Here is a 72,089-nt window from a genome sequence, read left to right on the forward strand (position 1 = left end):
CCTTCATTCTCCTTCTAAGAGAGCAAACTCCCTCTTAGATAATGAAGTCCTAACTTAAACCCTTCATTTTCCCCGTATTGGCACACATCACTAATATTCTCCATCTTTGGACACACATCAACAAATTCACTTGTTGAAGCCTCTCCCCTTTGAGACTCTCCCCCTGAAGAGTTGCTCATCGTTATTCACAACTTCATTCGTTGTGATCAACACGATAATGAAGGTCTCATACCCTTCATTCTCCCCCTATTGTAGTCCAATGCCCATCCATGAGCATATACCAACTTGAACCATCTGAACAATGAGGATATCCACTCCCCATTAAAGTTCAAACGCTCAACCTTGAGCATGTTCGTAAAAGAAGGTTAACCACCTTCCAAGGTGTATAAAAAATAATTTTCATATCCTTAAAGAGTAACTCCCCCTAAAGACATGGTGGTAACTTCTGTCATTGCACCAACAATGACTTGGAATCCCTAAACCTTTAGGAAACCCAAATTTAGAAGTTTTGAGGTTCAAAAATTCAGTATTGAAACAAACCTCAACCTAAACTTCAATTTAGTCTTTCTTAACCAATCCATCCTTGTTTTCAACACGAAAACGCCCTTTTTATGTATACAAATATATTTTTAAGGGTTTGGAATGGTTACTTCGACTAACCATGGTTCAAAAATACTGAAATCAGGCTTTACCAGATAAAATCAGCAACTTCGATCGATTGGAGTTGGGTCCCAATCGATCGGACCATGCTGAATCGATCCACTGATCGATTCAGGTAGTGTGGATCGATCGGTGGATCGATCCAGCGAGCTACTACTCGCGGGATTTACCTTCCCAATCGATCGCCCGATCGATTGAGGCATTCCAATCGATCGGGAGATCGATTTGAGTTCTGATAGTTGCTGAAATTTCATTTCAGTCAACTTCAGAAACCCCTAGAAAATTCTACAAAAATCCAAAAATTGTGAAAATTTGTGTAGACATTATTTAGGGCATACTTTATCATGGAAAAATAGTTTTCTAAGAAAATAATTCATATTTTCAAAGATTGACACAAACTTGAAAACTTACAAAAACTTTATTGTTTTCTTCAAGTTTGTGTCTAACTATTCAATGGCGATTACTATCAAAAGATAGCCTTCACCAAGGTTTTCCAAAATCATTTTAAAACATTTTCAAAAGCAATATCCCACCATGTTCCTTGGGCTTAATGCACATGACTTGTACATTAGCTTTCCCAATGATGGGAAAACACATAACTATGTGTTTTAATGAATTTAAAACTCAAAAGAATGCACTAATTTAACATCTTGAGTTTTGTTCATCATCCTTACGTCTCACTTGTATCTAATGTACACTAAAACACATACAAGTCATCTTATAGGTCTTTGTGAGATGTAAATTTTGGTTTTGCCCTAATCTAGGGATCATGTATATCTATCTAGGCATTTTGAGTGGTAAACATCCACCAAGGATATTAATTGTTAATTCAACTTGTTTATAAATGCCTTTTGTCCTTAATTTTAAGGAAACAAACATAGTGCATGATAATGTTATGGCATACATCAAAAACGAAATAATTTTCAAAAAAAAAATTCCTATAACTACATGATGTATGTATGTCATGACATGGTATTTTTTGTGTTTTTTATAATAAAATGTGAATGCAAAAATAATCATGATGTCATGGCATATAATGGGCAAACAATCATGGCAAGATTTAGCATAAATAAAATATTCCTAGATTATCTATCTAAGTATCCTTAAGCACATAGCTAATCCTAAAACTTAAACCCTAGATTGCCCAATATCCTAAAAAAAAAGGCCGAAACCCAACTTAGCATTTCTTTAATCTCTTGAATTAATTTATGCCAATTAAAATTAAGCATATTCCTCAAGTGTTGGCATATTTCATTTTTCCACAATAGTAGCACTTTAAATTAAGGCTCAAATTGCCTTAATTTCCTAAGAACATACCAAAATCTCAACTTGATAGTTCTTATGATTTTCCAATATGTGCCATTTTAAAATAGAACCAAAACTTTTTAAATTTGGCACATTTTACTCTTTCAAAGAGTAAATCATAAATCTATTTCATTTTCTAAGGTTAATAATAACCTTGAAAATTCTCCTTGAGTGTCAATTTCTTCAAAGTTGGGTTAACTACCCTTCTTCTTAGAGTTTTCTCCTAAACCAAGTCCAAAGCCCTTTGACCTTGAAAATTCTCCAAATCTTGGTTTTTGCCCAAAACCAAGTCCAAAGCCCTCCTAAACCAACATCTAGTCAACCATGACTTGTTGGTACATAAAACCTAGCATCCGGTCACCCTTGACCAGTTAGGACTCTCCTCACCAAGTGTCTGATCAATCCCTTTGACCCACTTGGACTTTTCTCCTCTTGCCAAGTATCCGGTCAATCCCTTTGACCTACTTGGACTTTTCTTCCTCGTGCCAAGTATCCGGTCAATTCCTTTGACCTACTTGGACTTTCACCAGATGTCTGGTCAACCTTGACCCATCTGGATTTCCCCGTGCCTGGCTTCACTCACCAGGACTTCCCTTCTGCCTAGCTTCACTCACTAGGACTTCTCTTCTGCCTGACTTCACTCACCAGGTCTTTCACCTAGCTTCACTCACTAGGATTTTCCTCTGCCTGCTCACCAGGACTTCCCTTCTGCCTAGCTTCACTCACTAGGACTTCTCTTCTGCCTGGCTTCACTCACCAGGTTTTTCACCTAGCTTCACTCACTAGGATTTTCCTCTGCCTAGCTTCACTCACCATGACTTCCCAGTCAAGTATCTGGTCAACCTTGACCTACTTGACTCTTCTTCAACCAACCTGATCAGACCCTGATCAGAGGGGAATTGCACCAAACAATCTCCCCAAATGAACAACTGCACCTGCACTTGTCCATATCATCAAAGTCTTGTATTGTCAAACATCGAAACTCAAACCAAGACTCAAGCTTGGTCAACCAGGTCAACCTTGACCTGAGGGATATTGCACCAACAGATCTAATTGGTTTTGGCCCACTTCCAAGTCCTTTAATGTATCTCGAATGAGTACCGAGGACCTGATACAAGTTCCATGTTTTAAAATAGCACATAACTATTTAATAATTAGTAACTGTGAAAATCCTAGAAGAGAGTAACAAGTAGCAATAATTAATAATTATAGAAGAAATTACATAGTAACAAAATTTGCAAGTATCAATCAAATTGTGTCAAACATGACAAGCAAATATAAGAATGAGTATCATGAACCTGATCACAAACTGTATTTACAATTTGGACTACATCGATACCCACTTCTGAATTTTGTGTTTGAATATACTCATCACGTAGTCTCACCATATCATCCTAGAAAAAATAAATATATAAAAAATAGCATAAAATAATAATACACAGTTTAAAATAAATTCACTAAATAAGGTCATAACATATATAAGCAGTTTTGGTCGTGCCATCAATCCACCCTTTTGAGGAACTATAATGAGTTTCATTAAAGACAGTCATCCAATTTTTTCTTTATGATTGATCGATCTAAAAAAATAATGTGTTAATATGTTAGCAACAAACAATATACGAAACTATAAAATTAGCACTTACATCGTCGTAACTATACTAAATGAATGATTTGGAACCTCCGCGATGGTTATATGGGAGCTTCCCTCGATTTTCATCATTTATTGTAAATATTTTCTATAACACAAAATTTCATATAAATAAAATAATAGTTAAAGAACAAATAATTAAATTTTTATATAAAAAAGACATTTATTATAGAATGAGTTACCTAAAATACCTCAAATTCAAACAAAGCGCACAAGTAGTTCCAATCATCTTGAGTCTCACAAAACTCGATCGGAATATGTTGACGGCGCTCAACAGGAGGAAGGTGCGATAACTTCTTATAATGGTTATGCATTTTGATTTTATTATCTTTATACCATGCACTCATTAATTGATCAGTCTCCTTTATAATTGACGATGTACCCTCCTGAAAACTGATATCAAAAGCAGCTTGAAAAAAAAATTATTTTGCATATGATTAATAATAAAGGAGTGATTATAAATATGTTGAATTGCTTATACTTACTGATAATCGATCATATATCATCCTTTTATTATCAGCGGGGGTGTGCTTCCAACTCTTAACTATAAAGGAGCAAACTTCATTATCGAGAGACCTAACTTGGTCATAAATGAAGTTGCGTTTGGGCTAATTGGATGTCCATCGCTCTGACAAAAAGTAATAGGTAATCTACCTTGGGCAGAGATTTGGCATCGCAACCGATTAGAATGTGTGCCACGTGTCTCCCTACGTAGCGATCGGCCTGCAAATGCAAAAGTGTTAACAGTTAAAAAATGAAATACCTAAATAAAAATTTTATAATTTAAATATAAAACCACTAACCACTAGAAGAACTATCATCAGTAGGTGTCTGCATAACTGGTAGATGCTCAATCCTCTTGGACGGCATGACTGTCACATAATCATCATGTATATATCAACAAATATACATCAACATATATAGGCATCTACAAGTAATAAAATTTTATCTTCTATAAATAGTTAAAAAATAAAGAAAAATATAAATACCATGTAAATAAAAATTAATTACTATCATCATCTAAAAGAGATATTTGACTGGGTCACTATCAATTTCAATATTTTCATCTTCATTATTAAGAAAACTTTGAGCATCACTAGTCAGCTCAACTTGTACATTTGACATATTTATATGTTGATGCTAAACATCTAATCTACCAAGTTGGGATATCTCTAAGTCATCACCAACTACTGAAGTTGCTTCATTAGAAGAAATATCCTGGTTAGTCTCAATATTGAAATTATTTCCGGATTCAATTTCTTTAGATACTTCATCAACTTCAGTTACTTCATATATTTCTCGATGTTGAACCTTTTGTACTACCTTCCAATGACCTCCACACTTATATCATTTAAATAATAAGCTTGATTTTCTTGGTTGGCCAAAATGAATCGGTCATCAACGTACCATATTTTAGAAGTGTCAATACATAAGAGACCAAACTCTTCAATCATTATTTTTTTTTTCAGATTACATTGGAACCATTCATACAAGAATAATTGTACTTTATACTTGAAAGAGTAAAATAGTTGAACAACATCTTTCAACACTCCACAAAAAAAAATCTAAATTGTCACCATCATCAGTGTTGGGGACCGTTGGTGGTTGGCTGTCGAAGGGGTTGAATAGCCCTACACAAAAATAAAAGAGATACCCTTCTCGGACTTTTAAAATAACACTTGCATAAATAATTAAAGACTAGACTTAAAAGAAAAGAGACACTAGAGTTTACTTGGTTACAACCAGGGAGGTTGTTAATCCAAGGAAGATGATCGCACTAAATTCTCCTTCAGGCGGAAATGCCTCTTTTACAGCAGTGTAAGCACAGAAAGAAGGAAGCTAAACAAAACAGGAAAGCGCACAAGTGTTGTTACAATTGCTTGTTGTGTTGAAAAGCTTCTAGACCAAGACTGTATTTATAGCTTTGGTCGGGGCACCTGGAGGCTTCCAAACGTGTGGAAGGGGATAAAACTTTATCCCCTTCACAACAGATTACGGTCAAATCGTGATTTGGTCAAAGTCGAGTTCAGGGCGTCTAGAATCGCTCTGGGCGCCCGGACCACTAAAGTCAACATTGTTGACTTTTTACGGTCCGGGCTCTCTACTCCGGTTCTGTTCGCCTCGGTCCGGATCTTCAGCTCCGGCTCTGCTCACTTGGGTGATTTCGGCCAACTGAAATAAGGCTCACCCGAACCCAATTTCAGCCTTCTCAAGCAAGCTTCCGCTCCAGCTTTTCGCCCCTCGGAATCATCGCGTTCTTTCTTCTTGTCCGCCAGCGTACTCATCTGCAGTTCTTCATCCCTCGGACGCACCGAGCCCGTCGGCTCTCTCCCGTGCCAACCTTCTCGCTAGCTGCGTCTCTTGCTCCTCGAGCAATCTTCCGCTCTGACTTCTCGTCCCTCGGAAACACCGCACGCTCCCTTCTCGTCCACCGGTGTACTCTTCCCCAGCACCTCGTCCCTCAGACGCACCAAGTCCGTCGCCTCTATCTCCTATGTCGTCCTTCTCGCTAACTGCATCTTCCGCTCGACTTCCTGTGCTCCTAAGTTCCTGCATACTTAGACATAGGGTCAAAACACCATAGGATCTAACTTAACTTGTTTGATCACATCAAAACAATCTAGGATTCTAACAATCTCTCCCTTTTTGATGTGAGCAATCTAAGTTAAGCTAGGGTAAACCAACATAAATCAAGAGTAATAAATTTTGCATGAAAGTGCAAAAAATTTGATCTACCTCCCCCTAGACTTAATATTTTCCTTTTCCCCTTTGATCACATAAAAAATGGGATTCCAAAAAAAATCTAAGGGTAATAATTTTGAAAACTTTGAAAATTATTTTGATATAAAAAAATTGCAATCATTTTTGAAAAAATTCTAAGTAAAATTTAAGTAGAAAAAAATTCTAAGTTAGACAACTTTGAAAAAATTTGAGAAATTTCCAAAAAATTGTTGGAATAATTTATTTAAAGTAAGAATATTTTTGTGAAAATTTTCTAATTAAAAGAAATTTGTAAGCAAAAATATTTTTGAGAATTTTTTTAAAAAATTGAATAACCCTTTAAAGCATTATCTAATTTCAATTTAATGCTTTATCAATTAGTCAATTAAACACTTTATTTCAATATTTTGACTTACAGGTTGTAGCGAGGCACTATGCCTTCTTGGTTATTGGATCATCAACCACTTCTAGACAAACCCTCATAAGGAAATTAAATGTTTAATTTTCTCACTGAAAGCGCTAAGTCTAAATTAAGGTTCAAGTAAGACAAGACTTAGGAACCCAATATAGGTTCAAGCCAACTGGATTAATTAGAAATTTCTTAGGGACATATTTCTTTGTAATATTTCTAATTTGTCTCTTATGATATCTAAGCTACCAATTTAATCCATAAAATTTTCTAATATATTGATTATTTAAACATGCATGATTTTTCAAAATATCTACTTGTATTTTCAAATTAGCATTTTCTAATTTTAATTTATCATTTTCTATTTCTAATCTTTTAAGATCTTCCGACAAACAAGATTTATCTAAAGTTAATTTTATCTTTTTATTTTATTTTTCTAGCATGCAACAGTCTTTAATTAATAACTTTACAAATTTGAACATTTGGTCAGGTGGAAGAGATTGTACCTGACTTACCTTGTCGCCTTCTGATACTCCCCCTATTGAGCTACTTTCTTTTGAAGACTCTCCCCCTTCATCGATGCTCATCTGGGATGAGCTTTCTATGTCCTCGGGAAGGAATTTGGCTATCAGGGCTATCCCGACAATTTCTTCAGTCTCGGATTCTTCTGACGACGACTCGGTGTCCATTGAGGAGTCGGATTTGGCTTCAATCAGTTCTTCGTGGAGCTTCAAGAACTTTTTCCATAGTTCTTTTACACTTTGGTAGTTGCCAATTCTGTTGAGATCTTTCACCGGTAGTACACTTATGAGATGATATTCAGCCTTACCGTTTGATATGAAATTGTCGCGCTACTTTTGGTTCAGAGGCGTTTTTCAATTTATTCTCCGTTTGCATTCTTTGGTGTTTCATAACCATATTTTATTATTAGTAAAATACTAAAATCTATTTTAAGAAATACCTTCATCCGTCGCTTCCAAAATGTGAACTCCCCCTCGAACATTGGTGAATAGATGTTAGCTCCGACCATCTCGTTGCTTTAGTCGACCGTTAGTCCTTCTAAGACGTCCTGACTCTGATACCATTTGTTGGGGACCGTTGGTGGCCGGCTGTCGGAGGGGTTGAATAGCCCTACACAAAAATAAAAGAGATACCCTTCTCGAACTTTTAAAATAACACTTGCATAAATAATTAAAGACTGGACTTAAAAGAAAAGAGACACCGGAGTTTACTTGGTTACAACCGGGGAGATTGTTAATACAATGAAGATGATCGCACTAAATTCTCCTTCAGGCGAAGAAATCTCTTTTATAGCAGTGTAAGCACAGAAAGAAGGAAGCTAAATAAAACAGGAAAGCGCACAAGTGTTGCTACAATTGCTTGTTGTGTTAAAAAACTTCTGGACCAAGGCTATAGTTATAGCCTTGGTCGGGGCGTCTGGAGGCTTCCAGACGCTTGAAAGGGGATAAAACTTTATCTCCTTCGCAACGGATCACGGTCAAATTGTGATATGGTCAAAGTCGGGTTCCGGGCGTCGAAATCGCTCCAGGCGCCCGGACCACTAAAGTCAACATTGTTGACTTTTTGTGGTCCGAGCTCTTTGCTCCGGTTCTGTTCGCCTCGGTCCGGGTCTTCTGCTCTGACTCTTCTCCCTTGGGTGATTTCGGTCAACCAAAATAAGACTCACCCGATTTCAATTTCGGCCTTCTCGAACAGGCTTCCGCTCCGATTTCTCGTCCCTCGGAATCATCGCGTGCTTTCTTATCGTCCACCAGCGTACTCATCCTCAGCTCTTCGTCCCTCGGATGCACCGAGCCCGTCAGCTCTCTCCCGTGCCGACCTTCTCGCTGGCTGCGTCTCTTGCTCCTTGAGCAATCTTCCGCTCCGGCTTCTCGTCCCTCGGAAACACCTCATGCTCCCTTCTCGTCCGCCGATGTACTCTTCCGCAACACCTCGTCCCTCATACCAATGTGGTTTCTTATATAAAGTCAAAGATAATTTCAGATTATGTTGGTTGCCAAACACTCTTGCTTGTTGTCAGAAAACACTTAAATTACATGTTATTGGTTGAACATCTTTGTTTCATTCTGACCTACTAAATCTTGTCTTAATATGACTCATATATAAAGAACTAAAAGTCAATGCTTCATTTATAATATGCCCCTCTGCAATAGATCCTTCAGGTCTTGTTTTATTACGAATATATTTTTTTAGTCTGCCCAAATATCGTTCAAAGGGATACATCCATCATGACAAAACATGTCCAGCTAACATGGCTTCACGGGGTAAATGAACTATCAAATGAATCATAATATCAAAAAATACTGGAGGAAATATTCGCTCCATCTTACACAATATGAATACTATTTCCTCCTCCATTTTATATAAGTCCACTGTGTAAAGATCTTGCAGTTATCTTTTTTTTAAAAAAAAATCACTTAACTCAATTAGTGTGCCACATATATCTTTTGGAAAAAATTTCGTACAACAGCTGGAAGTATTCTTTGCACTAAGACATGACAATCATTTGATTTTAGTCCATGTGACTTTCCATCATTTACATTCATATTTCTAGATATATTAGCAACATATCCATCAAGAAACTTCACAGATTTTAGAAATTGACAAAATGCATGTCTTTCTTCCAATGTCAACGTGTAACTTGCATATGATTTATAAAATTTGTCTCCAACTTTCTTTAAATGCAATTCACTTCTAATCCCCATATCTTGCAAGTCTAACCTTGCTTTAAACGTATCCTTTGACTTTCCATCTATATTAAATAATGTGCTAACCAAAGCATCACAAATATTTTTTTCAATGTGCATCACATCTAAATTATGTCTCAACTTTAAATCTGGTCAATACTTTAACTCAAAAAATATATACTTCTTTACTCAATTTGTATCATCCAAAGATCGTTGCCGCTTTTTACTTAATGTAGAATATTTACTGAATGCCACTTGGGGTAACGTATCTAACTGTGCTAAAATCTCATAACCACTAAATCTTCGTGGTGGTCCTTCTTGTTCAACCTTTCCATTGGAATTCTTATTTCTATGCCATGGGTGTTGCACATTCAAGAATCGACGATGGCATGTGTAGTATATTTTACTCTGTAATCTTTGAGATTTAGTTTCATCAAGGCATACTGGATATGCTTTATAACCCTTTGTGCTCCATCCAGATACCGTTCCATATGCTGGAAAGCCATGAATGGTCCACATCACAATAGCATGTAATTGAAATACTTGTTCAATTGATGCATCATATGCTTCCATCCCATCATCCTGTAGCTCCTTCAGTTCATTGATCAAAGGTCATAAATACACATCTATATCTTTCCCAGGAATTAAAAGAGACATTATCAAGTATGATGACTTCATCATTTTCCATGGTGGTAAATTATAATTCACAAGTATAACAGACCACATACTATAAGCAGTTGACATGTTTCCAAACAGATTAAAACCATCAGTAGCACACCCCAAGTGAATATTTTGTAGATCACTAGCAAATATTTCATGTGAAGTGTTAAATTCTTTCCATAATTCACTATATGCTGGGTGTTTTAATATACCATCTATTTCAACCCTCTTTTCTTTATACCATCTCATATCTTTTGCTATATGTTTGGCAATAAACAACCGCTTAAGTCTGGGCTTCAAAGGAAAATATCGAAGAATTTTCTGAGCATTCATTTTCTTATTCATCCCATCATACTTGTATCTAGGTTCTTTGCACACTGGACATATATCTTTATTCTTGTGCGGATCTCAAAATAATATACAATCATTCTTATATACATGTAATATGCCAATTCTAACTCTTTAACATTTTCTTTGCTTCATAATGAGAGTTTGGAATCACATTCGATTTAAAAAAATACCTTTTGCAATAACTGAAGTAACATATCAAAAGACTTATTGCTCTAGCCATTTAACGCCTTCATATGCATTAACTTGACTAAAAAAATTAAATACAGAAAAATTAGTATAAGTGTGATACAATTCTTTTTTTACTTCTTCAAACATTGAGCTATAACTTCCTCTAATATCATCTGTATTCATGTTTTCATTAATATCATCTAATTGAGGCCCTCTAGTTTTGATATTTTCTATATTTCTTAAATCAATAAAAATGTCTTGAAAATCATCTCCTTCAAAATCACAATCAAGTTCATCTTCATTGATAATATTTATATTAACAGATGATGTAGAAGCTTCACCATGAAAGTTCCAGACTTTGTATAATTTGTCAAATCCTCACTTATAAAGATGTCCTCGAACATAATCCAACTCATATTTAAATAAATTGTCACGCCTTCGACAGGGATAACGAATATTGGATAAATTTAGATTTATCATATAATTCTCTGTCACATTTAAAAACTGATTTAACACATTTATATATTCAAGGCTAATCCAATTCTCAAGCATTATCTAACTTTTATCCATATTTAAAAAACCTAGTTAAATATATAAAAAAAATTCATATTATTTAATAAATAACTCTTATCAATAAGTTTGATGATAAGATTTAATGAAATTAATAAGCAACTTACATTAAATAACTTAAATTAATTAATCATATCAAAATAACTAAAAAATTATCAACTATGTAGCTTCCAACAAGAGAAGTTCAGAATAATTTGGTTAAACATGATCATCGAGGCAAAATAAGTACATATCTTAACATGATCTGTCAATTGACCCTATCTTAACATTGCATGTGAATTTACAATGCATCACAGTACTAGTGAGTTCTATTGACCTTAATCTTGCGCATGCAGTTACCAAATGGATGTCCTTGCCCTCCCTTATTGAATAGATTGTCCTAAAGCAACTCAAAACATGCCATTTAATCCTTAAACAACAACTGGAGCGTAGATGAAATATATGGCTAAAATATAAACCACAAGAAGTATAAAAATTCAAACAGTAGAAGAAAGTTAGGGCATGTGAAGGGATGGGCATGTAAAGGATTTAGTGAGCATAGAAGTGAAATGCGTATTCATTATTCAAAATTTAAAAGCAAGATAATTTCTGTAAAATTATAGCAAGACAAGTACACTGCTAACAAGATCATATAAGTGCAATCATGTGGAAAGAAAAAAAAATATAGATAGCAATACCTTTCTCATATTAGGAAAGAAGCGGAGGAAAACCTGAGTTGGGTCAGAACAAGAGTCATTGGAGTCAGAGTAGGAAAGAAGGAGGATTCGCCAGAACAAGGAAGATTTGCGGCAACGCCGAAGGAGAAGAAGAGATCGTGCACCCTAAACCCTAAAACTTGATCGCGGCAGCGTCAGAGGAGAAGAAGAGAGCGCGTACAGAGGAGAAGAAGATATCACGCACCCTAAACCCTAAAACCTGATTGCAGCAGCATCAAAAGAGAAGAAGAGAACGCACAGAGGAGAAGGTGGATCTAATCGCGGTGGCTTCAGGGAAAAGTAAGGCACGAGATTAGTGACGAAAATGGAAGTTCGTCGCTAATCCATTTTATTAGGGGTAAAACTGGAAAACTCGCCGCTAATATATTAGTGGCGAATATTCAAATTTCGCCGCTAATAATAAGGATTAGCGGTGAATTGTCTACTTTCGCTACTAATATATAAGGGTTAGCGGTGAAATTTCCAAATTCATCGCTAATCCTTTTTTATTTACGGGCCCACTCAAAAAAATAGTAACTGCGATTAACTTAAGAAAAATGATATGCAAAGGAAAAAAATCTCAAGGAAAAGCTCAGGAATAGACACATAAAGTGATGGAGCGCACAAAAGTGAAAATGGCAGGTCATGAATTTATGTGTTTATCTCTGAGCTTTTCCTTGAGGTTTTTTTCTCTCTGTTTATCATTACTCTTAACTTAATTCGCCACTAATACTAAACTTTTAGTGATGAATATGGTAAACTCGTTGCAAATATTTATGACCTTACGCAAAACTAAATTTTTAATATTATTATTTGCAATGAACCTGTATTTTGCCGCTAACAGTTTAATTTAACTACAAATGAGTATTTCATTGCTATTTTACTATTTTCTTGTAGTGTCTAACTTTAATCTATTTATTATCTATCAAAATCTAAATTTGATCATCGATGCCAACTACACCAAGAGATAGTCTATCTTCTCTTTAGTTCATCTATTAGATAACTTCAAAATACAACTTATACTCATTCAAAAATTGACCTTTAAAAATATTCATTTCATTTGAAATTCAAATCTTATTCTTTTTATTATTCTTTTGAGTATTTTATATCGCACCACGCCTTAATTTGGCAGCCCAAATATTTTTTTTAAACAAAATTGAAAAGGACAATTTTTTTTACCAAATCGTCAATGATGCCCTATGTTGATTTTTAATCAAAAGGACACCCCATCCTCTTGTAAAATGACATAAATACCTTCTTATACACTACTCGCTTTTGACATATGGATGCTTCTGACACATATGCATCTCCAATCTAAATCTTGATTCGGAGTTGTATTGTAGTAACTACGTCATTATAGTTGTTACACCATTATAACTATGATTTCATAATTGTTATAACAAATATGACAAGTTTAAGATTTAGGCGGGAGATGCTTATGCCACAAGCTGATGATTCATAAAATAAAAGGCTTTGAATGAAATAGATTCTTTCAAATTAGATTCCTGATGATTCCTAAAATAAGGAGCTGCCATTTTTTAAGCTATTGAATTTGAATGAAATAGATTCTGACAAATTGGATTCCTGGTCTTAAATTGAAATCAAAATCAAATTAATATAATTGATATACTCCTATAATTTATTAACAATAACAAAATTATTTATCAAATCACCCTCAACAAACAAACGTCTTAACTCGATTTTAGGAGACATGAGTTGTTGGCATCCATATTAAACGTTCAACAATCACACCCAACACCCACCTAAGCCACAACGTTCACATATCACATTTTCATTCTTATACATTCTTATAATAATGATAATTAGTATTCTTACAATAGGTACAAAGCAAGAAAATTAAACTAAAACAAAAAAAAAACTATCTTAGAGATTTGGATCAGATTTAGATGTGGCACCTCATTCCAATTTAATTATTTATATCATTGTTTAATTACATTATAGGAGAAAACAAGTGAGGAGCATATATCTCAACAACTAAAGTTATATTGATTTTCCTTTTTTAATTTTTAAATATTGATGCATAAATTGGATGTCGGCATGAATTTAGAGTTTTCTTGTCTAGACTTTAACAATACATTTATATTTTTAAAAAAATTACATTCTTTTTTTATTTACATGATATATCCCACTAAATAGTCATGCAACCACCAAAAACCATAAATTAAAAGGAAATGATGAGATTGCTTGCATATCCTACCTCCACGTGTCATAAATTATTAAGAATCAAGCCAAGATGCAAATCCGCTACTGATTTTGTTTGTCTTATTAGCAATTAATTATTATTCCAATGGAGAAATATGGATATTGATTGAGTGGAACCAAATTAAATCATTTGTACACAAAGTTCAATACAAGTGCACTAGCAATTTAGTACACTACAACTTGTATCATTAACGTCCGACCCAGGACATTCAAAAGACCAGCACAGCTCGTTCGTTTTTTTTTTAAAAAAAACGAGTTTCTGATATAATAAAACCCGACCATTTTCACTAAAACAAAAAAGGGAAAAAAAAAACGAGCCGACCATCATCACCTCCGTTGATAGGATGCGGCGGCCGAAAGTAACTATTTACCCACCTTCTGCCGACACGTGTCGGTAAGCCTGAACTATGAAGGTGGTGCGGTCGGTTGCCGTAAAAGCGCAATCAACGCCTCCGCCTGTAAAAATATTTGAAAAAATAAATATTTTAATTTTTTTCAGCCGTTAAAGGAAATAATTTATCCGTTCGAGTCCGAGCACCGAGTTAGTCGGAGGTGAGGTTACCTTCTCCTTCGTCTTCTCCGAGGAGGACTGAACCAGAGCAACGACTGGCGGAATGCCGCCCTCGCGGACTACCATTCTTCGGTACGCAGCGCCCTCCTTGCATATTTCGAGAAGCGATAGCATGGATACTTCCTTCTGCCGGCGTGTCCCGACCTCCACCATCTCCACCAGCACAGGTACGCCGCCCTCCGCCACCGCTGCCCTACGCCCCTCCTGCAACGACAACACCCGGTGGAGCACGTATGCCGCCTTGTCTACCATCCCCGACTCCGGATCGGACATCAGATCCAGAAGGGGGCGCACCGCTCCAGCCTCCACTGCCCGGGTCATGTTCTCCTTCGCAGCTAAGAGGGCGAAGAGGGCGGTGGCGGCGTCCTTCTTCCCGCGAGGTCCGCCTGTCTCGAGGAGGGAGACGAGGGCTGGGATGGCACCCGAGCAGCCGATAGCGGCGCGGAGGTCGTCACGTTGGGCGAGGCGGAGGAGGGCGCAAGCGGAGTTCTCACGGGCAGCGGGGGTGCCGAAGCGGAGAGCGAAGACGAGGTGGCGGATGGCGCCGGCACCGGCGATGGCGGATTTGTTCTCATCGCAGAGGGAGAGGTTTAAAATAGCGGTGACGCCTTGCTCCTGGATCTGAGGATCGGGGTGGGAGAGGAGGGCGACGAGGGGAGCGACGGCGCCGGCGCGGGCGATACGGACGCGGTTCTCGGGGCTGTGCTTGGCGAGGAAACGGAGCTCCGTTGCGGCGAGGCGCTTGGATTCGATGGAGGGCGAGTCAAGGTCGGCGATGAGCTTGCAAATGGCGTCGTCGGAGCATTCGGCGGCGGAGTGGACGAGTAAGCGATGGAGGGAGGAGGAGCAGCTTGTTTGACAGCGGACGAGTGGGGAATCGTCGGAACGGCGGCGATTGCAGTCGCTGTAACTCCGGGCGATGTGCGGAAGAAACTCCGGCGGGCTCTCCACCACCATCACTTCCATTGGATCTGTGGGCGGAGCTAATCGGGCGGTTGAACAATGGAGGTTTCTCAGAGGAAGAAGGGGCGGTGAAGAGAGATGAGACCATTAAATAGAGCGAAAGGAATTGGTGCTTGGAGTAGGGCCCGGTGTAGGGACGGGCACTGGGCGAAAACGATTAGGTATTTTGGTTGGTTGATTGGACACGTGTCCAATTTAATCAAGGTAAGAAGGAACCGGCAACAAGCTGCACGCCTGCACCCAACTTTAACCCTACGTTTGAATGGGCCGGGGGTGAAAAGAAAAGATAGGAAAATGTATTTAACTTCCTCTTAATTGGGAGGCAGGAAAGGTTATTATGGGTTATGATTCTATCCGAAAGTTAATGAAATAGATATTGAAGATATGACGTTTTCGTTGATCTCCTATGGACTTCGCTTCGACTTGTAATATAACTAATGTCAATGCCGAGCTAGGGAAGAGATCCTCGGTGATGACCCTCCGACGCTCAAGTTAGTCTCCGACGAAAAAGAAGCAATAAGCGAAGCAACAAGAAGATTGTACCACAACAGTAAAATATCGCATACCTTTGTTGATGCTTGGACCCCCTTTATATAAAGCTCCGGTAGCGCCCATGCACACTTCCCAAGGCGAGCACGCATCTCGAAGCTTTCTCTTAAAAGACTTGTCAGTAAAGTGTCCCTGACACATTACCTTAACAGGCCGAATATATATCTGAAGTGACAGTAGAAGCTTCAGTTGTACGATCATTTATCTGACCATGCCGCTTGTGGTGGCACTAGCTCTCAAAAGGATGTTGAAAGATAGTTTGCTGTATTTGTTGCTTGGTCGAGCGAAATAGTCGCTCGGTCGAAATTTTACTGTCCACGTGTTGTCCGTTGTCGAGTTGAGCGGGATAGCCGCTCGGCCGGAAGTCCACTGCCCGCATGCTCTGTTGTTGGGTCGAGCGGGATAGCCGCTCGCCTGAAGTCGAACTCTTTCGATGTCATACTTTGCTGTCTGGCCGAGCGGGGTAGCCGCTCGACCGGAGTTGAACATTTGATATCATGCTTGTTGTCTTGCCGAGCGGGGTAGCTGCTCGGCTCGGTTTCTGAGCGTCGTCTCCCTTGAGCGTTAGTTGTTTGATTGCTCCTCATGTCGAAGACGGCGGGTTGGAACCTGATCCCCGGTCGGAGCATGGTTTGCCCAACCGGCCGAAGTCGTCCACTCGTCGACCGTCTTGACTTTGACCTCCTTTGACTTCCACCGTGGCAGCGGAGTGGGGCCCTTCATCATCACCGCATCACAAGCTTCCCCCTCAAGTTTAGTCGAATGAGTCTGCAGTCCGATTGACTGGACAATTGTCCGAGTAGGTTTCCTCCCAATCAGCCTTCGACACTGTGTGATTTATGATCGAGATAAGACAGATCCTCGCCGATAGCCTGTTGAAGCTTGTCGTTCGGGCATAGGTATGCTTCCTCTATCTGATCGACACGACGAAGGTTTGCACTTGTGAAATCTTTCCTTAGGCTGTCTTGGGTGAGCGCGAGCCATGCTGGCATCACCCAAATTTCTAGGAAATCGTGCAAATCTCTGCGCATTAAGGCTGAGTACGCTTCCATGCCGTCATTAAATGCTGACCTGTGGTGAGGCGCCACGTGTCGCGCCCGATGCCACCGCACGCCTGACGTGACAGACGTGATGTGACATTTGATGATTTGAATTTAACGGCCTGATCTTCGCCTAGGTTTCCGAGACCTAGATCGGATGGCTTCGCTCGGCCGCCCCTAAGGCTTATAAGCCTGCTGCGTTGCCTCCTTTGCACACTTCGTCTTCGAGTTCGAGTTCTCTGGCAGCAACTAGGGATGTAAATGAACCAAGCCGCTCGCGAGCTATTCGAAGCTCGATTCGATAAAAGCTCGTTTGAGCTCGTTTAATGAGGCTCGTTAAGATAAACGAACGAAGCTCAAGCTTCACAATATTCGGCTCGTTAGCTCGTGAACACGTTCGTTAAGCTCATTAAGCAGCTTTTAAATAAAAATAATAATAGTTTTGATATTGAATTTATAGATTTTACACTTATGAAAAATATAGACAAATATATTAAATTTATTTATTAGAATAAAATTATAAATTTTAATAATATTATTATAATTTCCCCTAAATATATAATTTAGTTTTTAATGAATATTTAAATTTATGATTTATATTTATTAAGCTCGTTTAGGCTCGATAAAAGCTCGAATAAGCTCGTGAGTCATGAATATATTCGTTAAATAAAGCTCGAGCTCGGCTCGATTATAAACGAGTCAAGCTCAAACATTCAAGAGTTCGGCTCGGCTCGGCTCGATTATACCCCTAGCAGCAACCTTCCTCTGCTCCTGTGTGACCTTCTCCGACAACCTTCCGCCATTGTTCCTCGGCGATTCTTTTTACTTGTTTTCCAACGACTTCCTAGTAAGCTCTTTCCCTTACACTCGTGTTTCTTCTTTTTGACCGCCTTTTCTCTTTGCTCTCTGTTTCCATGGCAAGTTCTTCACAGTCACCTACCTCTATCCGTGGACTCTAGTATATATCCATGGAGTTTAGGTTCAATGGAGGTGACGCTGAGAGTTTGAGAGACGTTTTCGAAATCCCTTCCGATCATCAGATCATTCTGCCTTCTCCCTTTGATCGGCTCAATTCTCCATTGACCAACTGTATCTGTTTCTTCCGAGATCAGTTTATCACTGGTCTGCGATTTCCGATCCACCCCTTTATTTTAATCGTTTGTAAGTATTTCCGCATTTCTCTTCCTCAATTAGTGTCGAACTCCTTTCGGCTATTGTGCGGAGTCATTGTCCTATTCCGTCTGCACGACATTCCTCTTACACTCTTACACCCCGGATCTTTCATTATTTTTATTACCCTAAATTGTCTAATCCGAGGACTTTCCTCTACTAGTCTCGGGTCGGTTTAGTATTCTTTGACAAGATGTCTACCTCCAACAAGCGCTAGAAAGAATATTTTTTCTTCATGCCCCTTCTCGAGCGGCCAGACTTCCTGACCCACTGGTAGCTTGAAGTGGCGCCTCAGCGTCCCTTGAAAAGTTATAAGAGCCGATCGGACCTCCTGAACGCAGCTTCGATGTTGGCTGGTCAGAACTACGACATCCACAAGTTGCTACTGGAAGGCGTCCTTTATATCTTCGGCTTAAGTCTGATCCGCACCCGGCTGCCGACCAGCCTAGGTATGAAGCTTCTTTAATTCTTCCTTTGATGCTAACTGATTTCTCTTTCTCTTTTGCAGCCAAAGTCATGTTGCGAGCACGTCTGGCTGCCAATGCGAAGCTCAAGGATGTCGCGATCAATGCGGTTGCTGTTAAAGAACTGGCGAACTACAGCCTGCAGCCGATCGCTCACATGAAGAGCCTCAGGATTAGAGTGATGCGACACCCATCTTAGTGAGCAGAGGCGAGCTAGCCATGCGCAGAGCAGAGGAGCCACCAAGGATCACAGCCTCCATCCGAGCGGCGCCCGATCATTCTGGTTGAGGAGCCATCGGGCTCGGCCTCCTCCGATGTACCACTAAACAAGCGCAAGAGGCGTCGAGTAGAGCCTTCATCGCGCTCCGCTACTTCAGCTGCGCGGTCTACCGAGCAAGTCGAAACTTCGACCCCAACTCCGCTTCAAACGGCGACCTCCGTATCGTCTGATTGGACTCTCTCCTTGGCTGATCTGCCGCAGGGGACTCTTGCTGCTTTTGGAGCCCTCGAAGGTAAAAAAGTCCGGCATCCGTCCGGCGTCCACCTCCCGACCGTCAGGCCGAGCGACCTCAGCTCAATCAGCCCCGAGCGGCCAACGCCATATCACGACGATCCTCCACCTGCCGATCGAAGAATATCGCGAGTCGAGCGCTGAGTCTCAAGCCCCCGAGCACCTGATCATCATCCAGGGGCCATTCGCCAAAATCTAGGAGTGCGCCTGAGCCCGTGCGACGATAATGCTTCCAGACGCGCTTGCGGACAACCATACCTAGATACCCACTGGAGTAAGTGTTCCCCTTAGTGTATTTTCCTACTTTATTGCCGATCGACGATTACCTTTCCTCACTTGACTGCAATATTGGGTAAAGAACCTAGTTTTGTGCCAGAGGCTCACCTTTTTGGAGGAGGAGGTTAAGAAGCTGAAGGCGTCGAGGGGCCAATCCTCTACTTCTCAAGAAAAAATAGACGTCTAGGTGGCCAAGCTGCGGGTCACTCTGGAGAAGAGCGACAAACTGCTTGACACCGAACGGGCCAAGAGCACCGGGCAGGCCACGATGTTGGAGCGACTTAATAAATAAGTCACCACTTTTGATAATAAGATCGAGTCGGCGAACGTGCGGAAGAACCGGGTCATCACGGACCTCGATGAGAATAATAAGGAGGCCCGGATCCTCACTCAAAAGCTCAAGGAAGCTGAGGACTTCCTGATTGTCGAGCGGAACAATCGCTCGGTCGAAGAAACGACCCTTCGTGACCAACTTGCCTCCAAGGATGCTGCGCTAGCCGCCATCAAGGATGAGCTGGGGGCTCCCGAGTGGCTTTGAAGATTTACCAAGATGCCGAGTCGAGTAGGTTTGAGACTAGGAAGCAAGCTTACGTCCGCTCGGACACTTTCAACGATAAAATCATCGACCGAGCACTCCGGCTGTTCGATTTGGTGATCAACGGGACGATCGACTAGCTCCCAGAAGGAGGCCATTTACCAACTGCTATGACCGACAACATCATCAGTCGGGACAAGCTCACCGCGTCTCTGTCGGACGACGTATTAGATTACAAAGAGTGAGCTTAGTTGGAGCAATCTTGTACTCCTCCCTTTTTTGTAATCTTCCAAGTATCAATGCACTACCGCCTGTTCGGCGTTACTTTCTTATGTGTTCATCCCGTTAAAATACACCTGCTCGGCGGTATTCTCACTACCCCTAAGCGGCATCTTTCCAGTCAGTCACGAAAAGCTATAGCAAAACAGCCGAGCTGGTCGGTCAACATATCCCGGGTTGCTAAAAGTCCCGGGTTTAACATCGTCGCTGGACGATTTGATGTAGGCTCGCGTTTAACGTCGCTGCTCGAAAATTCGATGTAGACTCTCGTTTAACGTCGCCGCTCGACGATTTAATGTAGACATGTGTTTAACGTCGCCGTTCGATGATTTGATGTGGACTCGCATTTAACGTCATCGCTCGACGATTTGAGTCCAGCCGCTTGACGATTTAATGTGGACTCGAGTTTAAGGTCACCGCTCGACCATTGGTGAAGACCCGAGTTTAAGGTCACCGCTCGACCGTCGGTGGAGACAAGGGTTTAACATCGTCGCTCAACGGTTTGGTGTAGACTTGGGTTTAAGGTCGCCACTTGACTGTCGGTGAAGACAAGAATTTAACGTCGTCGCTCGACGGTTTGATGCAGACTCCGAGTTTAAGGTCATCGCTTGTCTGTCGGTGGAGAAGGGTTTAAGGTCGTCGCTCGATCGTTGATGAAGACACACGTTTAATATCGCTACTCGACGATTTGACGAAGACTCAGGTTTAAGGTCGTCGCTCGACCGTCGATGGACACAAGGGTTTAAGGTCGTCGCTCGACCGTCGATGGAGACAAGGGTTTGAGGTCATCGCTCGATCGTTGATGAAGGTGTTAGGACCAAAAGTAGCTAGAGGGGGGGGTGAATAGCTCGTCGCGTTCGCTCGGTGCTCTTCGTTGCTTGTTTCTTCTTGGATGTGCAGCGGAAAATACAGAAACAAACACAAACACGCTAACACTAGGATTTTACTTGGTATCCACCTCACAAGAGGTGACTAATCCAAGGATCCACACCAACGCACACACCCTCCACTATGAATAACACTCCTTTATGGTAACTACCAAAGGCGGAGAAGCCCTACAACACTCTCAATACAAGAAGAAGAAAGGGAAATACAAGTTAAGCAAAAGCTTACAAGATGTGCCGTAAAAACCCTAACCCTAACTTCTTCCTCTTGCAATAGATCCGCCTCTTGACTTGGAAAGCCTCCAAGAACCTTCAAGAACTGGCGATCACGTGCTTGTAGAGAGCTGTGGAGGAGCTGGAATGAATCTGAGAAGAGCTCGTGAAGAGATGCCGAAGACCACGCCCGCCTGCGGTTTAAACGCCGACGGTCGGATCCCGATCGATTCGAATGTTCCCAATCGATCGGAGGCTTTGGATCGATCCACGATCGATCCGTGCCTCAATCCAACGTGCGGATCGATCCACGGATCGATCCGGCGCTATCGCGCTGGCATCATCCCGATCGATCGGTGATCGATCGGGACCTGAATCGATCACGGATCGATCCGAAGCTTCTGTCACTGAAGAATCTGGATCGATCCACCGATCGATCCACGGCTGGATCGATCCACGGATCGATCCCTGGTTTTGCCCAAAACCAAGTTCCAAACCTCTAACCAACATCCGGTCAACCTTGACCTGTTGGTACATCATGCCTCGCATCTGGTCACTCCCTTGACCTGCCAGGACTCCCCACCAAGTGTCCGGTCAATCCCTTTGACCCACTTGGACTTTTACTCGTCGTGCCAAGTATCCGGTCACTCCATTGACCTACTTGGACTTCCCAGCACCAGATGTCCGATCATCCTTGATCCATCTGGATTTTCCCTTGCCTGGCTTCACTCACCAGGGCTTTCACCTAGCTTTACTCACTAGGGTTTTCCATCTGCCTAGCTTCACTCACTAGGACTTTCACCTGGCTTCACTCACCAGGGTTTCCATCTGCCTAGCTTCACTCACTAGGACTTTCATCTGCCTGACTTCACTCACCAGGACTTTCATCTGCCTGGCTTCACTCACCAGGACTTTCATCTGCCTGGCTTCACTCACCAAGACTTTTCTTCTGCCTGGCTTCACTCACCAGGACTTTCATTTTGCCTAACATCCCAGTTAGGACTTCCCAGTCAAGTATCCAGTCAACCTTGACCTACTTGACTCTTCTTCAATCAATATCTTATTGTCAAACATCTAAACCCAAACCAAGACTCAGCTTGGTTACCCAGGTCAACCTTGACCTGAGGGATATTGTACCAACAATCTCCCCCTTTTTGATGTTTGACAATACCACAATAACACTTACAATCCCATATGTAAGTTAGGCTAATCCCATAGCTTCCTTCTTCATACCACTAGGTAATGAAAGCATAAATTAAGCTCTTCATTCTCCCCCTAAGAGGGCAAACTCCCTCTAGGTAATGAAAGCCTAACTTACTCCCTTTCATGAGTCCTTTCATTCTCCCCCTATGACCTTCCCATAGGTAATGAAGGACTAAGCTTAACCATACATTCTCCCCCTATTGGCACACATCAACCCATCGTTGGACACACATCAACCCATGCTCCAATTCTGGGCACACTTCAACAAATCCATTTGTTGAAGACTCTCCCCCTGAAGAGTTGCTCATCGTTGTTCACAACATCACTCGTTGTGATCAACACGATAATGAAGGTCCCATACCCTTCATTTATCCTTAACTTCTCCCTCAATGTTGACAAATACCCAACCTTGAGCATTTTCAACCACTTGAGTGTCCACTTGAAATAATGAGGATATCCACTCCCCATTTTTCCCATTTCAAGTTTAAATGCTCAACCTTGAGCAAGTTCACAACAGAAGGTTAACCACCTTCCAAGGTTCATGAAAAATAATTTTCATGTCTTTAAAGAGTCCCTCCCCCTAAAGACATGGTGGTAACTTCTGTCATTGCACCAACAATGACTTGGAATCCCTAAACCATTAGGAAACCCAAATGTGGAAGTTTTGAGGTTCAAATATTCAAAATTTGAAACAATCTCAACCTAAACTTCTACTTAGTCTTCGTTAACCAATCCATCCTTGTTTTCAACATGAAAACACCCTTTGTATGTATACAAATGTATTTAAGGGGTTTGGAATGGTTACCTAGACTCAAAGAGGTTCAAAGATGCTGAAATCGGCCTTCCCAGCCAAAATCAGCAACTTGGATCGATTGGAGTTAGGTTCCAATCGATTGAACCTTCTCGAATCGATCCACGGATCGATTCGAGACTCCTGAATCGATCGGCTGATCGATCCAGCGCTTATCGCGGAATTGTCGTTGAATCGATCCATGGATCGATTCATGGAACTCAATCGATCCATGGATCGATCGAGCTCGATAGTTGCTGAAATTCCATTTCGGTCAACGAAACCCCTAGAAAATTCTACAAAAATCCAAAAATTATGAAATTTCGTGTAGACATTATTTAGGGCATACTTAATCATGGAAAAGTAGTTTTCTATGAAAATACATCATATTTTCAAAGATTGACACAAACTTGAAAGCTTGCAAAAACTTTAGTGTTTTTCTTCAAGTTTGTGTCTAACTATTCAATGGTAATTACTATCAAAAGATAGCCTTCACCAAGGTTTTCCAAAAACATTTTAAAAACATTTTCAAAACCAATATCCCATCATGTTCCTTGGGCATAATGCACATGGCTTGTACATTAGCTTTCCCAATGATGGGAAAACACATAACTATGTGTTTTGATGAACTTAAAAACTCAAAAGAATGCACTAAATCAACATCTTGAGTTTTGTTCATCATCCTAACATCTCACTTGTATATAATATGCACTAAAACACATATAAGTCACCTTATAGGTCTTTGTGAGATGTAAGATTTTGGTTTTGCCCTATTCTAGGGATCATGCATATCTATCTAGGCATTTTGAGAGGTAGACATCCACAAAGGATGTTACTTGTTGATTTACTTGTTAAACAAATGTCACTTGTTTATTCCACCTGTTTTAAACAAATGCCACTTGTTTAACTAATGCCATATGTCCTTAAGAAATAAACATAATGCATGATAATGTTATGACATACATCAAAATAAAATAGCTTTCAAAAGAAAGATTCCTATAACTACATGATGTATGTATGGCATGACATGGTATTTTTGTATTTTTCATGATAAGCCATGAATGCAAAATACAAATAAGATTAAATATGATGTCATGGCATATTATGAGCAAACAATCATGGCAAGGTTTAGCATAAATAAAATATACCTAGATTACCTATCTAAGTATCGTTAATCTTAGCTAATCCTAAGACTTAAACCCTAGCTTGCCCAAAGTGCTTCAAGAAAATGCCAAAGCCTAAGTTTGCATTTCTTATTCCCTTGATTAATTTATGCCAATTAAAATGAACATGTCCTCAAATGTTGGCATATTCCATTTTTCCTCAAGAGCAGTACTTTTAAATTTAAGGCCCGGATTGCCTTAAATTGCCTAAGAGCATACCAAAAACCCAACTTGATAGTTCTTATTAATTTTCCAATATGTGCCATTTAAGATTAAAATCAAATCTTCCACCATTAGGCACATTTTACTCTTTCACGGAGTAAATAATAGGTCCATTTCATTTTCAAAGGTTAACTAAACCTTGAAAATGCTCCTTGAGTGTCAATTTCCTCAAAGTTGGGTTAACTACCCTTCTAATCGGAGTTGACACTCTCTAACCCATCTATGGGGTAGAGAAGATGCTCCTAGGAACCCAACACCTATTGGTGCTCCTTGGATGCTCTAGGTACTCACTAGGGATAACTTCCCTAGATACCTTCCTAGTGACCTTGTTGGGCTTCTTAGAAGCCTTGGTCACATTTTCTAGGTCAACTCTAGGGATAACCTCCCTTGTGACCTTGTTTGTGACTTTCTTAGACTTCTTAGAAGTCTTAGTCACATTTATTGCAAAAATACTCTTAGGGATGACTTCCCTAGTATTTTTGGCTTGACCACTAGACCTAGGGTTTGTTCCATAGCTATATGGAACTCTATGGTAAGAGGGCACATCCTTCTTAGCCTTTGGTTTGTATCCCAAACCTCTATGGCCATTAGATGACCTTTGTGCTCCTAGACCTAGGTTATGCTCATTTTGCCCTAATAGGATATTTTCCATCCTTTTTAGGGTCTTTTCCATTTTATCAAGTCTTGACCTCAAGACTTGATTTTCCATCACTAAGTCCTTAGTTTTTGGTTTTCCATTAAGTTCATGAGCATTTTTGTTTCTAGGCTTGTAGCTACAATCCTTAGAGTTCTTGCATAGACTTTTACCTACATTCCTAGCCTTAGGTGTAGTAGTTTTGGCATGTAGGGCCACATGCTTTTCCTTAAAGCCCTCATGCTTCCTATTCTTATGGTAAATCGCATTAAAATGATAAAAATTAGAACTATCATGCTTTTTACCATAATGTAAAGGAGTAGGCTCAATAAATGTTACCTTCTTCTTTACCTTGGAGGCTCCCCCTTGACTAATGCCTCCTTGAGCCTTGACCATCTTCTTCCCCTTGAGGCATTGACTCCGGTAATGCCCCTTTTGATTGCAAGAGAAGCATATGATATGCTCCTTGCTCTTCTTTGTTCCGGGAATGGTCTCCTCGGGCTTCTCCTTGCCCTTTTGCGTCACTTGACCCTTCTTCTTGGCCAAGTTGGGACACTTGCTCTTGTAGTGCCCACTTTCCCTACACTCAAAACATATTATATGATTTTTATTTTTAATTGAAACATTTATACCTTCTTGTGTAGGGATGGCACTTGCTCCTCCATTTGCTATTTCTTGAATTTCGGAGGTGGCACCATCTTCTTCTTCTTCACTTGACCCGGATGTAGAAGCTTCTCCTTCTTCTTGATCCGGCGTCACCAAGGATTGCTCCCCCTCAATCCTAGAGGTGGAGGCTTCATCATCTTGAATATGAAACAAGGAGTATGCTCCCTCCTTGTTCCCTTCGTTGCATTCCCTTGAGGATGAAGCTTCTTGGATCTCCTCTTCTTCGGAGGTTGAGCATCTCTCAACCTCGGAGTCCTCCTCTTGGTCTTGATCCAATGAGTCGCCCTCTTTGGATTCTCCTTGATTTGATACAGTGGAGGGGATCTCATGAATTCTTGCCAATTTGCTCCAAAGCTCCTTGGCATCTTCAAACTCTCCAATTTGTTCCAAGATGTTGCTTGGCAATAAATTGACCAAAAGCTTGGTCACTTTGTCATTGGCCTCACATCTTTGAATTTGGTCTTTGCTCCACTTGCTCCTTTTGAGTACTTTGCCCTTGGAATTTGTGGGAGCTTCAAAACCTTCCATGAGAGCAAACCATTGCTCTATCTCCATCATAAGAAAATTTTCAATTCTTGATCTCCAAGAATCGAAGCTTGCCGATGTGTATGGTGGAGCCACCCTTGTGTCAAATCCAAGTCCATCTTGGAATTGCATCTTGAAGTTGAGCTTGATAAAGTCTTGAACTTGAAGAATTTGCTCCAACTTCTTCACCCTCTAGCTTTTCTTGATATGCTTGACCCTTCCGGCGATGATTCCGGTGAAGAGCGGCCTTGCTCTGATACCACTTGTTAGGACCAAAAGTAGCTAGAGGGGGGGTGAATAGCTCGTCGCGTTCGCTCGGTGCTCTTCGTTGCTTGTTTCTTCTTGGATGTGCAGCGGAAAATACAGAAACAAACACAAACACGCTAACACTAGGATTTTACTTGGTATCCACCTCACAAGAGGTGACTAATCCAAGGATCCACACCAACGCACACACCCTCCACTATGAATAACACTCCTTTATGGTAACTACCAAAGGCGGAGAAGCCCTACAACACTCTCAATACAAGAAGAAGAAAGGAAAATACAAGTTAAGCAAAAGCTTACAAGATGTGCCGTAAAAACCCTAACCCTAACTTCTTCCTCTTGCAATAGATCCGCCTCTTGACTTGGAAAGCCTCCAAGAACCTTCAAGAACTGGCGATCACGTGCTTGTAGAGAGCTGTGGAGGAGCTGGAATGAATCTGAGAAGAGCTCGTGAAGAGATGCCGAAGACCACGCTCGCCTGCGGCTTTAAACCCGACGCAACGGTCGGATCCCGATCGATTCGAATGTTCCGAATCGATCGGGGAGGCTTTGGATCGATCCAGAGCGCCTCTGTGCTCAGGAAACGCGCCTGGATCGATCCACGGATCGATCCAGCGCTTATCGCGCGAAGCAGCATCGTCCCGATCGATCGGCTGATCGATCGGGACCTCTGGATCGATCCACGGATCGATCCAGAAGCTTTCTGTTCGCTGGGAAGAATCTAGATCGATCCACTGATCGATCCACAGCCTGGATCGATCCACGGATCGATCCAGCACTTGGTTTTTGCCCAAAACCAAGTTCCAAACCTCCCTAACCAACATCCGGTCAACCTTGACCTGTTGGTACATCATGCCTCGCATCTGGTCACTCCCTTGACCTGCCAGGACTCCCCACCAAGTGTCCGGTCAATCCCTTTGACCCACTTGGACTTTTACTCGTCGTGCCAAGTATCCGGTCACTCCATTGACCTACTTGGACTTCCCAGCACCAGATGTTCGATCATCCTTGATCCATCTGGATTTTCCCTTGCCTGGCTTCACTCACCAGGGCTTTCACCTAGCTTTACTCACTAGGGTTTTCCATCTGCCTAGCTTCACTCACTAGGACTTTCACCTGGCTTCACTCACCAGGGTTTCCATCTGCCTAGCTTCACTCACTAGGACTTTCATCTGCCTGGCTTCACTCACCAGGACTTTCATCTGTCTGGCTTCACTCACCAGGACTTTCATCTGCCTGGCTTCACTCACCAGGACTTTTCTTCTGCCTGGCTTCACTCACCAGGACTTTCATTTTGCCTAACATCCCAGTTAGGACTTCCCAGTCAAGTATCCAGTCAACCTTGACCTACTTGACTCTTCTTCAATCAATATCTTATTGTCAAACATCTAAACCCAAACCAAGACTCAGCTTGGTTACCCAGGTCAACCTTGACCTGAGGGATATTGCACCAACAGAAGGCACGCATTTAACGTCGCCGCTCGACGATTTGACGAAGACTCGGGTTTAAGGTCGCCACTCGACCGTCGATGGAGACAAGGGTTTAAGGTCGCCGCTCGACCGTCAATGGAGACAAGGGTTTAAGGTCGTCGCTCGACCATCGATGAAGACAAGGGTTTAAGGTCGTCGCTCGACCGTCGATGGAGATAAGGGTTTAAGGTCGCCGCTTGACTGTTGATGGAGATAAGGATTTAAGGTTGTCGCTCGACTGTCAATGTAGGCACACTTCAAGAGGCTTTTGTTTTTTTATTCGAATTTTGCCTTGCGTTCGGGAGACATACAAAAATACAAAAGGACAATATTTACTTGCGGATCTCTCATCCCGCCCTCTAGGGTTGAAGATGATTCACGCTCTACAGCCGCTCTGCCTCCTTCCCGAGTTCCTGATCGATTGCGATTAACATGGTGGCCTCCGTTTGGCTCTGGTGGATTTCAGACTAGTCTTTTCTTCGTAGACCCACCCCTGAAGCTCTTTGGTGATGGCATTCACCTCCAAGTGCGGATTCTTCCGAGCGCTTCTCACTTCAAACTTGACCATCTCGACATAGCATCACCGAGCGATCAATTGGTCGCCTTTGACTTCACCCACCCGGTCGTCCATCAGGAACTTGATCTTTTGGCAGTACGTAGACACCACCGCCCGGAATTCATTGAAGGGCGGTCGACCCAAGATGACGTTGTAGGCTGATGGTGCATTCACTACAATGAAGTTGGTCCTGGTTCTCTTTAATGGCTCTTCTTCGAGCGAGACGACCAATTGGGCCTGTCCGAGCGACATTACTTCATTGCCCGTAAAGCCGTACAACGAGGTCATCATGGGCAACAACTCACTTCGATCAATTTGTAATTGATCGAACGTCTTCTTGAAAATAATGTTCGTCGAACTCCCTGTATCAACAAAAGTCCGATGAATAGTATAATTGATGATTACCGCTTGGATGATCAGTGTGTCATTGTGAAAGATCTCAACTCCCTCCAAGTCACTGGGGATGAAGCTTATCTCGGGCCCTTCGGCCTTCTCCTTGCTGCATCCTACTGCATGGATCTCTAGCCGTCGGGCGTACGACTTCCTGGCTCTGTTGGAGTCGCCGCCGATCGACCCTCGAGCGATCATGCCTATCTCTCCTCAGGAAGAGTTGTTCCTGTTTTCTTCTTCCCGAGTGGAGTATCTGTTTCACTCGGCCGGGACTCGGGAGGGGTCGGTGTCGTCCCTCCGCTGATGATGATGACACTCAGGCTCCCTTCTTTCTTCCTCTCCCCGCTGGTTAATCGATGCCTTTGTCGCCGATTGGGAGTTGGAGATCGACAACGGTATCCTCTTGGAGCCAGTCGGCTAGCGATTGGCGTCATACTGCGGTAGTCTTGCATGTTGTGAGTCGACGATTGGTGAAAAGAGCAAAACATGGGTGTCCATATCTTGCCTCTTGTCGTTTTCGACTGATCGGAGGCCACATATTGTACGACATGTGTCCTAACCTCCTGATATGGTAGTCTTATGAACCAGCGCTGGGCCGATCTGGAGAGAGTCATGAGGAATACACGACACTTCACTCTATCCGTATATTGGTGCAGCATGGCTTCGTTATCGAACCGATCCAGATGATCATCTGGGTTGGTCGACCCGTTGTACGTCTCGATCACCAGCAGGGAATAGTGTCGGGGCAGAGGGTCTTGTAAGATCTCCTCTGAGAACTGCTGGTTGATCCGTTCGGGAGACGTGTTGCTTCGGGGCGCTTTGCCTTTCTGTGCATCCTGAACGGGATCATCATATGAAGATGATCCCTCTCCTGATGCGCTTGGGCTATCTTCAAAGGGGTTTGGAACAAAGCTCGATAGAAGGGGATCAGCGCGGGCGGTGCTTCCCCCTCTGTGTCGGTCGGCCTTCGGTTCTGCCCCTATATGGAGATTTGCTCCGCTCGATCTTCTGGCCCCGTTCGTCTGCCGACTGCCGATGTTGCAAGCTATGGAGCTTGCCGATCGGTCAGCGCTTATTGCTGTTACTCGATCATTTTTGCTACTCGGGCTTGAACGAGCATCTCAAGCTCCTCCTAAGTGAGCGTCACGATGGTGAGTCGTCCAGCGTCCTCCATCTTCTTGGCTCAGATGCAGGTGACGTTCCCACAGACGACGCAAAATATGATCTTATCTAAAAGTCGATGAGATGGGTGCTAGGGATGTGGCACTCCCGCTGACCTCCTATGGACTTCACTCCGACTTGCAACACAACTGACGTCAGTGCCGAACCAGGGAAGGGGTCTCCTACGACGGCCCTCCGACACTCAAGTCAGTCTCCGGCGAAGAAGAAGAAGAAGAAGCAGTAAGCGGAGCAACAAGAAGACTGTAGCGCAACAGAAAAATATCGCATACCTCTGCTGATGCTTGGACCTCCCTTTATATAGAGCTCCAGTAGCGCGCGTGCATGCTTCCCAAGGCGAGCACGAATCTCAAAGCTTTCCTTGAAAAAATATATCAATAAAGTGTCCCTGATACAGTACCTTAACAGGCCGAGCATATCTCTGAAGTGACGATGGAAGCTTCTGCTGTACGATCCTCTTCTGACCATGCCGTCTGTCAGCGACACTAGCTCCCAAAAGGATGTCGAAAGATATCCTATTGTTTCTGTTGCTTGGCCGACCGCTTGGCCCAAATTTCATTGTCCATGTGTTGCCCGTTGTCGGGCCGAGCATGATAGCCACTCGACCGGAAGTCCACTGTCTGCATGCTCTATTGCTGGGCCAAGCGGGATAGCCGCTCGATTGAAGTTGAACTCTTTCGATGTCATACTTTGCTGTCTGGCTGAGCGGGGTAGCCGCTCGACCGGAGTTGAACTCTTGATGTCATGCCTGCTGTCTTACTGAGCGAGGTAGCCGCTCGGCTTGGCTTTTGAGTGCCGCCTCCCTTGAGTGTTGGTTGTTTGATTGCTCCCCGTGTCAAAGATGGCGGGTTGGAGCCTAATCCCCGGTCGGAGCATGGTTCGCCCAACCGGCTGATGTCGTTCACTCATTGATCGTCTTGACTTTGACCTCATTTGACCTCTACCATGGCAGCGGGGTGAGACCTTTCATCATCACCGCATCATGTTACTTTATTTGGAAGAAAATGAAAAAAAATAAAGATTAAATAGATAAATTATAAAAATACTTTTATTTTTTAAATTAGATATTTTTATAATATTAATATTTATTTTATAAATATACATTAATTATTTTTAATAATAAAATTAATTCTTTTATATTATCATTTAAATTAGTTAATTTTTTAAAAATAACTCTTTTATACTATCAATAGAATTATGAAAATAATGAATTAATAAGAAATAATGATTTTAGAAACTTTAAATAAAAAAATTAGAAGATAACATTGATGATGAGAATCCTTGTTCTTTTAAAATTTATTAAATTTTAATGGTAAAATTAAAAAACTATAGATCTTTTAAATTTTGATTGCAAAAATAGTTGTTCCCTTTAATTCAGTTAGAAGACGCGTCAGATCTGCTCCTCCGATGATCCAGCGACAGGCGAGTTGTGAAAAAGGTGAAGGAATTGGACTCCTGGTGGTATAGTAACGTTAGAAATTGAAAAATTTCTTAAACTATCAAGAATAGGGATAAAATTGAAATAAAAAATCTTTTATTTTCTTTTCCCCTTCCTTACAGGAAGGAATAACTTATCATTTCTTACTAGGTAAATTGGAAAGCTATAGTTGACCAGTGCGGGGAGGGATTTTTTTCCTTGGCTTTATCGAGATTTGAGCCCATACCCTATGGTAGAAACTCTACCTGACACTAGTCAACTCAACTCTGTCCTCGAATACCACGGTTTGATTCCCAATTACAATGCATTTGTAGAATTTTTTCTCTAAATGTGACACGTAATAAAGAGATGCTAGGCTTCTGGGTCGTCCGCTATGTGCGTTTTCCGATTTATCCTGATGGCCAGTGAAAAACTTCCATAGGGCTAGACCAATCACCTTAGGTTCGATATTACCTGACCTCATTAATCATTTTTCAAAAATTCTTTTATCAAGTTTTTAAAAGGTAGTGTTATATCTCAAATTTAATGACAACATCGTTCTAATAGAGAATATAATCTTACTATTTTATTAAAAATATGAACTCTTTGCTAACTAATTTTGGTGAAGTCTAAAATAAAATTACGTTAATATTTTTTCTTTCCATATTAAAAATAATTTTAAGACTTATTAGTAATTTTTCTGGTTATTTTTTATATAAAAAATATGCACTGTCATGATTTTTTTAATTCTACATCTTAGCATTGACAACACTACGAGCAGAGAAGTTTCTATAAATATCTTGGGCCGATGACATTAGAAAGCATGCATTTCTTGACCTTTTAGCTAAGATCTAGTGTAATATCTTTTTATATCAATTTAATATATGATATAAAAAATTAAATTAATTTTTATGAGGGAGACTCGCTCTTATGTTGTACTACTGCATGAGTCTGACGTACCCTTACCAAGTCTAATTTATGAGTCTCGAATACTAATTTACACGTATTCATGTATTATATTACACATACAATGTGTGCGCACGATTACTAGTTAATATATTTACACTGATATATATTATAACTATACATGCTACATGCTACATGCTACATGCTACACGCTACACGCTACACGCCAGGTGTGCACGCTTAAGTGGGCCTCTACCCATGTGGACTCCATCTCTAAGCATGCACACCTGGCTAGACGTACGTGCAGCATAACACAACTCTATATCTATATATACTTAAATGTACAATTTTAAATGGCTAAAATCAAGAAGACGTTCTTTTTCCCAAATCATCTAAGAGGCATCCTACTTTAATTTCTTTATTAAAAGATCGCCTCACTCTATTATTTAGTCATGTATAATTACACAACTATTTTCTAGTACTGTTTAATATTGTTATCTCCAACATAATTTCTGAACTAGTCGAGCACGCTGTAGCAATTACGAACTGTACTTGCTACATATATTATAGTAACTACGGTTTTGTTGCTGCTATAACATGAATGTTAAGTGAGCAAGTCAAATTTGCGCTATTGTAGCTACAATTTCATAGCTACTACAACATGAATGTCAAATCCGAGTTATAGTAGTTATGATTTCTTAACTGCTACAGTAGTTATGATTTCTTAACTGCTACAATAGTTATAGTAACTATGATTTTGTAACTACTACAATGCAAATTTCTCCTAACGTTGAATAGATTAAGTATGTATTATAGTAATTATGAAATTGTAACTGCTACAATATGTGCAGTAACTATCAAATTGTAGCTGCTACAATACGTTCGACCGATTTAAGATTTAGGTGGAAGATTTAGACAAGTACTGGCTCAAGGCTTAGGTCATAATGACTTGTGCCTAAATCCAACCATGATTCGGTTCGACGGTTCAGAACCACCGGTTAAATTATTCATAAGGGGTCAACTCTTAACCTTAATTATCCAAGATGATTACAGTCCACGGTTCAGAACCACTAGTTCATGGTTCATGCATGATTCACCATGGTTTACCATAATTCAATATTATTATATTAAAATTTAAAATTATAAATTCATATAAGAAAACTTGCACACTTATTTAAGTTACGTACATATCTCTTAGAGTATATGATAATCAAAACCCATATAATTTTCTTATTTTTTAATCTTTTATGGCGTTGTTACTCACTTTTATTTTTTATTCCCATAATATTTGTTGGTTGTGTATCAAATTTATAAAGAAAACTATTCATTAGATATTAATAAATTAATTCACATAAGATAATAATAATAATCATTATAGTCTGGATGGTTAAGTTGTTTGGCTTTCATATGGGAGATGTGGTTTCAAATCCTACCTTCAAGAAAATAATTTTAACAAAAAAAAATCCCATTGAACCTCCGGTCCACACCTGCGATTGATGGTTTGAACCGACACGGTTAAAAATAGATTTGAACTGTAACCGACCCGACGGGGGGTTGGGTCGGTTACAATTTTAGCCCGTGACCTGTGTCAACGAGTAGCTAGTCCGTTGACTCGATTACGGGCTTGGGCCAGGGCCGGTGAGGACCTAACCCGTGGTCGGGTCTATACTTAGGGCCTCATTTTATTGGTGCCCCATTTCATGAAACCTCAATTTTTTATATTTTAATATTATTTATAATTATTTTTTTTAAAAAAAACCACATGATTAATTTAAGAGCCATTTTTTATATTTTAATATTATTTATAATCAATTTTTAAAAAATATTCATTTTTAAATTTTAGACTAATTTAAAAGAGACATCTATTTTTAATTTTAAATTATTTTAATTTTATTTGTTATTGATTTTTTAAATTATATATCTTATTTTTAATACTTAACCAACTTTTTCTTTTCTATATTGATTTAAAAAATGTGCACCTTTGCACCAGTGATCTCGTGACTCTCTCGTCCATATTCCTGTCCGCTTTCATCTATCACCTAATAATTTCATGCCCTTCTTCTTTACCGATGATATCCTCAAAGGGGCCTCAGTTTTTCTCCCCCATCACTTATCAGTGATCTTCTTTCTTCGCACTTAGGGCATCCACAGTGGGAGCTCCTTCGGAGCTCCCACTGCGGACATGTCATGAGGGAGAAACCTCCCTCCCATAGTGGGAGGGAGGTTTTTCATCTCACATGACGAAGCGGTCAGTAGTTACGGAGCCGCTTCGTCGTGCTTTTTTATTTTTTATATATTAATTTTTTTTAATAATTAAAAAAAAACAATGGTCACAGTAATAGATTTGGTATACTATGCCGTTGAACAACGGCTAAAACGATTAACTTTATTTTTTTAATTTATTTTTTTTATAAATACATGATCGATTTCATATTTTTCATTCATCTCCTTGTTATCTTTGCTTTCGATTTCTTTCCTCAACTCTCTATATTTTTCAACCACAAAAATATCTTGATTTATTTCAAATGACTCAAAATCCAGATCGATCTATGCTCCAGGAATTCTGAAGAAATGAATTGGCAGAAGATGCGGAGGACATAGATGAACGAAGAATGCTCCAACTATATGAGCAGCGACAAACGGTACGTCAAAGAGCTCAAAGTTCTTCTGGTAGAACACAGAGGAGAAGGTATTTGAATCGGAATCGTGAAGTTGGGCATGCTCATCTTTTCAATGATTACTTTTCTGATGATCCGATATATCCTTATGACATATTTCGACGTCGATTTTGAATGAAAAAAGAGTTATTCCTTCGTATAGTTGATGCTGTGAAAAATCATTCCGAATATTTTCAATGGAAGGTCGATGCAGCGGGGAAAAAAGGTTTGTCACCACTTCAGAAATACACAGCGGCTATTTGTCAATTGACGTATGGAGTCCTGCTGATCATTATGATGAGTATCTACGGATTGCTGAAACAACTACTATCCAATGTTTATTTAACTTTTGTCGATGTGTAATTGAAATGTTCGGGGCCCAATATTTAAGAAGACCTAATGCTGCTGATATCCAACACTTGCTTGAAATGCATGAGCAGAGACATGGTTTCCCTGACATGTTGGGCAGTCTTGATTGTATGCATTGACAAAGGAAAAATTGCCCCGTCGCTTGGAAAGGCCAGTTTACTCGAGAAGATCATGGCGTCCCAACAATTGTGCTCAAAGTCGTTGCATCTTCGGACTTGTGGATATGACATGCCTTTTTTTGGGATTGCAGGGTCACGTAATGATATCAATGTGCTTAATGAATCATCGTTATTCAACGACGTCTTACAAGGGAATGCACCCGAGGTTAATTTTACGATTAATAATACACAATATACAAAAGAATATTATCTGACCGATGGGATCTATCCAGAATGGACTACTTTCGTCAAGAGCTTTCCATGTCCCCAGGATCCCAAAAGAAAAATATTTAAGGAACAACAGGAGGCCACGAGAAAGGATGTCGAGAGGGCATTTGGGGTGCTCCAATCACGATGGACAATGATAAAAGGTCTAGGACGATTTTGGTACAAGAATAATTTGAAGGACATCATGTATACCTGTATTATTTTGCACAACATGATTATTGAGAATGAGGGAGATGCAGTAGTCAATTGGTCAGACGATGAAGGAGATTCTCAATTACAAATATTTCAAGGCCCCACTCAAGAATTCTAAGCATACATCCGTAGAAATTACGAGCTACGTGATAATCAACTACATCATCAACTTCGAGCCGACTTAGTTGAGTATATCTGAGCACGCTATAATTGTAACCGGTGAAAAAAAAAATTTATTAATTGTGATATATGAATTGTGATATTTATATAATTTTTTTAATTATGAAAGTTATTTCATGTTAGTAATTTATGAATTTAAATTTTATTAAAATTTAATTATATAAAATGTAAATATGAAGAAGAGATAATGGAATATATATAATGAAAAGTGTGAGACCTATGAAGAAGTTGTTGAGAGGTTTTTTGATAGTGAAAAGAGGTATGAAATTTTTTAACTTTTGATGTGACATAAACGTGGTAACAAAGGAGCTCACAGTGAATTCTAACCACTATGAATGCTCTTACTTCCACTTCTTGATGAGAATGGTGTTTCTTTATTCATCCAATGCAAAATAGTATGTTCTTAAAGTATTAAATTGAATTTTTTTATTGTATAAATTAAAAATGACCAATTTCAATTTCTCTTCTTATTTAGATGAAAATTTTAGACTTTATTTTGAATCTTGAAAACTTTTTAAAATATGATATATTATCTAATATATGGTTTAGATTTATTTTCAGGATTAAATTTTTTAAAAACAATAATAACTCCAAATTAAAAATAACACTTGAAATATTAAACTTATAAAAAAATAAATTATTTTCCCACTACATAAATAACTTATAGAATACTTACCTATTAGTATATATTCAACAAAAATAAGTTTTTTAAAATTAAAATTAATAAAATTTTATTTATTTATGTTCCATAATATGTCAGAAGATTAAATAATTTAATAATTTTATCAATTAAAAAAATTATTATCAAAATTGAAATATAAAAATTTAATTATTAATTTTACATTTTTAAAAGTTGGAATATTAAAATTTCTAAAAATAATTAAAAATCTAAATATTTTTTACCTAGGACATCAAAAATAGTTGAGACGATTGTAATTTAGATGATAGATAGTGAAAAGTATTACAGGATAGTGGGATAATTATAAATGACTAGATAATTATATATGATTGAATAGTAGAATATGATTATTTGGAAGAAAAAAAAGTATTCTTTTGATTTTTGTCCTTTAAAAATATAGGTAAAGTAATTATTTGTGAATTAATATAAATTTATTTGTTTAATTTGTTTTTAAAACGTTGCATAAAGATAAATGAACTATTAGCATTGTGTTGTGCACTGTATTGAATAAGGTAAAAAATATTTTAATGGATTCAAATTCACATTGCATTTTAAAAATATAGCTAAATTTAACACAAAGACACTGCATTCATGGTGCGCAGAGCTTCTAGATTAATGATCGAGTAGCAAATATATTATAACTTCTTAATTATATTTATTATTTTTTAATTGATCATGTTTAAAATTCTGAATATATATATATATATATACATATATCATGATCAGTCTTTTTTGTTGATCATATTTGACTAAATTGAAAGAGAACAAAAGTTGTCGGAGGGGATTGATATGAGTCCAGATTCGCACTAGATTTATGTGTCCCTTGACGTTCACTCACTACCTGGCACTAGCAGCAAACTTTGAAACGCTAAACCACTCACCACTGAGTGAGTGATTCATACTTTCTAAATGTGAAATAATAAAATAATATTAAACTTGGAAAAAGTGAAATAACATTCGAGATTAAGTGAATGATGAATGGACTAAAAGTTGTCATAATATTTGGTAGACGAGGAAGTGAAGAGGAAGACGCCTGTCTGAGTGATTGATTGGGAATAAAAAATTGACGAGTAGCTGAAGATGCATGTCGAGGGCTGCTAATTCACCAATCCACCTAGATTTTCACGAATCATTATATTATTATAATTTATATCAATACGCGTGTGATGCTGATATAGAAAGATGATCGATCCGCGTAAAATATTATGCATTAATAAATTGTTTCATAAATTCGGGGATGTCGGTATGTATTCTTCTGTTATCACTATAAAATACTTATAAATAACTATAGTAAATATTTTATCATAAATTAGCAACCAATATAAATTTTAACATAAAATTAGTTATCAATTCTGAGATGAAATTTAATTTTCATTCCAAATTATGCGACAAATAAAATATTCATTGCCACATTTACAACGAAAATGATTTTCGTTGAAAATTCTACGACGAATTAATAATTCGTCGCAGAAGGCTAATATTTTAAGGAAACCAAATATGGGACGAATTATGTATTCATCCTCAATTCCGGGATGAATCTAAAATTTATCCCAAAATAGAAAATAATTAAAATTTAATAGGAATTAGTTCGAAATCCTAAATATTGATCCAGATATCTTCGAATGACATAAAACCAATTTACATGTGTTCGTCTGCTCATTATATAAATATTTTCATTCATTATTTTGACTTAATACATTGAGAGTTATGATTTTTTTAACACGAATAGGAACAATTTAACCTAATATTAAAAAATATTATCTTAATATTAAAAAATTAACATATAAATATGATAATCAAATATGATTTTTTTATAAACAAATATAATTTATTATAAAAAATTATTACACTCAATATATTTAGTTAAAATTATAGATGAGATCATTTTTATGTCCAGGAGAACAATACGAATATATGGAAACTTGTTTTATAAAATTCTATATTTAGGGGTTCTGATTATTTATTTATTTTTTTAAATCTGTGATGAATCCTAGATTCATCCCTAAATTTGTGACGAATCCTAGATTCATCCCAGATTTAGAGACAAATCCTTATATTCGTTGCCAATTTTGGGATGAATCTAAGATTCTTCCTAGAATTGAAATAATGATAATAATAATAAAAAGAATCATAAACCTAAATATGAACCTAGAGATTCTGGAATTTCATAAAACTGGTTTCTATATGTTCATATTGTTCTCCTAATTCTGGGACAAATCACAAGATTCATCGCCAATTCTGGGATGAATCCAGGATTCATCCCAGAATTGAAAAAGAAAAAGAACACATAATCGAAAATCCACCCGATCCCAAATTTCACTCTCCCCTTGCAGCCGACCTCCCTCCGATCGCGCATCGCTCCTCCCTGTCGGCCCCATTTCTATTCCTTCTTCTCTTTAATCTCCCCTCCCTGGCGACGATGGCGAAGGTGACGAAGCATAAGCTCCCCCTCTGTTGCGCAAAGAGAGGGCAACACCTCTCAACCTCTAACGTGCGAAAGAAGAGGAAGAGAGAAAAGAGATCGTGCAGAGCAATAAGACAGAGAGACACACAAAAGGAGAGCAAACACGAGAAAGGAGAAGAAGAGAATGCAGAAGACTTATTGTGGTTTGGCGAGCTACCTACTCCACTAAAATAGACGAAGCTTTATTAGAATTCTCTCGAGACAAGAGAATAACATCTAATGATTCTTATGATTGTTGTTGTACAATAGGTTTACAATGATCCCTATAAACAATACATAAACCCCAGACCCGATAAAATCATAATAGAATTTTACTATGAAAAATCATAACAGAATTCTGTTATGAAAAATCATAATAGAATTCTGTTATATAAAATCGTAACATAATTTTATTACGAAAAATCTTAACAGATTTTTCTTTCATGACATTCATCGCATTGGCCTTCATCCAAATATGAGCCACTCGTCAACAGTTTCCACCTTGACGAATATTCACTCCTTCGAAGAACACGAGTATCTGAACAAAACTCCACTGGATTTCTAGGTCTGGGATTCCTTCCTCTAGCATTTAGAGGTATGGATTAAGTTCAAGCAATGCTTGAACTTCTCTGTGGTCACTAGCTTTGTTAACATGTCTGTAGCATTGTCTGTAGTCTGAACCTTCTCAAGTTTAATTTCTCCGGAAGCAATCAACTCTCTGATCTTGTGAAACCTCACATCAATATGCTTGGTTCTCGCATGATACACCTAATTCTTTGCCAAATAGATAGCACTCTGACTCTCGCATAATAATTTGACTCCACCTTGCTAAACACCTAGTTCTCTGACCAATCCTATAAGCCATAAAGCTTCCTTTGCTGCTTCAACTACTACCATGTACTCCAACTTCGTAGTAGACAATGCAACAATAGATTGTATCATAGATTTTCAACAAATAGATCCTCCTGCCACTGTGAACACGTATCCTGTTGTAGACCTCGTATTATCTAAATATCCTACATAGTCCGTATCTACGTACCTAACAACTGAAGGATTTTCTGGTTGTCTACTGAACATGATGTCATAATCAGTTATATTTCTCAAGCATCTGAAAATCCACTTCACTGCATCCCAATGTGGTCAACCAAGATTTGAGAGAAATTTGCTTACCATACTAACTGCTTGCACAAAATTTGGTCTCGTACAAACCATGGCATACATTAGATAACCAACTGTACTGACATAAGGAACCTATGACATCTCTTGGATCTCGTCATCCATTTTTGGACTCTGTGTACTGGATAACTTGAAGTGATGCGCCAGGGGTGTAGTCACCGACTTTACATTCTTCAATGTTGAACCTATCCAACACCTTCTCCACATAGCTACATTGAGATAACCATAATCTCCCTGCAGCTCTATCCCTGTGAATCTCCATCTCAAGAATCTTCTTGGTCTCTCCTAAATCTTTCATGTCAAATTCCTTGCTCAATAGCCTCTTCAATTTATCAACCTCTTTCATTTTTTTTATAATAATGAGCATGTCATCTACGTATAATAGTAAGAAAATCAATGATTCATCTTCAAGACTCTTCACATATGTGCAGCAGTCATACTCGCATCTTCTATATTCATTTTGAATCATGTATGAATCAAAACGTTTGTACCATTGCCTAGAAGATTGTTTCAATCTATAGAGCGATTTCTTCAACTTGCAAACCAACTGCTCTTGTCCGGGCTGACTAAATCTCTCAGGTTGTGACATAAAAATTTGCTCCTCCAAATTTTCATGAATAAATGTTATCTTCACATCCATTTACTTCAGTTGCAAATCATGATATGCCACCAAAGCCAACACCACTCTAATTGACATAAGTCTTACCACTGGAGAGAAAATTTCTTCATAGTCAATCCCCTTTCTTTGTGAATACTCCTTTGTTATCAATCGAGCCTTGAATTTCACTTCTTCTCCCTCAGACATTGCTTCTTTCTTCTTGAATATCCACTTGCACCCTATAGCTTTCTCTCTTTCAGGAAGTTCCACTAGATCCCACATTTAGTTCTTATGTAATGACTCCATCTTCTCTGCCATAGCACCAGTCCACCTATTCTTCTCAGAGCTGTGTATTGTCTCATGAAAAGATGTAGGGTCTCCGCTACTAGTGATAAGCGCATAAGATACCAAGTCTTCGAATCCGTATATGGTGGGTGATTTTACGACTCATCTCGTTCTACCACCAGCTATAGTGCGATGCTCCATGTGCTCTGAGCTAGAATCATCAAAGTCATAAGTCTCTAGATCCACCTACATAACATCTTTCTCCATATTATTTTGTGGTGTTTCCTTTCCTTCTTCTTGAGTACGTTGTAGCATAGTTTTCTCTTCAAACACCACATCTCTATTGATCACCACCTTGTTTGCCTTAGAATCCTAAAGCTTGAAGCCTTTAACTCCTTTCTGATACCCCAGAAAAATGCACTGCTTTGACTTCGCATCCATCTTTGATCTTTCCTCACTAGATATGTGCATATAGGTTGGACATCCAAAAACTCAAAGATGAGAGTAATCTACTTGATTCCTTGTCCATATTTCCTCTAATACTTTACCTTCTAGTGCTGCCCTTGGTGATCTATTAATGAAATAACATGCCATGTTAACCGCTTCCGCCCAAAAATTATTTGCAAGCCCTGCATTCAGCCTGAGACATCTTGTCTTCTTAATGATGATCCTATTCAACCTTTCTACTACCCCGTTTTGCTGAGGTGTCCTGCAAATCGAGAAATGTCTCATTGTCCCATGTTGCTCACAAAATTCCTAAAACTTTGAATTTGTGTACTCAGTCCCATTGTCTGACCTAAGACATTTGATCTTTCTTCCGGTCTGGTTCTCCACTTCCATAGTTTAAACTTTACAAAAGTTTTTGACTTGTGACGCATAAGGTATACCCAGACCTTTCATGAGAAATCATCAGTAAAACTCACAAAATACAAGTTCCCTCCATGTGATGTTACACTGGCTGGTCCCTAGAGATCCGTATGTACATAGTCCAAAATTCCCTCAGTCTTGTTTGTTGTCATCTTGAATTGCACTTTGCTTTATTTCCCAAGAACATAAAATTTACAGAATTCAAGCTTGCATGTCTTGACACCCTTTAACAAATCTCTCTTGTAAAGTTCTAGCATCCCACTTTCACCCATATGCTCTAGCCGCATATGCCACAAGATAATACTGTTTGATTTAGACTCCACTGAAGCGACTCTACCTACAACTGTAGTCCCTATCAACTTGTAGATGTGTTTCTACTACCTTTTGTCCTTTCATTATTGTCAAAGCTCCCTTGCTGACCTTCATCATCCCTCTCACTGATTTGTAATTGCAACCAATACCATCCAGTATGTCTAGTGAGATCAAGTTCTTCCTTAGCTCTGGTATATATCTGACATCACATAGGGTTCTAATCACACCATCAAACATCTTGATTCTGACGTTCCCTATGCCGATAACTCTGCATGACGCATCATTTTTCATCAACACTGAACGAGAATCCACTGCCCTATAAGTGTTAAACCACTCCTTATTTAGAGTTATGTGATATGAACATGTAGAGTCTAAAATTCATGCATCCATCAGCTGCTCTAAACTCGACATAATTGATAACATATCTCCATCACCGCTCTCTGAATTTTATTCTTCAACTATGCTTGCAGACTTTGCCAAACTATTTTTGTTCTCTGCAACATGTTTTTTTATCTCTGGATAATCTCTCTTGATATGACCTTTGTCTCCACATTTGTAGCACGTGATCACTTTCTTCCAAGATTTAGAATGATCCTTGTTGTTGTTACCCGATCCATGTCGATATTTACTCCTACCACGCTCTTGGTTGCTATTTACCAAACGTCCTTCTCCCTGAGAAACTTCATCGCTTGTTTTCTTCCTTTGGTGAAAATCTAGCAATGCACCTGTGATCTCCTCCAATTTAAGAGTTTCCTTACCCCACATCAAAGTAGTAACCAAATTCTCATACATAGGAGATGAAGGTAGAGAATTCAACAACATCAGCGCCTTATCCTCGTGTTCGATCTTTACATCAACCCGCTTCAGATCGTTTACAATCCGATTGAATACGTTGATGTGCTGGCTCAGATCGGTTCCTTCTGTCATCTTTAGCCCGAATAATTTTTGTTTGAGATACAACTTTTTTATCAGTGACTTTGATATATACCAGCTTTTCAGCTTTTGCCAAACTGCCACCGGTGACTCCTCATCTATGACATGGTACATCACATCATTTGTAAGATAAAGCTTGATTGTTGCTACTGCCTTTGCCTGAAGTTTTTCCCAATCTGATCTCTCCATGCTTTCTGGTTTCCTTTCTCCTGGCGCCTTCACCATGCCTTGTTGCACTAACAAGTCCTTGACTCTTCTCTACTATAATCCGAAGTTTTCAATTTCGTCAAACTTCACCATATCAAACTTCGCAGAAGTCGTCCCTGACATGTTGAAGAAATCCGCCAAAACCTATAGCTCTGATACCAATTGTTGTGCAAAGAGGGGGCAACACATCTTAACCTCTAACGTGAGGAAGAGAGATTTGTTAGAACTTTACAACACATCTTTCCCCTTTAACAACACATCTTTCCCCGATGCAACGGTCAAAGACCACATCGAAATAGCTAAAACTTGGGTCCTGGGCGCTCGGAAGGGTTTCGAGCGCTCGGCCTGCTCCGGGCGCTCGAAATCATTCCGGGCGCCCAAAATCGTTTCGGGCGCCCGAAGGGGGAAAGCCAACATTTTGTTGACTTTCTCTCTAAGCCTCCAGCTTTGGCTCCGCTTGCTTCAGTCCAGGTCTTCTGCTTCGGCTCCGCTCGCTTGGGTGATTTCAGCCATCCGGAATAGGGCTCATCCGAACCCAACATTCGACCTTCTCCTCGAGCAAGCTTCCACTCTGGCTTCTCGTCCCTCGGAATCGTTGCGTTCTTCCTTCTCATCCGCCAGCATACTCTTCCGCAGCTCTTCGTCCCTCGGACGCACCGAACCCGTTGGCTCTCTCTCGTGCCGACCTTCTCGCTAGCTGCGTCTTTTGCTCCTCAAGCAATCTTCTGCACCGGCTTCTAGTCCCTCGGAAACACCGCATGCTCCCTTCTTGACGGCCAGTGTCTTCTTTCGCAGCACCTCATCCCTCTGACGTATTGAGCCCGTCGACTCTCTCTCCCGTGTTGTCCTTCTCGCTAGCTACATTTTTTGCTCAACTTCCTGTGCTCCTAAGTTCCTGCACACTTAGACATAGGGTTAAATACAACTAGACCTAACTTAACTTGTTTAATCATATCAAAACAACCTTGGGGTTCCAACACTTAAGAGTTCTTATAGATCTTCATCTCAAAAGAGTTCCTATAGATTGTTCCTATAGCATGCTAGTACTAGCATGTCTCATCTCAAAATTTCATCTACCATACACAATGTGCTTGTGCTGGATTCTACGTTAATGCTAGTGATATATTATACATATGCATGTTTCTTCAATTTGACAAAGCGCTCTTTGTTCCTTTGTCTTCAATTTAGATTTATGTGTAGTAATTTTTAATAATGTTTTGATAAATAAATATTGACAAAATGTAGAATGTACAAAATGAATCTACCTAAACGTCGGGTTCAACTGATGAGTTTGTAACTGGGTTGAATCAATTTTTGAATTTTGCAACTAGTAATGTTGAGTATATGGATGATAATAAGATAAGGTGTCCATGTAGAAAATGCCACAATGGTAAATTTTTACCCTCCGATAAAGTTGAAGAACATCTTTATATATTTGGTTTTACCCCGAATTACTAGAATTGGACATCGCATGGTGAACCGTTTATATCTAATGAGGATTATGAACGAAACATACTAGTCTCAGTTAGTGATGATCAGAGTTATTATAATCAATTAAATCCATATCAGAGGAGGTAATTGATGCAACAGGTTAGAATTTCATTCCCAAAATGCATGGTGCAAGTTCTAGTTTTCCTCCAACAGTTGAACAAATGTTTACTACTTATATATCACCGTTGGGGGAGCCAGAAGTATCAGGTGTTGATGAAGCATATCACAAATTTCATGAAGTGTTGGGTGTTGTAGATGCACCATTATGAGCCGATTGTGACAGTCATACTAAATTATCTCTTACCGCATGACAGTTGAATGTCAAGGCAGAGCATAATATGTCGCAAGATTATTTTAATGATTTTTTTCAAACTTTTAAAGAGGCATTTCCATATGATCACATATTGCCCCTGATTTTTACGGTATGAAAAAATCCGTGAAAGAATTAGGTCTTCCGGTGTTAAGAATTTATGTTTACAGAGATGGTTGTATGCTATATTGGGGAGATGATGCAGATGTTTGTAAATTCTGTAATCAAGATAGGTACAAGACTACCAGAAAGAGTTAACAATAATTTAAATCATATAGTCAGTTGTTTTATTTGCCTTTAACTCCTAGGTTACAAAGAATTTATGCATCAAAGGCAACAACTGAACACATGACTTGGCATGCAACTCATCAAGCAGAAGAGAGGCTAATGTGTCATCCATTAGATGCAGATGCATGGAAAAATTTTGATAGAACATATCTGAAATTTACAAAGGAGACTCGAAATATTAGATTATGTCTCTGTGTTGATGGATTTGCTCTATTTGGAAAATATGGAAGAAATTATTCTTATTAGCTAGTTATCTTAACTCCATATAATCTTCCACTTCTATATGCATGAAAATACCTTATATGTTTTTAACATTGGTTGTGCCTGACCCGCAAAATCTAAAGAAGTTAATAGATATGCAACCCTTGATTGCAGAACTGAAACAACTATGGGATGAAAGTTTTCCTACATATAATGTTCATACTAATCAGATGTTTGTAATGAAGGATGCCCTTCTTTGGACCATAAATGACTTTCCAACTTATGGTATGCTATCGGGTTGGAGTGTCATTGGTATCTTTGGATGCCCAATATGTATGGAGAGATCAAAGTCAATCAGATTGAAATACGGGAAGAAGTCAAGTTATTTTGATCGTCATAGATAATTTTTACCACCAAATCATAATTTCAGAAAGAATAAGATGAATTCACTAAAATAGAATTGAAAGAACACCTCCGCCATTGAGATTGAAAAGTCTAGATATTTGGTATAGCGTGCTTCACTTTCTATCTGTTATTGAAGAGCCACATGGTACAATATATAAATATGGAAGTACACATAAATGGACTAAGCAGAGTATATTTTGGGATTTGCTGTATTGGTTTAGTCATTTGAAACATCATAATCTCGATGTAATACATATTGAGAAGAATATTTTTGATAATATGATAAATATAGTGATGGATATCAACAAAAAAACCAAAGACAATCTGAATGCAAGAAAAGATAAGCGACTCATTTGTAAATGACCCACTCTTGATGTCGATGAAAATAGTAGGGGACTAAAGCCAAAAGTACTTATACATTAAATAAGGATCAGAGATGTGTCTTTGTGAATGGTTGAAATCTTTAAAATTTCTAGACGGGTATGTTTCTCATCTTGGAAGATGTGTCAATATGAAAGAATACAAATTGATTGGTTTGAAAAGTTATGACTGTCATATAATAATGCAAAGACTCATTCCTATTACATTTAAGGAACTCATACCACATTTTGTATGGGATGTGATTACGAAGTTAAGTATTTTTATACATGATATTTGCTCAACAGTTTTGAGGCATTCACACATAGAGAAGTTAGAGAGAGATATTCTAAACATTTTATGTAATTTAGAAAGGATATTTCCACCCTCTTTTTTTTTATTCCTTAGAACATCTTTTGGTTCATTTGCCATACGAGGCCAAAGTTAGAGGACCTATCCATTTTCGATGGATGTATCCATTTGAAAGGTGTAATTTTTATTTTTTATACTTCGACAATCTAAATAAAAAAAATGACTACTTTTATTATATATTAATATTTAATATAATTTATTTTATTACCAACAGATTCTTATATTATTTGAAAAAGGTGAAACATAAAGTACGAGTTGAAGTCTCTATTGTTAATGCATACATTATGAAGGAAGTAACAACTTTACATCATATTATTTTGAACCTCACGTTCATAGCAAAAAGAGAAGAGCGGGAAGAAATGATGAGGTCCTATTAATCCAAATGTGAACTTATTTTCAATTTTTTAACTATCTTGGTTGACTAAGTGGACCATGTAAGCAAAGATACTTAATTGGTAAAGAATGATGGACATCCCAAACCTATATTTTACTGAATTGTCCAGAAGTATCATCATATTATGAGTTAGTATATCTTTTTAATTTATTTTTTGCAATGTTGTAAATTTTTTGTATTATAATTATTGGTGCAATTTGCACTAACGGTCTAACTTAGGTTTTGATGAATGATAAATGAATTAAGTTAGGTGTTTTTGTGATCTAATGCATTTACCGAACGTGCAGAGATTGGCGGGTCCAGGGGACTTGACACTAGGATAAAATCTAACTAGGTCTAAGGACCTGATAGTTGGTGCGAAACTCAGATAGGTCAAAGGACAGACTTGATATATGGCAGGAAGTTCGGCTGGGTCCGTGGGGCTTGATAGCTGGACAAAGTCCAGTTGAGTCTACGGACCTGACAAATGGTGGGGAGATGTGGTGGGTCGAGAGGCTAGTCAATAGACTACAAGTTGGTAAGTGAAGGTAAGTCACTAGAGGAGAGAGTTCCGGTGAGGATGAGTCCAAGTTTGTACTTTAGGTGCTAGTCCAGTTTAGGTCCATTTTGGATTCCTAAACTGAAACCTTTGTTAGAATGTATACTAAAAGTCTAACTTTTTGTAAACATTTATTTTGAAATAAGAATCACATTAGTCAAATGTCTATATTTATGCTAAGTGTAGTTGTCCATTTAATTTATATTGAAGATAACATGGTGTGAGGAGACACACAGAAGATTATGTTATCAGCTCCTTATAAATTATAAATAGTTGCTCACAACCAAGATGGAATGGGATAAACCATTGGAGTGGTTGTAGTATAATTTGATATTAGTTTATCTTGACTATAAAATTACACTAGTACACTATAAGTGTATTGAGCAGGACCATTTGAGGTAGTTTCTTTTTATATTGACTATATAAAAGAATAATACCTCTGTTATTATGGAAGTACGCACTTTTAATCATGATATAATAACAAACACGTATACTTAATATTCATTTCTTTAATTTATCAAAGGGTGCGATTTAGTTTGATAAATCAATAGACCCGATAAGTTGGGAAATAATATTATTTATATGATGTTTTGTTGATTATAGAATGAAACTGTGTCCTCGTAATCTATGTTGATGATGTCCCCTTGAGGAGCTTATAAGGATTGTCATGTAAACCCTGCAGGTGGACTTAGTCTGACATGACAATAAGGTTGAGTGGTACTACTCTTGAAGCTGGATATTAATTAAGTGAGTTGTCAGTAACTCATTTAATTAGTGGACATTCAATATCTTAAACACAGGGAGACTAACATACTCATAATAAGAAGGAGCCTATATTGTAATATGAGATTGGTGCGGTAGTGTAATAATAACTCTTTAGTGGTATGAGTTATTATTGATGAACTCGAGTTGGGTGTTCGGGACGAACACGGGAAGCTCAAGGTCATCAGGAGACCAAAACCAATTCCTCCTCTAAGTCCCTATTGTAGCCTCTTATTTATAAAGTCTTATATCCACCAAAACCCAACTTCTTACCCACCTCTTGGTGGCTGGCCAAGCCTAGCTTGGAGCCCAAGCTAGGGCCGGCCAAACCAAACTAAGAAGGGAGCCAAGTTATGGTCGTCTCTAGCTTGGAGCCCAAGCAAGGGTGGCTGACCACATTAAGATTAAAAGGAGGTTTTGAATTTTAAATCTTTCCTTATGCGGAAGCTATGCTTTTAAAAGAGAGTTTTTAAAATTTTAAATCTTTCCTTTTATAGCTTTCTACAAAGGATTAAGAGAAAGGTTTGATATCTTTCCTTATTTGTAGTTAAAAGGAAGATTTTAATTTTTGATAAAACTTTTTCCTTTTTTTTGCAACCATCCACATGTTTTAAAAGAAAGATTTTAATTTATATAATTTTTCTTTTACAACCAACAAGGGATTTAAAGAAAGAAATTTTTAATTAAAATTTCTTACGGGAAACAAATAAGGAAGTTTTAATTTTTTGTTTAAAACTTTCCTTGTTTGAAGCAATAGATATGGCCGGCCATGACAAGAAGAAAAGGAAGTTTTAATTTTTTGTTTTAAAACTTTCCTTTTTAGTCATTGGCAAGGAATATAAGGAAGTTTTAATTATATTTAAAACTTTCCTTATTTGCCAAGATCAAGGAATATAAAAGAGGAGGAGGGGGTGCATCACCCAATAACACATCTATTATTCCTCCTCTCTTATTCCTAGTGGCCGACCCTTCCTCTTCCCCTATTCTTCTTCTTTGTGGTCGGCGGCATCACCTTCTTGGAGAGATTTTGGTGGCCGGACTTTGCTTGGAGAAGAAGAAGAGAAAGGAGACATTGTTTCCTAGCATCCATTGGAGATTGGTTGGTGGATGAAACTCATCATCCTTGAAGGTTGCTGGTTGCCGAAACTTGGAAGCAAGAAGAGAAGGCTTGAGTGGATTTCATCTTGGAAGATCGTCGCCCACACGATGTCCAAGAGAAGGAGAGGAATACAATAGAAGATCAAGAGGTCTATAAGCTATAAAAGGTATAACTAGTTATTAGTTTCCGCATCATAACTAGTTCATCTTTTGTATAGATCTTGAAAAACCAAACACAAGAGGTTATCGGTTTTTAAGTTATCGTTTTTGTTATCAATTTTAATTTTCAATTTCATGTTTCGATAATGTGTTTCTATTAAGGTCTCTATAGTTAAATCTAGTTTACTGTAAGAAGTTAAATATCCAATTTCTCTGTAAGGCTTTGTTGGAAGTGGTGGATGATCCCATACCCAAGAAGGCCTAGTGCCTCGCCATGTTTAACCTGGAAGCCGATCTTAGAAATAGATATTTGATAACTTCTGTAATATGGTTTAACTTAGGAAGATCACATCGGTTGAACTTGGAGTAAGAACGTTAAGTTTCGTTCCCAATCCAAGTTTAACTTCTAAAGGAAAATTTGGAATAATAATGTTAAGCATCGTTTGCAATCCAAATTTAATTTTAGTAGAGCACATGGGTAGTTAGGATAGTTCTATGCTTGTACAAATTTTTGTTCAGGGGAGCTAGGACGGTATTCCGAGTAGCAACCAACAATTGGTAGCTACGTCTTCTGCTTAACTTTTTGTGTGTAGGAATGTAAATACGCTAGGGGGGTGAATAGCATTTTTCTCTTTTTCAGAAATCAAGAGCATGTAGCAGAAAAGAACAGAGACAAAAAGTGAACGTTAACATAGGTGGTTTTACTTGGTTTGGAGTCTTTGATGACTCCTACTCCAAGGCCCGCATTCGTTGAGTACTTTTGTTGGACAATCACTATAATCATGAAGCAATTACAGAATTTAAGTACAATTGCAGGAATTAAATTATATCGACAATAAAACTTTGAAAACTTGAGCGTCGGTTGTCGATGCAGCTTTTAGGTATCTCGGAGACCTTTTCAGAGCAGCACGTGAGTACAAAAGTTATAGCAATTGATGTTTTGAACCTGCTAGTCGAAGACCCTTATATAGGCCTATTCTAGACACCTGAAGCCCCTCCAGGTGCTTGGACCATGCTGACATGGCAACCTCTCATCTAAACTTCATCTGCGAAGTTTTATCCACATCCAGGTGGCCAGACCCCCTCTAGGCACCTAGACAGTTGACGTGGACTCGGCCAGTCGACACACTCCAACTCAGCTCCTAGATAACTTTTCTAGTCCGGGCACTTGGACCAATTCAAGTGCCAGGATAGCCTGGGTGCCTATCCATGCACCCGCCCGAGCGAGCTGGTTAGAGCACCTGGATCCCTTCCGGGTGCCCAGACTCCTTTTTCTCACTTCTCCTTCCTGTAAAAAAGAGTTAGTCTAGGTAAATAAAAATATGTTTATCCAGTAAAATAGAGTTAGCACAATATAATAAGATAGGAGTAGTAATTAGTTCCTATCTCCTCGAGACTGGGATCTAGTCAAGGTCTCAGCTTAGGTTTTCCAAATGGACCTAAGCTGGACCGACACCTACAGTTCCCTCAACCGGGAACGCGTCCTCACTGGATCTCTCCTCCAATTGCTTACCTTTTACTTACCAACTACAATTGCTTAACTTACCTTTGACCCACCAGGTCTTCCCATCAGTTGTCAGGTCCGCAGACCCAACTAGATTTCCGTCGCTTGTCAGGTCCTTTGGACCAAATCGGACTTCCCGCCAAATATCAGGTCCAGTGGACCTATCTGGACTTTGCACCAACTATCAGGTCCCATAAACCTAGCTAGATTTCAGCCTGGTGTTAGGTCCTTCAAACCCGTCAACTCCTACACACTTGGTTAAGCAATTAGATCACAAACACTCTAACTTTAATCCATTTATCATTAATCAAAATCCGAGTTAGATTATTAGTACAAATTGCACCAACATTGTGTTCCTAAGCTTCTACACACTTAGACACAAGGATCAAACACTTTAACTTAGGTGACCATATCAAAACTACCATGGGGTACTTACAACATTCACTTCGCATAGATAAGGAACTGAAACAAGGTTTATGGATACCGACAACAGCCCCTTGGAACTCAATTTACTACTATTCGGGCATTAGCAGATCAAGACAACATATTCCTGTCAAGTTGCATCAATGGAGAATATGATCTTCGAGAATTCAGAACATTTGTGATGCTATCAATGTCAGATAGGAAGTCTCTAATATGGAACTAATCCCTATAATTCCTGCATTCAAAACCATATTCAAAAGAAAATTTCAGATTTTAGCTGATTTCTGAAATTCTAGTTTGTTTTTTCCTTTTCTGGCTTCAATTTCAGAATTCTGAATTCAATGTAATTTCATTGAAGGTCATGAAGAATTCAGCTCAGATAAATGTATCATTTACCACTGAAATGATAGGAGATCAAATTCAAGTTGTTGGTGGCCAGAAAATGCAATAGAAATTGGCACACTGCTAATATACCAATTTCAGATTCCTCTTCATAAGTTCCACACATGTGCAGCAATTCAGCCACTCTTCCTTTGATTCCAGCAGGTTTGGTTTTGCTCTTGCATAAGAATGGGGAGACAATGAGATTAGTTCAATTATCTAGCAACTCTAATTCACATTCCACCATCAAATTCAGACTCCAGCTCAAGGAATTAAGGCTGCCAAATTCAGAGAATCAGATTCTGATCCGCTGAAGAACTGCTGCATTCAGAATTCAGTTTCACGATTTCAGAAATTGGGACCAAGTCCTCAGATTCAAAAAAGCTTATGTAAAACACCAAATGACCTTGAAGGAACAAAATCTGTACTTGAAATGTCCACCGGTAAGAAATTGCAAGGAGAACTTGGTGCACAGCATGTTGAAGTTGATACATTCATTCACAGCTTTTATTGGCTGAATGTTGGTCCCTGTTTCATTAGTGAAAATCTGCCAAGATGTCTGAATTTCTTGTATCAATCTCTAATTTACAGAAATTCTAATCACCATACTGAATATCATCTTCATTTGGCAACTCATACTTGTGTTGAGCCATTTTTGGTGAAAGTCTTGTTCTTTTTTTTTCTTACCTCAGACATCTTCCTGAAACAAGAAGTTTTCATCTATAACCCCTTGAAGATGAGGGTTCTGACTCCCCAACAGTTAGGCCGACTGAATGCTTTTCAGAGATTTAGAATTCAAATTCAGAATCAAGAAGAAATCCAAGAAATAGAACTGATTTCTGAATTCAGGATTTCCAGATTTCAGTTTCATACTCTGGAATTCAATGTAATTTAGCTCAAATTATGAAAACTTTAGCTCGGAAAGAGTTGCCATTTAGCACTACAATGATATGAGCTTAAATCACAATTGTTGCTGGTCAGGAATAGCTCAAAAAATTGGCACTAAATAGTTTCTTCACGTTTTCTTCCTGCAATGCAGTTTCCAGCAGATTTTCTTCAATTCCAGGTGATGAATAGTTTGAGTACTAACAAGTATAACTTGGAATTCATACTAATAAGTTTTAATCTTATCACTGATGTTAAGCACTCAAAACTTCCTCATCAATAACTACTACAGCAAGAAGAAGAACATATTTTAGTAGCTTCCAAAATCACTACTCCCACATTTCAGTTTCAGACATCAAACTTGATACTCCTTCCTTCTTAGGCTTTTGAGCCAATCAAGAATGAGTTCCATGGGGAGGATGGAACATCAAATGACTTTGCGAATTAAGTACTTAACTTGGCTTAATTACTATCCAGCGAGTTTGTGAGAAGACTTGGCACAAAATTCCAATTTGATACTAAACTCCTTGGGTCACTGGTTTTTTTCTTTCTTTTTCAGCTGCACACCTGACCAAAATCAAACTTTCCTACCTTCAAAACACGGCAAACAGAGCCATGAACTGAACTTTCACATTCCAACCTTAATTACTGCACATTTTATGTATCAAGTAACAATAGCAAGGCAATGTTTGAGACTCCCTTACCATTCTCAAATACAGAATTCAATGCTCATGAAATCATCCAAAACCTTCAAGATCTCCAAACATGTGCAACCCTCCCCCACACTTAGAATTTTGGACATTCAAACTCATCAAGACATCAATCCAAAACTTTCCAATAGAATTAAGGCAAAATATGATGGAAGGTAAAAATTGTTGAATTAATTTTAAAATTAGAATTTGGGAAGAAAAAGCAATCAAAGAATAGGCAAAGAGATATCCTTCATTATATTCGTACACGCATATGACATTGTAATTTTGAAAAGAGTAAAGCAAGTTCTAGAGTTCATTTGTCATGAGTGCATATTAATGACAATAATGGAAAATAATATCTAATTGATTTCAATTAATTGAGATTTATTATATTTGTCATCACAATCAAGATAGACATGAATCAAATAGCAAAAATATAGTTCCAAATCTATTGTATTCATTACTATGCTTATAATTGTATATCATATTTAATCTTTCCATTATTATTCGGATAATTTGAATAAATAAACCTATTGATTTTAGTAATAAGATGATTAAAGAATTATTCTCTATTATATTTTCTTTCTCTATTTATTAGTTTCTACATGGAATCAGAGCCATATTCTCTTGCTCCCAATTTTCCTCTTCCAAATTTTTGTTATAGCAGTTACAGGAGTTCCTACGTGCTGGTTTGATATCATCATTTACAATGCGGCAACCTTGGTAACTTTGACGATGGCAACAGCAGATTCTGTAACGACCCGACCCTTTGGCCTCTTGGGCGGCCCACTGGCGGCCCCTTATGTCGTCGACCAATTTGGTGACCTCTAATGTCGTCGACCGACGACTCTTGGCCGTGCCGTTACTCACTAGGACTTTCCACCCCTGGCCGTGGATTTTTGCCTCCCCCAGGATTCGAACTCTAAACCTCCAGGCTTAAGTATTAGAGTTTATGAATCCTGGTAGCCAAGTGAGCGCCACTTGGGCGATCATACTAAGTCTTGGGCGATTTAGCCAAAGCTAACTCAAGGCGTAGTATGATATGGATATTGTCCCACATGAATTATAGAATTCAGTGGGAGCATCATTTAGTTAAAGGCCTAATTAAATGATTTAAAAGAATATGATATTTATTTTCTGCATTTTTCTGTTGTAGATAACCATGACGTCAAATACGAACTCTTTCTTCCTGCGTTCTGTCCTTGAGAAGGACAAGCTCAACGGAGCAAATTTCCTGGACTGGTACAGGAACTTGAGAATAGTTCTCACTCGGGAACGTAAACTGTACGTTCTGGAGCAGCCCATTCCGGAGGCTCCTCCTGCCACTGCCACGCGAGCTGACCGAGATGCTTACAAGAAGCATCAAGATGACGCATTAGATGTGCCCTGTCTGATGCTCGCGACCATGAACTCTGAGCTTCAGAAGCAACATGAGTTGATGGGCGCTTACGATATGGTTGAACATCTTCATCAACTGTATCAAGGACAAGCGAGGCACGAGAGATTCTAGATCTCTAAGGCACTATTTCAGTGCAAGATATCAGATGGGGCTCCCGTAGGCCCATATGTACTTAAAATGATTGGGTACATAGAAAACCTACAGAGGTTGGGACTCCCGTTTGGCCAAGAGCTGGCCACTGACCTGATCTTGCAATCCTTGCCAGATAGCTATAGTCAATTCGTTCTAAATTACAACATGAACGAAATTGACAAGCCACTGCCCGAGCTACTTAGCATGTTAAGAACTGCTGAGGTTAGCCCCACTCTGTTCTGATGGTTCAGAAACACAAGGGCAAGGGCAAGCCCAAAGGCAAAGGAAAGTCCCAAGCCAAGGGCAAAGGCAAGGCACTGAAGCCGAAAGGAGGGGTCGCCAAGGATGCTACCTGCTTCCACTGCGGTCAGACCGGGCATTGGAAGAGAAACTGCAAGGTGTACTTGGAAGATCTTAAGAAGAAGCGAAGTGAGACTTCCACTTCAGGTATATATGTTATAGAAGTCAATCTATCTATTTCTTCATCATGGGTATTAGATACCGGATGGTGCTTCTCACGTTTGTACTAATGTGCAGGCGTTGAGAAATAGCAAGGCATTGGCAAAGGGCGAGGTGGACCTACGCGTAGGCAATGGAGCACAGGTTGCTGCTGTTGCTGTAGGGACTTATTTTCTATCTCTGCCCTCTGGGCTTGTACTAGAGTTGGATGATTGTTGTTATGTGTCTTCTTTAACTAAGAACATAATTTCAGTTTCTTGTTTGGACAAGAAAGGTTTCTCTTTTATAATAAAGGACAAATGTTGTTCAGTTTATTTAAAAGATATGTTCTATTGTAGTGCACCTCTGATGAACGGACTCTACATTCTAGACCTTGAAAGCCCTATCTATAACATAAATACCAAGAGGTTCAAGTCAAATGACATGAACCAAACCTATCTCTTGCACTGTCGCTTAGGTCATATAAATGACAAGCGCTTATCCCAGCTCCATAAGGATGGTTTGCTGAACTCATTTCATTTTGAATCTTATGAGATGTGCGACTCATGCCTACTAGGCAAGATGACCAAGACTCCCTTTAGTGGGCACAGTGAGAGAGCGACTGACTTGTTAGGTCTTATACATAGTGATGTATGTGTCCCTTTCAATGTCGCTGCTAGAGGCGGTTATAGGTACTTCATCACATTTACTGATGACTTCAGTAGATATGATTATGTGTACTTGATGACACATAAGTCTGAATCCTTTGAAAAGTTCAAAGAATTCAAGAATGAAGTACAGAACCAGCTTGGCAAGAGTATTAATATACTTCGATCAGATCGAGGTGGAGAATACCTTAGCCATGAGTTCCGTGACTATCTAGCTGAGTGTGGAATTCTATCCCAACTCACTTCTCCTGGAACACCACAGTGGAATGGTGTATCCGAAAGGAGGAATCATACCCTATTAGATATGGTACGATTTATGATGAGTCACACAGATCTTCCGACATTCCTTTGGGGCTATGCTTTAGACACGACAGCTTTTATACTCAACCGAGTTCTATCCAAGGTCGTGATAAAGACACCATATAAGATATGGACTGGGAGAGATGCCCAGGTGTCTTTCATGAGGATTTGGGATTGTGAGGCTTACGTTCGACGTCAAGTCTCAGACAAGTTAGGACCCAAATCCGACAAGTGCTACTTTATTGGATATCCCAAGGAAACTAAGGGATATTACTTCTACATTCCCAGTCAGCACAAGGTAGTTGTGACAAAGACTGGGGTCTTTCTAGAAAGAGACTTTGTTTCTAGAAAGACTAGTGGGAGTACGTTCGATCTTGAAGAAGTTCAAGATGCGGACCATAGCACTGAAGCCTCGATGGAAGTTGAACTGGAACCACAAAGTGTTGTGGATGATGTTGTTCCACAAAGAGTTGAGGAACAACAACCAGTTCAAGTAGACATATCTCTTCGCAGGTCTGATAGGGTACGTCGTCAGCCTGAGAGATACTCATTTCTCTTGTCTGACCATGATGACGTTGTGCTCATAGAGGATGAGCCTACCACCTATTAGGAAGCTGTGATGAGACCAGATTTCGAGAAATGGCTAGAGGCCATGATATCCGAGATGGAATCCATGTACACTAACCAAGTATGGACTTTGGTTGATCCATCTGAAGGGGTAAAACCCATTGGGTGTAAGTGGGTCTTTAAGAGAAAAATTGACATGGATGGACTTATTTATAAGGGTTGCTTGGTAGCTAAAGGTTTCAAGCAAATTCATGGTATTGACTATGATGAAACATTTTCTCCAGTAGCGATGTTTAAGTCCATTCGGATCATGCTTGCTATTGCAGCATACCATGACTATGAGATATGACAGATGGATGTCAAAACCGCATTTCTGAATGAAAACCTGCTCGAGGATGTGTACATGACACAACCTGAGGGTTTTGTAGATCCACAGCATACTAGCAGAGTATGCAAGCTGCATAGGTCCATTTATGGACTAAAGCAATCTTCTCGGAGCTGGAATCTTCGATTCGATGATGCAATCAAACAGTTTGGTTTCATCAAGAATGAAGATGAATCTTGTGTCTACAAGAAGGTTGTAGGGGATATAGTTGTCTTCCTCATATTGTATGTGGATGACATACTACTCATTGGGAAAGACATCCCTTTGTTATAGTTTGTCAAGACTTGGCTAGGGACATGTTTCTCAATAAAGGACTTAGGTGAAGCATCCCGCATTCTAGGGATACAGATCTATAGAGATAGATCTAAGAGATTGCTTGGCCTAAGTCAGAGTACATACATTGACAAGGTACTCCTTCGGTTTGCCATGCAGAACTCCAAGAAGGGATTTCTGCCGATGTCACATGGTGTGAGTCTTTCGAAGACCTAAGGTCCCTCTTCTAGAGAGGAGAGAGACCGTATGGATCAGATCCCTTATGCCTCAGCCATAGGATCTATCATGTACGCCATGCTATGTACTCGACCTGATGTCTCGTATGCTTTGAGCATGACGAGCAGATACCAGTTAGATCCAGGTGAAAGTCACTGGATAGCGGTTAAGAATATTCTTAAGTACTTGAGAAGGACTAAAGAATATTTCTTGATATATGGAGGCGATGATGAGCTAGCTGTAAAGGGTTACAGTGATGCCAGCTTCCAGACCGATCAGGATGATTATCAATCGCAGTCTAGGTTCGTGTTTTGCATTAATGGTGGTGCTGTGAGCTAGAAGAGTTCGAAGCAGGACACAGTAGCTGATTCTACGATAGAGGCCGAGTACATTGCTGCATCAGAGGCAGCAAAGGAGGCAGTTTGGATCCACAAGTTCATCACTGAACTTGGGGTGGTTCCTAGTATTGCTGACCCTATTGAGCTCTATTGTGACAACAATGGAGCTATAGCACAGGCGAAGGAACCTCGCTCACACCAGCGGACCAAACACATACTACGGCGCTTCCATCTCATTCGAGAGATTATCGAGAGAGGAGATGTGAAGATTTGCAGAGTACCCATAGAGGCTAACATCGCAGATCCCTTGACCAAGGCTTTGGCACAGAGGAAGCATGATGGTCACACTAGGTCATTGGAGCTTAGAGCCTACACTGATTGGCACTAGTGCTAGTGGGAGATTGTTAGTTAGAGCCCTAGAGCCAATCATTTGATGATTGTTGTATGGACTCGTTGTATCATATTCTTATATTAATAAAGGCATTTGTTTTAGTTATTATACTTACTTGTATTGGTGCCAAATAACTAAATATAATAGTGTCCTTGAGTAGAGGGTTCTTACCTTTATCAATCGGTTAGTTGAACCGATAGTGAGATGATATAGGGAACACTACTCTTAATCATTCCTAGTTGAGTATTAACATTCAGGGACAATGTTAATGCAATAAGACTAGCATGTAGGTCAACTCAATGACTTGATCTCACAAGTCATGGATATAGAGATATCAAGTTAACACATGGGTATGCATTGGAGAATGTATACTGAATGACCCGCCATGAGAAAGTATCATGGATCGTTATATGAGTGTCATATACTTTCTCATGTGGCTATTAGTATGACTATTAATCTTTGGACCTGAAGTCACCATGGATCCCTACATAAGGGGTTACGTACTTTGGCTTCGTCAAACTTCACCCGTAACTGGGTGGACTATAAAGGTGATTACTGGGTATGTAACGAATTATGCAGAGGGATGTGAGTGATGTAGATGGGATCTATCCCTCCTATATGATGGGAGCGACATCGATATTCTTGATAGAGTGAGACCACGAAGTGCATGACCATGCCCAAATGAGTCAATATGAGATATTGAGCTCATTTGATTTAGTGAGTCTACTTGGAGTTCAAGATTTAGATTGATTAGAGGATGACACGGTCTATGCCTCATATTGATCAATCTAGATGTCTATGATAGAAGGACACTTGTCATATATTGTGAGGAGTCACAATTAGTAGTCACAAGGTGATGTTGGATCTCAACATTCTTGTAACTTGGGTAGTAATGATGTATTGCTAGATATCGCTCATTACTTATGCTTCTAAATGGGTTTAGAAGCATTGCCAACGTTACAAGAACCTATAGGGTCACACACAAAGGACAATTAGATGGAGATTAGGTTCATATGATGAACCAAGAGGATTAGATTCATATGATGAATCAAATTAGATTAAGAGTAATCCTAATTGAGCTAATTGAGTTGGACTCAAGTTGATTCATTTGTTCAATGAGTCTAATTTAGATTATGACTCATTGAATCAATTTAATTAAATGAATTAGATTCATTATATTAAGTTGGTTTGAATCAAATGGTTAGATTAGATCAACCATGAGAGAGATTTGGTCAAGTTTGACTTGACTTGAGAAGGAAGATGAAAGGTCAAGTTTGACTTGACCATTTGCCACCTCATTTGTGAGTTGGCATTAGGAGAACAAATGATGATGTGCCACATCATCAAGGCTAGCACATGTGTGTGCCACCTCATGAAGGTTACAAATCCCCTTTCAATTTAATGTGGCCGGCCACATTAAATGAGAAGGAGTTACACATGTGGCCGGCCACTTTTGTGAGTGAATGAGATTGATTTTTCATTCAAGCCAATTGATTCTATCATCTTCCTCCTTGCATCTTCTTGCTCTCCCTCTCCTCCTCCTTGGCCGAGACCCTCTAGGAGTGCTAGCACACTCTAAGGCTCTCCCTTCATTGATTTGTTCGTGTGGAAACTTCTAGAGGAGTGTCTACTTTGACACTCTTGAGATCCAGCACCCTTTGGACGAGCGGGATTGCGAAGGGCAACGCATCAAGGGTAAAAGGCTCTTCTCCTAGTGTAGATCTAGGCTTTAGTAAACTCGTACTTGAATTTTATTTTATTTTACTTCGCACGGATCCGGTGGCATGGGAATCAGGGTTTTCGCAACGCAAAAAAGCGGTTTTTACGGCTCGAAAAACCCAACACTAGTGAGTGAAGCTAGGTAGTGGATGGAAGTCTTGGTGAGTGAAGCTAGACCCTAGTGAGCGAAGCTAGGTAGTAGAAGTCTTGGTAAGTGAAGTCAGGCCCTAGTGAGTGAAGCTAGATAGTAGAAGTCCTGGTGAGTGAAGTCGAACGCTAGTGAGTGAAGCTAGGTGATGGAAGTCCTGGTGAGTGAAGTCAGGCCTTAGTGAGTGAAGCTAGGTGGAGGAAGTCCTAGTGAGTGAAGTCGGGCCCTAGTGAGTGAAGTTAGGAGGAGGAAGTCCTGGTGAGTGAAGCTAGGAGAAGGAAGTCCTGATGAGTGAAGCCAGGCAATGGAAGTCCTAGTGAGTAAAGCTAGGCAACCCTAGGGGGAGATAACCCTAGGTTACTTGAATTCTGTTATCATTATTTTGTCTTATCATTTTATCTATTGTGCTAACTCAGTGTTGCAGAGAAGTTCAACTAGCTCTACGGGCTGACCGGGTAGCTGCCACGAAGTCCAGACAGGTCGACGGGCTGACCGGATGTCTGACAGGTAAGTTAAGGTAAGTCACTGGAGGGGAGTGACTTGGTAAGGACGTGTTCCCCATTCGAGGGAACAATAGGCGTCGATCCAACTTAGAACTATTTTGGGAATCTAAGTTGAGATCGTGACTAGATTCTAGTCTCAGGGAAACAGAATCTAATTACTACCCTTTTTAATATAATTATATTAATACTTTGTTTTGCAGGATAATATAACTTTTATTTTACCTCGGACTAATATTTTCTTACAGAAAAATGGGTTTCTAGAAAATGGTGGTCCGGGAGCCCGGAAGGGATCCGGGCGGCCAAAGTTGGTCCGGGCGCCCAGAATTGGTCCAGGCGCCCAGAAGGCAAAAGTCTATCTCGTCGCAAACATGGAGCAGGTTGATTGTGTTGGTTGCTACTCGGAAAACCTAGAGGTTCCACTGTACAAAAATTTTGTACAAAGGTCTGAACCTTTTCCTAGCTACCATGTGTTCTTTTAAATTAAATTTTGGATCGCCTGCGGAACTTAACACGTTTGATCCAAAACTTAATCTATTTGTTCTTTTAGGTTTTGACTTGGATCTCCTGCGGAACTTAACACGTTCGACCCAAGTCTCCTTAAGTTATTAATTCCATTAAATATTAATTTCCATAAAAGGTTCCCAGTACTCACGTGGTGAGGCACATGACCTTCTTGGATATGGGAGCAACCACCACCGACTAGACAAAACCTTTAATAGAAAGCTAATATTTAATTTCCTAAAATAACTTTAGGTTAACCAAAGAGAACAATCAAATCACAAGGAAAAGAAAGAAAACAAAAGAACACAACATCGAAAAACATATTCGAAATACTAGAACGTAAGCCTCTTGTATTTGGTATTATTTCCATAAATAACTAGCATGATGCGGAAATAAAAATTACTAGTTATACCTTGTAGAAAAACCTCTTGATCTTCTACCGTATTCCTCTTCTAACCTCGGACGTTGTGTGGGCAACGATCTTCCGAGATGAGAAACCACCAATCACCTTCTTCTCCTCCTAGCTAGGTTCGGCCAACAAAGAGGAAGCTTCACCAAGGAAGAAAATCAAAATACTAACCAAGCTCCAAGAGATGCTAGCTTTCTCTCCTTCTTCTTCTTCTTCTCCGAGTAGTATCCGGCCACCACAAGAGCTCCAATGGAAGAGTAGGGTTCGGCCACCACAAGAGGAAGAGAGGGAGAGGTTGGCCGGCCACACCAAGGAACAAAAGATGGAGAGAAATAATAGATGTTGTATCTCATGAAGGCATCCCTACCCTTTCTTTTATATTCCTTGGCCTAGGCAAATTAGGAAATTTAATTACCATAAAATTTCCTCAATTTCCTTGACATGATTTTATTGAGAAAAATAAAATAAAATTTCCCAAATTAAAACCAATGGCCGGCCACATCATTGGAGAACAAATTGGACAAGTTTTAATCAACAATTAAAACTTCCTAATTTGTTTCCGGAAATTTAAAAATAAAATTTCTCTTTAAAATCTCTTCATGGTTGATAAAAGGAAATTTCTATAATTTTAATTTTATCAACATGTGAATAATTTTTAAAGAGAAAATAAAACATCTCTCCAATCTACAAATAAGGAAAGAGATCTAATCTCTTTCTTTAATCTTTTGTAGATCTTTTACAAGAGAGATATTTTAATTTTAATTCTCTTTAATAAATTATTTCTTCCACATAATAAAAATTAAAATTAAAATCCTTTTTAAATCTAATTTGGCCGGCCCCCACTAGCTTGGGTTCAAGCTAGGGCCGGCCACCCAATATTATACCTAGGCGGGCCCTAGCTTGTTCCCAAGCTAGCTTGGCCGGCCCTTATTGGGTGGGTTTAGAAGGTGGGTATAGGTGGGTATAGAACTCTATAAATAAGAGGCTACGATAGGGACTGAGAGGAGGAGTTGGTTTTGGTCTCCTGATAAAATTAAGCATCCCGTGTTCGCCCCGAACACACAACTTAATTTTATCAATGATAATTCATTCCACTAGAGAACTATCATTGAACTACCGCACCAATCCCAAATTACATTTTTGGGCTCCTTCTTATTATGAGTGTGTTAGTCTCCCTGTGTTTAAGATATCGAATGTCCACTAATTAAGTGAGTTACTGACAACTCATTTAATTAATATCTAAGTCCAAGAGTAGTACCACTCAACCTTATTGTCATGTCGGACTAAGTCCACTGCAGGGTTTAACATGACAATCTTTATGAGCTCCTCTTGAGGACATTATCAACCTAGTATCTCTAGGACACAGTTTCCTTCTATAATCAACAACACACACTATAAGTGATACCATTTCTCAACTTATCGGGTTTATTGATTCAACGAACTAAATCTCACCCATTGATAAATTAAAGAAATAAATATCAAATATATGTGTTTGTTATTATATTAGGATTAAGAGCACACACTTCCATAATAACTGAGGTCTTTGTTCCTTTATAAAGTCAGTATAAAAGAAACGACCTCAAATGGTCCTACTCAATACACTCTGAGTGTACTAGTGTAATTATATAGTCAAGATAAACTAATACCTAATTACACTACGACCTTCTAATGGTTTGTTCCTTTTCCATTTTGGTCGTGAGCTACTGTTTATAATTTATAAGGTACTGATAACATCATCTTCTGTATGTGACACCACATACTATGTTATCAACAATATAAATTAAATGAACAACTACAAACAAATGTAGACAATTAGACCAAATGTGATTCTTTATTCATAATAAATGTTTACAAAGCTTAGGCTTTCAGTATACACTCCAACAATCTCCCACTTATACTAATGACTAAGCTGCCATATCTTCTACCATACATCTGATTCCCATTCCTTCCACATGCCGATCGAAAGCTTTCGCCGGAAGGGCCTTAGTGAAAGGATCTGCCAGGTTATCCGCTGATGCAATCTTGGCGATGACAACTTCTCCTCGCTTCACAATATCTCGTATCAGGTGGTACTTGCGCTCTATATGTTTACTTGCCTTATGAGCTCATGGTTCCTTCGAGTTTGCAACTGCACCACTATTATCACAATAAATTGTGATGATTTTGGGCAAACCAGGAATCACATCTAAGTCCATTAGAAAGTTCCTGAGCCATACTGCTTCTTTAGCTGCCTCAGAGGCTGCTATATACTCAGCTTCCATGGTTGAGTCCGAAACGCATTTCTGCTTAACACTCCTCCATGAAATGGCTCCACCTCCTAAAGTAAACACATAGCCTGATGTAGACTTACTGTTATCCCTATCTGATTGGAAATCTGTGTAACCCACAGGGAGCAGATCGTCTGCTTGGTAAACTAGCATATAATCTCTAGTCCTTCTCGTGTACTTTAATATATGCTTTATCGCAGTCCAATGTCCTTGTCGAGGTTACTCCGATATCTGCTGACCATGCCCCAGAAAACAGATATCGGTCTCGTACATAGCATTGCATACATTAGGCTTCCTACCAAGCATAAGGAACTCCTTTCATGTCCTCTATCTCTTTGATGTCTTTGGAGACATCTCTTTAGATAGAGCTACTCCATGTCTAAAAGGTAAGAAACCTTTCTTGGAATCCTCGCATGCTAAAACGAGCAAGGATTGTATCTATATATGAAGCTTGAGATAGACACAACATTCTTTTCTTACGATCCCTTATAACTTTGATCCCAAGAATGTGTGCACATTCTCCTAAGTCCTTCATATCAAATTGTTTGGACAACCATACCCTTACGTCGATAATACCTTGACATTGTTGCCGATTAACAAAATATCATCTACGATAGTACAAGAAATACCACCACGTTTCCGTTACACTTTTATATACACAAGACTCATCCGGACTTTGAATAAATCCATATGGTGGATTACTTCATTAAACCGGATGTTCCAAGACCTGAAGCTTGCTTCATCCATAAATGGACCGATTGAGCTTGCACACTAGATGCTCTTTGCCTTTTCAATGAACCCTTTTGGTTGTTTCATATGGATGTTCTCTTCAAGACTTCCATTAAGGAAAGTCGTCTTGACATCCATTTGCCAAATCTCATAATCCATATGAGCAAGAATGGATAAGAGTATCCGGATAGACTTAAGAATGACTACCGGTGAAAAGGTCTCCTCATAATCGATTCCCTCTTTTGAGTGTACCCTTTGCAACAAGCCTAGCTTTGAAGGTTTCTACCTTCCCGTCATCCCTCTTTTCCTTTTGTAGATCCACTTGCATCCAACGGCTTTTACACCATCGGTGGTTCTACAAGCTCCCAAACCTTATTAGAGTACATGGACTCTATTTCGAATTCATTGCCTTTTGCCAAGATCGCATCTATATCTTGGAGTGCTTCATATACGAGGGATCAGGTTCATGTTTACCCGGATCAAGTCCAAGACTCTCCCAAAACATGAATCTTTCAGTGCCTCACAACCCTCCCACTACGACGAGGCATCCGTGGTTGTGTATCATGTGTGACACGTGTTGCGTCTCTTGTGGTACTTCATCTTGTCTGTTGGTACTGAAGTAGACATGTCCTCTCTAAGTTCTTCTAAAACAACTTTACTCCTGGGCTTGTGATCCATTATGTAGTCTTCTTCTAAAAACGGGCATTGGTGCTAACAATGACCTTCTGGTCTTTAGGACTATAAAATAAACCACCTTTCGTTCCTTTGGGATATCCTACAAACACGCGAACTTCATGCGAGATTCTAACTTATCATAGAGTTTGACACATGGTGGACTACCCCAACCGAATATGTCTTAGACGGGTTTTCACCCATTCCACAATTCTATGGGAGAAGAAACCGATTTAGAAGGTACTAAGTTCGAACATATATCTGCTGTTTCAGAGCATATCCCCAAAACGAATTTGGTAATTCGAATAACTCATCATCGATCTAACCATTTCCATAAGAGTCATATTCCTTCGCTCTGCCAATTCTGTTGGGGTGTTCCAGGTGCGGACAATTGGGATTGAATCCCGACCTTCGATAAGTAATTCCTAAACTCTCCTAAGAGGTATTCGCCACCACGATCGATCGTAGTGTCTTGATACTTTACCTAATCATTTCTCCACATCGCCTTGTATTCTTTGAACTTGTCAAAGCACTCGGACTTATGACGCATTAGGTAAATGTATCCATATCTTGAATAATCGCTCTATGAAAGAGACAAAATATTCAAAACCTCCTCTTGCCTCGGATTGACATAGGACCACACAAATCAGAGTGAACCAACTCTAACACTTCTTTGGCTCTATACCCTTGGCCTTGAACGGCCTCTTGGTCATTTTACCTTCTAAGCAAGATTCACAAGTTGGAAAATTTTCCAACTCTAATGAACTCAAAGTCCATCGGCTATAAGCCTCTGAATCCTACTTAAATTAATATGACCAAGTCTTAGATGCCAAAGATATGCTTGGTTCATTTCAAGGTTCTTTTCTCTTATTAGAATTAGAAGATGAGTTATAAATTTCCATGTTTTGCTTTGTGGAAGAAATTGATTTAAAATATACAAATTGTCAACTAATGCACGAGCAGATAATCACTTTATTTCTTTTAATAACTACATCATTCTCGAAAGAAACCGAATATCCATCTATAAACAGTTTAGAAACTGAAATTAAATTCTTTCTAAACGGGTACATAAAGACAATTTCTTAAAACCAAATTTCTATTTCTACTAAAAGACAAGTAGACGTCTCCCACAAGATGCCACCTTAGTAGCATTGCCCATGTAGACGGTAATCTCCCTTTCGAGATAGTCGTCGGGTTTCTGGAACCCGCAAGGAATTGCAGACATGATCATTGGCTCCTGATCTACACACCAGTCTTGGTAGATAACACCGCTAAACATGTTTCAACAACCGAGCATGAGATATACCTTTGTTTTGGTTCCTACGAGGGCAGTCCGCCTTCCCTGCCTGCTTATAGATGAAGCACTTGCCCTTGGCTTCTTCACTCCACTTTAAATCCCGTACACTGAGATTTATTCACTTTCTTTCTTGAGCCACTTGTTTCTTCTTCTTCTTTCCTTTCGGTTTAGAAGTAGAACCATTTTCAAAGAAAGTGAATTTGAGAATTGTGACGAAATAATCCTTCTGCAAGTTCTGTCAATAGTTTCCCTAATGAATAAATCCTTTTATTCATATTATAGTTCAAGTGAACTGCTCAAAACTTCTAGGTAGCGCTTGGAGGATCATATCGATCCGGGTTTCCCATCAATTTCTCCTCCAAGGATCAGTATCTCGTTCGGATAAGCCATCATTTTAGGATATGATCCTTACAGGAGTACCCTCTTGCATGGTGGTCATTATCTTTCTCATAGCTTCTTGTCTAGAAGCCCTATCCCGATGACCAAAGAGCTCCTTGAGATTGTTCATAATATCATAAGTTGGTAAATCTTGATGTCGATGTTGCAATACATTTGACATTGAAGCCAAAATGTAACACCGCGCCATCTCATCCGCCTTTACCCATCTCTTATGGTATTCAATCTCCTCTTGGGTAGATTCACCGGTGGGTGCATCAGGTTAAGTCAGTACAAATTTATAGCTTTCAGCAGTCAGAACAATGTCCGTGTTCCTTTTCCAATCTATGTAATTAGGTCCAGTAAGTCTATTTTGTTGAAGTATGATGGACAGTGGGTTGAAAGTCATCCTAAGAATCACAAATAACCTTTGGTCAGAACTCTAAATTTAGAATAATATTGATTCCTCAAACAATACTATTTTAAATTAACCAACACCTCATCACACCGTGAATTTTGTATGCCACGTTAGTGTGGACGTATACAAATTCAACATTTGTAAAAGGAGGGTTTAACCCATTAATTTTATTATCTTGTCAACCTAACTTTTGACAAATAAAATTAATAGTTGGTATTATTTGGTCACACAAATAATAATAGTGACTCCGTTGGGGAGGATACTATTAGATGTGTCTAAGTGTATACCATTACTTGACACTAAGTCCATTAATAAGATTATGCCCCTTCCGTTGGAGAAGATCACACGCTCTTAATTAATTTCCTATAGTCATCCAAAATGGAAGTCTGTTCTAGTGATCCACAAACAAGCTCATCCGTTATGGAGGAAGGCACTCAGAGCCAACGCGCAAGCTTGTTTGCATCACTTACAAACCAGTAATGGAGACTATGGGATTTATTTAAAAAACCCTCTCCCACTTAGTTATTTATAAATGAGGAATTTTAACTATGCTAGCCTACTAAACTTGTAAACTAACATGCACACACAGCACAATATAAAAGCAATAAATAGAAAATTTAATTTTCAACTATTATGGCTTTTATCTCTTAATTGTCCTCCGTGTGTTGTCATCCCAAGCTGCTGCCATATTTGGCCATCGCCTCCGGGTCTAGCTGTCGCATCCATCTTGCTCCTAGTTCCGCTGCGCCTCTGGTCCTTAGAAGGTTCTACGCTTTGCAAGATTCGATCCGCGACATAAATAGAATTTTACATTTTTGATCCTATATTCCATAAAAGGAATGTACATGTATCTAGATCAAAAATAAAATCCTAATAAAACTAAATACAGCTCCTGCTGTATTTTAATACAATCATGCACACACATATAAATTGCCCTTGACATGTCCAAGGGTCCAATCACACACATAATTAACTAAAAGCCATAATAGTTGGATCCTGCATCCACAAAGTTAGCACATCCTACTATTATCCTGCCTAAATTATGTATGACATGTGCATAATTAAACTAAATACCAAATACACAGAGGCAAAACCCTAGCTCAAAATTGTTGGTTGCTACTCGGAAAACCTAGAGGTTCCACTGTACAAAAATTTTGTACAAAGGTCTGAACCTTTTCCTAGCTACCATGTGTTCTTTTAAATTAAATTTTGGATCGCCTGCGGAACTTAACACGTTTGATCCAAAACTTAATCTATTTGTTCTTTTAGGTTTTGACTTGGATCTCCTGCGGAACTTAACACGCTCGACCCAAGTCTCCTTAAGTTATTAATTCCATTAAATATTAATTTCCATAAAGGTTCCCAGGATCGACGTGGCGAGGCACATGGCCTTCTTGGATATGGGAGCAACCACCACCGACTAGACAAAACCTTTAATAGAAAGCTAATATTTAATTTCCTAAAATAACTTTAGGTTAACCAAAGAGAACAATCAAATCACAAGGAAAAGAAAGAAAACAAAAGAACACAACATCGAAAACATATTCAAATACTAGAACGTAAGCCTCTTGTATTTGGTATTATTTCCATAAATAACTAGCATGATGCGGAAATAAAAATTACTAGTTATACCTTGTAGAAAAACCTCTTGATCTTTTACCGTATTCCTCTTCTAACCTCGGACGTTGTGTGGGCAACGATCTTCCGAGACGAGAAACCACCAATCACCTTCTTCTCCTCCTAGCTAGGTTCGGCCAACAAAGAGGAAGCTTCACCAAGGAAGAAAATCAAAATACTAACCAAGCTCCAAGAGATGCTAGCTTTCTCTCCTTCTTCTTCTTCTTCTCCGAGTAGTATCCGGCCACCACAAGAGCTCCAATGGAAGAGTAGGGTTCGGCCACCACAAGAGGAAGAGAGGGAGAGGTTGGCCGGCCACACCAAGGAACAAAAGAGGGAGAGAAATAATAGATGTTGTATCTCATGAAGGCACCCCTACCCCTTCTTTTATATTCCTTGGCCTAGGCAAATTAGGAAATTTAATTACCATAAAATTTCCTCAATTTCCTTGACATGATTTTATTGAGAAAAATAAAATAAAATTTCCCAAATTAAAACCAATGGCCGGCCACATCATTGGAGAACAAATTGGACAAGTTTTAATCAACAATTAAAACTTCCTAATTTGTTTCCGGAAATTTAAAAAAAAAAAATTCTCTTTAAAATCTCTTCATGGTTGATAAAAGGAAATTTCTATAATTTTAATTTTATCAACATGTGAATAATTTTTAAAGAGAAAATAAAACATCTCTCCAATCTACAAATAAGGAAAGAGATCTAATCTCTTTCTTTAATCTTTTGTAGATCTTTTACAAGAGAGATATTTTAATTTTAATTCTCTTTAATAAATTATTTCTTCCACATAATAAAAATTAAAATTAAAATCCCTTTTAAATCTAATTTGGCCGGCCCCCACTAGCTTGGGTTCAAGCTAGGGCCGGCCACCCAATATTATACCTAGGCCGGCCCTAGCTTGTTCCCAAGCTAGCTTGGCCGGCCCCTATTGGGTGGGTTTAGAAGGTGGGTATAGGTAGGTATAGAACTCTATAAATAAGAGGCTACGATAGGGACCGAGAGGAGGAGTTGGTTTTGGTCTCCTGATAAAATTAAGCATCCCGTGTTCGCCCCGAACACACAACTTAATTTTATCAATGATAATTCATTCCACTAGAGAACTATCATTGAACTACCGCACCAATCCCAAATTACATTTTTGGGCTCCTTCTTATTATGAGTGTGTTAGTCTCCCTGTGTTTAAGATATCGAATGTCCACTAATTAAGTGAGTTACTGACAACTCATTTAATTAATATCTAAGTCCAAGAGTAGTACCACTCAACCTTATTGTCATGTCGGACTAAGTCCACCTGCAGGGTTTAACATGACAATCTTTATGAGCTCCTCTTGAGGACATTATCAACCTAGTATCTCTAGGACACAGTTTCCTTCTATAATCAACAACACACACTATAAGTGATACCATTTCTCAACTTATCGGGTTTATTGATTCAACGAACTAAATCTCACCCATTGATAAATTAAAGAAATAAATATCAAATATATATGTTTGTTATTATATTAGGATTAAGAGCACACACTTCCATAATAACTGAGGTCTTTGTTCCTTTATAAAGTCAGTATAAAAGAAACGACCTCAAATGGTCCTACTCAATACACTCTGAGTGTACTAGTGTAATTATATAGTCAAGATAAACTAATACCTAATTACACTACGACCTTCTAATGGTTTGTTCCTTTTCCATTTTGGTCGTGAGCTACTGTTTATAATTTATAAGGTACTGATAACATCATCTTCTGTATGTGACACCACATACTATGTTATCTACAATATAAATTAAATGAACAACTACAAACAAATGTAG

General features: G+C 39.1%; 1 protein-coding gene and 1 pseudogene across 1 annotated transcript; one reads left to right on the forward strand and one right to left on the reverse strand.

The window, feature by feature from the left end:
- Positions 1-14,260: 14,260 nt before the first annotated feature.
- LOC122002161 (U-box domain-containing protein 4-like) lies at positions 14,261-15,737 on the reverse strand. Its single transcript, XM_042557250.1, has 2 exons — positions 14,681-15,737; positions 14,261-14,574 (listed from the first exon to the last, which is right to left on the reverse strand). The coding sequence occupies exons 1-2, from the start codon at positions 15,653-15,655 to the stop codon at positions 14,524-14,526; spliced, it is 1,026 nt and encodes a 341-aa protein (XP_042413184.1). The 5' UTR covers positions 15,656-15,737; the 3' UTR covers positions 14,261-14,523.
- A 17,141-nt stretch (positions 15,738-32,878) lies between these two features.
- On the forward strand, positions 32,879-33,020 carry LOC122003348 (annotated as a pseudogene).
- Positions 33,021-72,089: the final 39,069 nt, after the last annotated feature.

The sequence above is a fragment of the Zingiber officinale genome, chromosome 7A, assembly GCF_018446385.1.
Source record: "Zingiber officinale cultivar Zhangliang chromosome 7A, Zo_v1.1, whole genome shotgun sequence".
Lineage (NCBI taxonomy): Eukaryota > Viridiplantae > Streptophyta > Magnoliopsida > Zingiberales > Zingiberaceae > Zingiber > Zingiber officinale.

What these genes read in the sequence shown, in the direction of transcription:
- LOC122002161 (XM_042557250.1), bottom strand. Translation starts at nt 15,655, where the DNA reads ATGGAAGTGATGGTGGTGGAGAGCCCGCCGGAGTTTCTTCCGCACATC. An exon ending in CGGAGAAGACGAAGGAGAAG is followed by an intron (nt 14,575 to 14,680) that starts GTAACCTCACCT and finishes ATATTTTTACAG; the next exon opens with GCGGAGGCGTTGATTGCGCT.